Source organism: Quercus lobata, chromosome 1 (genome assembly GCF_001633185.2).
Source record: "Quercus lobata isolate SW786 chromosome 1, ValleyOak3.0 Primary Assembly, whole genome shotgun sequence".
Classification (NCBI taxonomy): Eukaryota; Viridiplantae; Streptophyta; class Magnoliopsida; order Fagales; family Fagaceae; genus Quercus; species Quercus lobata.
This window is the reverse complement of record NC_044904.1, coordinates 8,419,717-8,489,916: the sequence shown is the minus strand read 5'-3', so window position 1 is coordinate 8,489,916 and position 70,200 is coordinate 8,419,717. Positions and strand designations below refer to the sequence as shown.

At 34.4% G+C, this 70,200-nt stretch overlaps 6 protein-coding genes and 1 non-coding gene across 14 annotated transcripts in view; 6 read left to right on the top strand and 1 right to left on the bottom strand.

The window, feature by feature from the left end:
- Positions 1-15,908: 15,908 nt before the first annotated feature.
- On the bottom strand, positions 15,909-20,010 carry LOC115977280 (transcription initiation factor TFIID subunit 7). Its single transcript, XM_031099052.1, has 6 exons — positions 19,873-20,010; positions 19,043-19,165; positions 17,733-17,866; positions 17,521-17,640; positions 16,706-16,775; positions 15,909-16,220 (listed from the first exon to the last, which is right to left on the bottom strand). Exons 2-6 carry the CDS (start codon positions 19,161-19,163, stop codon positions 16,057-16,059), a joined length of 609 nt encoding a protein of 202 aa, XP_030954912.1. The 5' UTR covers positions 19,164-19,165; positions 19,873-20,010; the 3' UTR covers positions 15,909-16,056.
- A 599-nt stretch (positions 20,011-20,609) lies between these two features.
- On the top strand, positions 20,610-25,539 carry LOC115977263 (serine/arginine-rich SC35-like splicing factor SCL30A). 3 transcript variants are annotated; one of them, XR_004088505.1, is made up of 7 exons: positions 20,610-20,766; positions 21,710-21,872; positions 22,057-22,134; positions 22,682-22,841; positions 23,024-23,188; positions 24,608-24,760; positions 25,118-25,539. XR_004088505.1 is itself a non-coding variant. In XM_031099036.1 (6 exons), the coding sequence occupies exons 2-6, from the start codon at positions 21,730-21,732 to the stop codon at positions 25,329-25,331; spliced, it is 750 nt and encodes a 249-aa protein (XP_030954896.1). In that variant the 5' UTR covers positions 20,624-20,766; positions 21,710-21,729; the 3' UTR covers positions 25,332-25,539. The 3 variants fall into 3 exon arrangements, 2 of the variants coding, with proteins under 2 accessions (XP_030954896.1, XP_030954888.1); XM_031099036.1 differs by lacking the exon at positions 22,682-22,841 and having other exon boundaries at positions 20,624-20,766; positions 24,611-24,760; XM_031099028.1 differs by lacking the exon at positions 22,682-22,841 and having other exon boundaries at positions 20,625-20,766.
- A 2,197-nt stretch (positions 25,540-27,736) lies between these two features.
- LOC115977246 (glucan endo-1,3-beta-glucosidase 4) lies at positions 27,737-33,529 on the top strand. 3 transcript variants are annotated; one of them, XM_031098998.1, is made up of 6 exons: positions 27,865-28,257; positions 28,734-28,913; positions 29,816-29,949; positions 30,607-31,854; positions 32,950-32,977; positions 33,071-33,529. In XM_031098998.1, the coding sequence occupies exons 3-6, from the start codon at positions 29,883-29,885 to the stop codon at positions 33,249-33,251; spliced, it is 1,524 nt and encodes a 507-aa protein (XP_030954858.1). In that variant the 5' UTR covers positions 27,865-28,257; positions 28,734-28,913; positions 29,816-29,882; the 3' UTR covers positions 33,252-33,529. The 3 variants fall into 3 exon arrangements, with proteins under 3 accessions (XP_030954866.1, XP_030954875.1, XP_030954858.1); XM_031099006.1 differs by lacking the exons at positions 27,865-28,257; positions 28,734-28,913 and adding an exon at positions 27,737-27,858; XM_031099015.1 differs by lacking the exon at positions 28,734-28,913 and having other exon boundaries at positions 27,749-28,257.
- Positions 33,530-35,157: 1,628 nt separating this feature from the next.
- Positions 35,158-35,229, top strand: TRNAM-CAU. The gene has a single exon. It is a non-coding gene; the product is annotated as a tRNA-Met (tRNA).
- Positions 35,230-35,397: 168 nt separating this feature from the next.
- Positions 35,398-39,134, top strand: LOC115977234 (constitutive photomorphogenesis protein 10). 3 transcript variants are annotated; one of them, XR_004088501.1, is made up of 5 exons: positions 35,398-35,738; positions 37,200-37,273; positions 37,983-38,130; positions 38,462-38,642; positions 38,830-39,134. XR_004088501.1 is itself a non-coding variant. In XM_031098987.1 (4 exons), exons 1-4 carry the CDS (start codon positions 35,528-35,530, stop codon positions 38,560-38,562), a joined length of 531 nt encoding a protein of 176 aa, XP_030954847.1. In that variant the 5' UTR covers positions 35,398-35,527; the 3' UTR covers positions 38,563-39,134. The 3 variants fall into 3 exon arrangements, 2 of the variants coding, with proteins under 2 accessions (XP_030954847.1, XP_030954833.1); XM_031098987.1 differs by having other exon boundaries at positions 38,465-39,134; XM_031098973.1 differs by having other exon boundaries at positions 38,462-39,134.
- A 3,630-nt stretch (positions 39,135-42,764) lies between these two features.
- Positions 42,765-53,596, top strand: LOC115977226 (probable acyl-activating enzyme 18, peroxisomal). The gene is made up of 14 exons (XM_031098961.1): positions 42,765-43,076; positions 44,159-44,288; positions 44,387-44,646; positions 45,064-45,265; positions 46,578-46,618; positions 46,974-47,102; positions 47,232-47,305; positions 47,400-47,620; positions 48,204-48,298; positions 48,378-48,594; positions 48,796-48,918; positions 49,916-50,014; positions 52,065-52,271; positions 53,193-53,596. The coding sequence occupies exons 1-14, from the start codon at positions 42,808-42,810 to the stop codon at positions 53,304-53,306; spliced, it is 2,181 nt and encodes a 726-aa protein (XP_030954821.1). The 5' UTR covers positions 42,765-42,807; the 3' UTR covers positions 53,307-53,596.
- Positions 53,597-60,166: 6,570 nt separating this feature from the next.
- LOC115977214 (probable acyl-activating enzyme 18, peroxisomal) overlaps positions 60,167-70,200 on the top strand; it is a 12,227-nt gene continuing 2,193 nt past the window's right edge. The window contains exons 1-12 of one of the 2 annotated variants that reach the window (XM_031098939.1): positions 60,167-60,758; positions 62,270-62,399; positions 62,498-62,757; positions 63,146-63,347; positions 64,663-64,703; positions 65,080-65,208; positions 65,338-65,411; positions 65,505-65,725; positions 66,305-66,399; positions 66,479-66,695; positions 66,897-67,019; positions 67,891-67,989. In XM_031098939.1, coding sequence (XP_030954799.1) covers positions 60,229-60,758; positions 62,270-62,399; positions 62,498-62,757; positions 63,146-63,347; positions 64,663-64,703; positions 65,080-65,208; positions 65,338-65,411; positions 65,505-65,725; positions 66,305-66,399; positions 66,479-66,695; positions 66,897-67,019; positions 67,891-67,989 — 2,121 coding nt within the window. In that variant the 5' untranslated portion in view covers positions 60,167-60,228. Of the gene's footprint in view, positions 60,759-61,625; positions 61,825-62,269; positions 62,400-62,497; positions 62,758-63,145; positions 63,348-64,662; positions 64,704-65,079; positions 65,209-65,337; positions 65,412-65,504; positions 65,726-66,304; positions 66,400-66,478; positions 66,696-66,896; positions 67,020-67,890; positions 67,990-70,200 lie in introns of those variants that run through there. The other variant, XM_031098949.1, reaches the window with a different exon arrangement.

Below are 70,200 nucleotides of genomic sequence, written 5' to 3'. Positions count from 1 at the left end.
AGAAATAGACACATATTTTATTAAGACAAAGGAACAGTACAGTGTACAATGAAAAGCTGAAACAAGCTTACACTAAAGCTGATTACATAAGTAAAGGAAAATACAAGCGAGTGGAGATAAGGCCGTGGGGACAGCTCAGAGGAGAGGTTGGCTACTGCGCCAAGTTATTGTCTAAGGAAACTATTCCTCGACACTTCTGCATGCCCATAACTCAGGCAGCAAAAGAACCTGACCTCAGGCTAACACCGTCTACAGAAAAGGCGCAGGGAGCCGGAAGTTGGGAAGCCCCCGCAAGAATTTGCCGGTTACAAGGTAGACAGTGCTGATGGTGGAAATTCCTTCTTCGGACATACCAAAAATCTGGCATGACCAGAACCTGCTTCGGATTTTGACTGAAAGGAGGGGAGACACCCTCCCCCCTCCGTAGAAGTGTAAATTTCTCTTTAAATTTATGCTTTCTTGGCCCGTGCATCACTCCTTCGAGTCTCGGGAGGACACGGCGCCTCCGCGGTGGAGAAAATTCTTTTTCCCTAACCCTCGCCTCAAACATGATTTCCTAAAGGAGGAAGCTGAAGGATTTGTGCGTAGGAAAAGTAACTTTCTCTCCTATTTATATCAAAAGATAAGATAGTGGCATTTAATTCACGCAGCGTCCCAAGGAACGCTACAGACAAAATGTCTCTGGCTCGATTTCCAACGTCATCTGCAACCCTGAAGTTAGAGGAGTCTCGAGAAGGCGCACCTCGAATACTGGGACGCCCAGAAAATATCGCGTGGCCTGAGAATACGGAAATACCCCCTAATTTTGGGCCCAGTCAACTCACGGCCCAGGCCCGATTTAGCACAAGGGCCCGGGGACAGAACCTAGGTCTTGAATGGTCCTCGGACTCAAGCCTATGGGAAACCAAGTACGAAAGATGAAAATTACAAGTGTTGGACAGAACCTATGTCTTGCATGGTCCTCGGACTCAAGCCTATGGGGAAACCAAATACTTGGGTAAGTAAAGGTTTGAATTTCGTAAGATGGGCTACTTGATAAAAACATCAAGTCACTTCGTCTACGGCTTAAACACCATAGAAGGTTAAGGCCAATAAGGGGGTAAGGAAGGTGGTGGAACGCCCCAGCATTTAGTCGTATAAGAGGGCTGTTCATTTGGCAGGGGATATGTCCTCGGACGGTTATTTCTCACACGGCGTCAAGCCTTCGGTTCTCTCCTCGGCTAGTTCCGGGTAAGTACTATTTTTTACGGGTCGGCCTTATTGTGCCAAGCACTTCTATCAAAGCTATGGCGACATCATTTTATTATCAAATATTTTGGTCTTAGTCGTCATTGAGTTAGATGCTATATTATTGTGCCAAGCAGTGCTTACAAATTTATGAAAACATAAAGACATAATATGCGAAACAAGGTAGACAACAATCTTTATTGATATGAAAAATTGCTACAACATACAAAAAGGGGCTCAAACGAGCCTATACAAAATGTAAACTGCCTAAGTAACCATTACATCTGTAGTACAGAAAGGTAAACTGTCAAGCGTCTTTTAAACTCGTCTTCAAAGTTTCTCCAATCTCTGCCTCATTGCTGCTCATACTAAGAGAGGGACTCACTTTAAAAAAGAAAATGAATGAAGAAGAAGGAAATAGTAAGGAAGAAATCAATGACGAAGACGAAGGGGATGAATAAAGAAAATGGAGGACATGAGTAAAGAAGGAGGAGAAGAAGAGAGAGGGATGAAGAGACAAAGAGAGGAGCAAAAGATAGAAAAGAAACAGCATCAGGGCGGAACTGGTGCTGGGAAGACAATAAGAAGAGGGAGGGGGAGGGCACCAAGGAGCAAAAGAGGGAGAAGCAGAAACGCTTAGCCCCTGCCTCAGCCCTGACTCCTAACACGCCGGTGCCATATTAGGTACGCTCGTGAGGAGCCGGGTGGTAACGGTCTTGGGTGTTCTCGACTCCGTCACGTCGAAAGTTTGACGTGACGAGTCCCTGCTTCGGATTTTGACTGAAAGAAAGATGAGGTTGATTTTGAGTCTTCGCCATCCTTGTCCCGATCGAGCCATGATAAGCTTTATCGGAACGTGGCGTTTTTGGGAGGGGTGGGGCTTTTGCATCCCTTGTTGTTATGGTAAAGTATTTTACGATTAAGCGTATAAACCAGCGAGTAAACCGAATCCTAAGGGAGGCTAAGTATTCCAGAGTCGCAGGGGGATGAAAAGGGATTTTTGGTAAAAACAATAACCTCCTCCTGTCCTACTTATACAGAGGGCGGAGCGGGAGGCATTTAATAGGTTCAGATCTCCAAAGGAATCAGCAAACCCAAACACACCGGTTCCACTTCTCCACCCCATCAGAATAAACCGTCGAATTAAAGTAGTCTCGTAAATAGTGATTATTCAAAGCTCGTTTTGGATACCCCAAGCGATAAGAACGCCTCAAGCGCGAAATTAAAAACTATCTCGTAGACCGGTGAATCTCTTGGGCATATGAGGAACCGCCAGCGTGTTTAATAGGCCGAATGGATTGGGCCACAGGAAGAAGTTTGGCGTCACTAAAACCCCCTTGTCCAGCCCAGGGGTTGGACAGCCGAGTTTTGAGGGGCTAATGTAGGGTGTAAATGATTTATGGGCCAAGCCGAGGAGGATTATGGCCCAAGTTCAACGAAATAGACTTTGGGTACCGCCGAGGGTAGCTCAGTCCTCGGCAGACCCAAAGTTCCCCCTCGTAAAGAAGGGTAAAAATGGTATAAAACTGAAACTCGGAAAAAAGATCTAAAATATCCAGGGAAAGCTGCCCTTACTGCCATTCAGTGCTCTGAACCTGACAAAGCCGCATTCTTTGGCTTTTACAACCACCCCCAACGACTTTGAATATGGGCTGATGGGACAAATATCAATCTAGGAAAGGTTGATCCAATACGTGGACGAAGGACAATGAACGCAGGCAAATATAAAAGGAAAAATAAGCAACCTAAAGAGGGGAGGGGTTGGGAAAAATGGCCAGAAACCTGAGCCTCCCAGCCCACCTCCAGGAGAAAGACTCCAGGGGTGTAGGAAAACTTAAACTGGTACGAACACCGTGAAAAACCCACCGCCTATCAACCAAGGCCTAGCCTTCCAAACCCACACTCTACAAATGATATTGTTAGGGCCGTTTTACGTGCGAACCCGACACTGTTACGGTCCGCCACGAATCGTGTCCCTACAGATTATATAGTAAATAATATCTTATTAATACAAAATTTGACATGTTTATTAATACAATTCAACGGTTAGATTTTCATAATATGTAATAATGATAATATTTTTTTAAATGAAGTTTTAGCCTTAGGTTACAACCAATTTATTAACTAAACTTTGTCCAAAATAATTCAAACATTTTAATTATATTATTGAAGTGTGACCAAAGCTACGTTTGGATTGGGCTGATTGTGCCTGCGTCTGCGTTTTGTTTGAATTTTTTTTTTTTCACCCGTTTTTGAGATTGCAGCTACTGTTCATGCACTGTTCAATGAACAGTAGCTGCATAGTTTGACTTTTCAAATTTTTTTGGGCCAATCAATGCACATTGTGTACTATTCACAGACCCACAAATTTCACTTTTCAGCAACTTTTTTATTAAAAATGGGTCCCACGGTACTATTTACACATTTAAAAATTATTTTGCTACAGTATTTTTCAGTTTTCAGTTTCAGTTTTCAGTTTTCAGCTGTATCCAAACGGACACCAATTTTATTTATTATCATATTAATTTGTAAAAAAATTATAATAGCTTTAATATTTTACTAATTATAATTGCTAGGTACCTCGAATTAAAGAAAATGTCATGTGTAATATAAAACATATGCAATATTTCAGTGTCTGAATATAATGAGGGAAAAAATATATTTGTGAAGAAGTTTGTGAGTATTTTTTTTTTCTTTTTGTGGGTTAGAAATTCGTAAGTATTTAGTTTTGAACCTAATCAAACACCAAAAGCAGAGTAATTCACTGAACACAAAAATTAAAAATTCAATAGGACACGTGTGCAAAATTGAGAATCCAATTAAAATCTAATTAAATTTTCTCTAAGATTTGACTATTAATATATATATATACTTGTTATATTAATTACTTTATTACTTATTGTTTTATAATTGGTGACTAGCATAATTGGTTAATAATTCAACAAGTTGATTAATTTAGCTTAAAATCACCCTATGGACTAAATTTTTTTATCATAATTAATTAAGCATGTTAATTAAATGATAAAGAACAAACACAGAGGATAATGTTAGAAAATACCATGATTTATCAAATCTTTACACATGGCCAAAGAGTATTGTAATTTAACTAAAAATTTTATATATTTTTTCCACAAATACACTCAAATTTCAATATCCTCTATCCCTATTCAACAATTGAATTATAAAATAAACAAATATATATATATATATATAATTCCACATAATCAAAGAGGGTAACCGCCACCTAGCGAAGGCTGGAAGGCACTCTGGTCTCCCGGTCATTAATAAATAATAGGACAGCTGGTGTGGCTGTGTGTATGTGTTGCTTTTACTGTGAAGCCTCTGAGCAACCCAGATGGAAACGCGTTTATACGTGACTCACCAAGCGGCACCGACGTGTTTTAATTGTATTTGTGTACAAGGACTCTCTATCACAAACTTTAAAGCTTAAACCACTATGACTTTCTCAAAATTGTATTGCATGTGTTTGGGTGCATTAATATTTTCGTGTTGCACAAAAAACTAGGAAAGAGGACACTAGACAAACATATAATGCAGGAGTAGAAGGGAAAAAAATGTAAGTCGTAAAAGTCAAACTATTGAGAATGGTATTATTATTTTAATTTAATTTTTTTGTTGTACCAATTCTGTGCATGGTCAGCTTAATTAGATTATTCTGTTGACGTTTGTTGGATCTGTCTTTTCGAACCATGTCTCGCTCTTCCTATTCCTAATTCCACTGCTACGTTAAACGTCAACTCTACCTTTTTGTGTTTTTGTTGTTGTGTCGTGCCTTCTCGTGTTTTTCTGGGTCATTGAAGGTGTAAACACCTCCGGTTGTTAATTTACAAGATATTCAAGACTTATTTAATTTGGGTTTGTGTATTTAAAAAAATTTTGCAACTTATGAACAGAGAGCACTAACAATTGGAAAGGTAAAAAATACTTATTTTACCAATTCATTACACTCAACATCCCAATTTTTATTTTTACATACAATCTAATAAAATAATATAAACTACCATATCAACTCATTCCCTCTCTTTTCTCCCTTCTCTCTCTTTTATCTTTTTTGTACTTTCATTTTTTTTTATTTACTTTTATGTTTAGCAACTATGAATAGTAAGGTTGCATGTATCATATATGCAACCCACACCTAGGTGAAGCTCAATTTGAGTGGGTGGGTTGCTAAAATAGCAATTGGGGAGGGGTTTTACACCCCAATGCTAATGCTTACTGTTCATAAGTTGCTAAAAAAAAATATTTTAATATTGTGGGTTTGTGTGAAGAGAAAAAGAGAATGGGAGGAAAGAGAGAGAGAATGTTACTTTTTATTATTTTATTGGGTTGTAGATAAAAATAAAAACTGGAATGTAAGGTGAGTTGTAAAATGAGTTGGTAAAATAGATAATGTAGTGTTTGAGGATAAACTAATAAAATAGATAATGTACAATCTAATAAAATAATATAAACTACCATATCAACTCATTCCCTCTCTTTTCTCCCTTCTCTCTCTTTTATCTTTTTTGTACTTTCATTTTTTTTTTTTTTTTACTTTTATGTTTAGCAACTATGAATAGTAAGGTTGCATGTATCATATATGCAACCCACACCTAGGTGAAGCTCAATTTGAGTGGGTGGGTTGCTAAAATAGCAATTGGGGAGGGGTTTTACACCCCAATGCTAATGCTTACTGTTCATAAGTTGCTAAAAAAAAATATTTTAATATTGTGGGTTTGTGTGAAGAGAAAAAGAGAATGGGAGGAAAGAGAGAGAGAATGTTACTTTTTATTATTTTATTGGGTTGTAGATAAAAATAAAAACTGGAATGTAAGGTGAGTTGTAAAATGAGTTGGTAAAATAGATAATGTAGTGTTTGAGGATACAAAGTAGTTTTTTTTTTTTTTTTTTTTTTTTTTTTTTTTTTTTTTTTTTTTTTTTTTTTTACAAGATAAAATTTCTATTTTAACCTAATCTAAGTATATATGTATGTGAAACTCCCTCCTAGAGCATTGAACTCCGACTCTTACCCCCCACACCTCATAAGCATTTATACTTGTGGAGTGACTACTGCACCAAAGGTGCGCGGTGATGCATCCCTGAATACTAGTATAATAGAAAAAAGTGTAGAATTTATACAGTTTTGTTTAAAAGTGACCCACATCAATCTATGTATAATTATGTAAATTTAAAAGTTTTCTACTGTAACTGTATAAATTTATATTGACACTATTTATTTTGCATTTAGTTAATTATTATTTATTTACATATCTTGAGGATAAAGGAAGAGATTGGATAGTGGTTGTTTTATATGAATTTTTTTTTTTTTGATATTTTAATGAAATACAATGTAAAATAGATAATTTGATGTAGGATGTTTTAAAAAAATAAATATATAAAATAGAAAAAAGTAGGTTCTTATGCTAAAATATACAATAATTTTTACACGATTTGATTTGAATGCTCTAAAATGTCACTTTTGCTAAATGTATATTGGATCCAGTTAACTAAGTGTCAAAGTCACAAGTTAAGGGTAAGTTAAAAAAAAAAAAAAATCAATTAACTTTCGTATGTAATTGCAAGTATTTAGTTAAGAAGGTATTTGTTTTTCTTATTTTTTAATGTTGAGGAATTTGATTGGTTCCTTCTTAACGAGTTCAATCTAACATTTATTAAAATATTTTTCAGATATGTGTTAATTTTGATATATTAATTGTATCATTTATAATAGGCCAGGTTTGGTAGGGGCATTCATTAGGGTTTTTCTACTAATTTAATAAACATTTTCCCAATAAGTTGAATTGTCAACCTACCATAAGTTAAAATATAATGAAATAAATAAGGGAAATGCCAATTGTGGGGACACAATTTTTAACGACCTAAGGATGGGCTCGTATGTGAAGGGGTCCGAACAATACGATTTGTAGAGAGTGGGTTTGGAAAGGCTGGACCTTGATCATTGGGCGACGGTTTGGTCAGGATTTTCATGGAAGCCCATACGAAGGTAGGTTTGGCCTGTGTGGCTAAGCCTTACACGGATGTGGTGTGAAGATCTATCTCCTCGGAATTAGTCCGAGGAGCGTTTCGTCCTCACCATCCTTCTCTTTTATGAGTTCCTTCTCCACTCTTTCCCTGATTCCTGGGCCGCCCCTCTTTTCTCAGCTCTTTCTCCCTTTTATACTAGTATTTCCTTCACATTCTTCATCTACGTGTCTGTTTCTCCTTGTTTGGGGTGGTTACTTGTCTTATCAATCCTTACGTCAGAGTGGTTGGGAAAAGCTGGACAGCATAGTATGAGTATGGGTTTGTCAGGCGATGAGCTCCACATTAAGGCGTTGGCAGCCTTCTCCCTTGTGCTGATCTTGTACTGAATTTGTCATTTTCTTCAGGCCTTTCTGTAAGATGTTGGGCGTAAAGTCGTCCTCGGCCACATCCTTGGACCTTCGAGGAGCTTTCATTGCGCGTCCTTAGCAGTAAGGCTCCTCGGCCTGGGCTTGGGCTTTTAATACAAAGTGGGCTGGGACCTCAGATTTCGGGCCCCACACCAACGAATGCCCTTAGGATATTGATTAATAATCAATTAAAATAAAGTTTTTTATGGGGAAAAAATATTAATGTTTTGATAGTTTTTTTCATTTCCCATAAAAATTGTGTCAAATTTTCCCTAAAATAGATTGTTAACCAATATCTCAAGGACACTTATTAGCATGACTCATAAAATAATACTATAACAATCAGACCCACCACAAGTCATAATAAGGTTGTTTGTGACAATGTTATAAGATTTTCTCCATTTGTTAAGGATAAAGGCTCAATACAATTGAGTTAATTATTATTTTTTTAAAAAAATTATTGGCAAATAAACCACTTTTAATAAAAAAAAAAAATCTATATTTTAATTTACCTTTTTTGTTTTTGTTATTTCTCAATTTAGGCGAAACCCAATAGATGCTTCCTTGATGAATAGTAAATAACATCCGTTAACAAAAGCCTTTTAAACGTTTCTTTAAAATAAACATTTAAGTGTCATATATATATATATAAAACTTAAGTACAATATTTTAAGTGTTGTTCTTTAGATTCCCTACTTAAGATTGAGCCATGTGGCTACTTAACTAAAAAATATACTTCAATCCTATGAGAAAAAATCCACAAGACGGAATCTTAAGAGAGAAATCTAAGGAACAACATCTAAGTATTGTACCTAAGTCTTACTGTATATATGTATATATATATATATAGAGAGAGAGAGAGAGGGGTATGTATATATATATTATCTCTTCCATAATAGGTACTGTGAGGTATAGAAATTTAATAAGTTAATGGTGCCACGTGTCATACCCATAGTCGATGAGGCCATTATCGTGCCAAGGAGTCCATGCATTTGGACGGTAAAACTAGAGGGGGGCCACACCGGGTAGGAAAAGCTTCAGAGAGGGGATTAGCCCTGATGTGATTGGAGGGATGGAAGCTGCCACTACATTTATTGCACCTCATCAAACCCCCTGGCCACATTTATGTGGAGAACACCCTAAACAGTGCTGTCTTGGTTGCCACAACTCACAGAAGATTGGGGAAGACGTCTAATGAGACAAGCACTCAAGTAGTGATCTGCATAATTAACAAATGGAGGGCTAGGATCAATAGAAAGAGGATATATAATGTGAAGGATCCTCTAGGGATGGGGGATTGGGAAATCTGTAGAAAAAACATTATAGCAATAAGAACTGAAATTGTATCCAAGTTTAAAAGAAATATACTTAAGGACCACTCTTCTCGAATTTTGCCAAGGAAGGCTTTCTTTGCACATAATTTGTTTTTCTTTACTTTCTTACCATCTTTAATCTACTATGCATGTTGTTCGATCCATTGAAGCATAGTCTTTAAGCTCACTCTCTACAAATTTATTGTGTTGGGCTCTTTGGGCCTAAATCCTTCTACCTTTTGGGCTTAGGATCCAAACCCTTGAATTCTCACATGTTATAAGAATGGTAAGTCATGCATTGAGGGGTATGTATTTTAAGGATTCGAATCCAAAACCCATATAGGTGGAGGGTTGTGGTTGTTTTGAATTTCATCGTGCTAACACAATATAGAAAGTTAATTGAATATGGAGCCATCCCATCATCAATGGCTGGAAAATTCTTTGAAAAAATTCATTGAAACAGATCTATCACACCGCCAAATAATATAAGAGGCAAAGGTACTAACTCCATTGAGGACTCGAGGTGTAATAGTGCCTGTCACTCTGAATATATGCACTATCTACTCATCTTTCAAACATAATGATCATTTTCAAAACTTATAAAAGTGGCCCTAGTTTTGTGAGTTTTATGATTCACTTAAAAAAAAAAAAAAGTCTATTACTCACTCTAATATGTCTTATATTACAAATAAATAAATAAATAATATTAATATTTTTGAAGTCAAGAATTGAACATACAAAATTTTTGAATTTCACTTAAAAAAAAATACACAAATGGTCTATCTCTCACTTTGCATTGTCTTATATTATAAATGAGAAAAATATGTACATTTTTAGGTGTTGGAACTTGGAAGTTCATCAAAAGAATTGGACCATTTACACAAAATACAACAAAACAATACACCGCAGGCCAAATAAATTTTTTATGATATTTTTATAACTTCTTGAGGTAATAAATTGTGATTAATGTATCATTATTTTTATTGAGACTATTACGTACATCACTTTTATTATACAGAAATCAAATACTATCACCTTAACCATTTGAAAGATATTATAAAATTTGTTGGACTGATGTTAAGGATATCATAAATTTTACTAAGTAATCGTTACAAATTAATATGTTATTAATCACAAAAAAAATAACTTAAATATTTATTTATCGGATTTTTAAAATCTATTAATCACATCCAATAATTGTAAATGTTACACAATAAAAATTTATATATCTTTTAACCTTTTTTTTTCAATTTATTGTGCCTCAGGACTTTAATTTGTATATTCAAAATATTCTCCCTAGTCCTTACCTTTTTGGTCAAACATGAATTGATTCATTGGCCTTGTGTTTGAACCAAGGTAGGTAGGCTGATAAAGAGAGTAAACATGGCCCACAAAAAGGTCTTTTTCACTATTCAGGATGGAGGCCCCCACAGAAGTAGAAACATCAGCATCACCGTCCATTTTGAATCACCCAGATGTGATGGACGGTAGCTGAGGTAATAGCTAGCTACTGTGGGCTCCACAGATTAAATGATACCATATTGGGTTTAGAGACAAAAAAGGTTATGTCTTATCTACAAGAGCTATAGTCGGTTTGGTGTAGCGTCGGCTTCCTGACCTTGATTTACAATTCACATCAACAATTCTTTTGCTTTGAGATTTCCAAGTGAATTTCATGAAAGTCACTCACTAGGTTATGACTAATTTTGAATGTTGAATTTTTAAATTTTTTGAGTAAAAATTTTGAATGTTGAATGAAAGCATGAATTTTGATGTGGTCAATCAATTGAAAAAAAAAAAAAATCCAAAAAATCAATTCAAAACCTTCTAGGGAATTAAATTATTATTTTTGTTTGCAAAGGTAGGTGAAGAGTTAAGACATCATATATGGAACTAGAAGTGAAATTATTTTAATTTGAATACTTGATTTTGTCACAAACTCTCGTAGTATTAGAAGAAAAGTTATCATTCAAATACCTTAAATGGCCAATTTTAAGGTATTTCTTATACCACATTTACTTAGGAAAATAGGATGTAGTCAAAGTCAATTTCTATTTATTGATACACCAGTGGTTATCAGTCAATAATTTATAGCAATGATAGTTACAAAATTTTACTGTTTGTCAAGGTCATAATATAAGCTATTATTAGAATATTGTTAAAATCGCTTAGCGCAAATAGTACTGTATAACTCTTTGGTTCAATATAGTATTCAATATAGCGGATATATATAACATTTATGAAATCCACCTGATGTGAAAAGTATTTTATATATACCCGTTATACAAAATAACAATTCTTTTGATTCAACAGTAAGGTTAATTTTTATTTATTTATTTTTATAATTTTAATAATTTATAAATCTTACTTTAGGGGGAAAAAAGAAGAAGAGAAAAAGGTGAGGGTATGATTGGAATACTACTTTTACATAAGCCTTCCACATATATTACTTTCACATATACCTACTCAAATAGGACATGCCAAAAATATTATTTATTTATTAAAAAAAATAAGTGAAATTTATTGTTCTGCTCCATTTATTACTTAATTAAAAGGGCTGTAATTTTTGGGATATAATTGGACCCTATCTCCCCTCCCTTTAAGTACTTGTCAAGCAAGTTTGTGATTCGTGTAGCTTACAACTTGTCAAACAAGCACTTGAGTCAAATAACAAGACCAAAAAATAAATAAGTAATGGGAAATGGTCAGCCCAATTTTTTTTCCTTTGAAAAATTTCTAAACCATTTTAGACGCAAAATGTTTCACATTACTATGACAAATCAACCATTCTAGTAAAGGGATGAGGATGACACGTTCAACTTGTCCCTCTCGATTCAGATAAAGGCAAGGAAAGTAACGAACCCATTCAATCCTTGAAGAAAAAGTCAAGCATTTTTCTCATTCTTCTATTCCTTTTGCCCAACAACTCTCAAAAAACTTAACCACCACTTCCAATTTTAAGTCCTATATTTTGTACCACTCTTATTCAACAAGCTAATTACATTTTGAGTCTTACATTTCTAAGAGTGATGCTAATGCCACAACGAAAATTATTATCATGACATTTTGATTAGCTTTTTGTTTAAAACCTTTTTACTTATTTGCTTATGTACGACTTTTTTTAAGGTACAATTATATTTTTTTAAACTAATCCAAACATATTATTAATATCACGAAAAAAGTGAGTCTCAATATCCCCCTTTTGGAAAACCATTTTGATTATCATATTGACTGTAGTTTGGGGCTGGCATCAACTCTAGTTGTGTTGTGGTTAGGGCTTGAGCATATTCACTCTAAACCCATTTTATTCCTATTATCCCCACAAAATCAATTTCCTTCAAGTTACTTTGCAATTTCCTCTTACACATCTTTCCAACAAGTTGTGTTTGTGTGTGTGCTTTTTTTAAACAATTGAAGTACCAATCAATCTATAAATCTCCTCCTTTGCAAGGAAGAGATGAAGCACCAATAAGTTATTAGGCCAATGGTCTTGCAATAGGTTGTTGTTGACTTTCTCTATATTTGAAGGCTAATAAAATACTCCTTTTATAATAATAAACGAGTAATGCTAAAAATGTATATGTTTGATTTGTTCCCCAACTGTTGACATAACTTATTATGATTGGAACAACATTACTTCCATCTGAATCTATTATTGACACCACTTTTAATATGTATCGCTTACAACATACCATATCAACAACTATGAATAAAATTTGTATCCCTAACCTTGCTTAATAAAATAGAGGATGAGAACATAGATTTGAACTAGTAAAATAGAGGATGAAAACATAGATTTAAAATTCATTGGATGTGTGTGCAACTTACCAATAAAAAATATCTACACACACATATTTATATTTAAAAATGATAAAATTTTGGTATAGTTTATTTGGTGTTGTACCTTACTATTTTCAATTAAATTCAACAGATGGTTGCATTCAATTTAATTATCCTTAATTAAATTATTTTTCACATAGAAAGAAAAAAAAAACCAATTAGAAAGATAACACTATTCTGCATTGGTCAATACATAAATCTGTTCAAATTTAATATGAAAATTTAAGTTATAACAACTAAGAAATTACCCATTAAAAACAGACATATTACTAGTAATGAACACACCAAGTTGATTATAACTAAAAATTGACTTTGTAGAAGTAGAAAATACATAGTAATTATGCTCATCAACTACTCAAGCTTTGTATTTTCCCCTCTCTTTTCTTTACCTAGGTTGGATACTGGGGCTTTCTCATGCATTGTTGGTTTCAGAGACAATGTTATAATATACAATGGCAAGTGAGCACATTAGATGTACGAAACCCAAAAAAAAAAAAGAAAAGAGATGTTCTCAGTGGTTGTCCATGTAATAATTATAGACATATTTTCTGATTTTGTTGGATTTTTTAAAATATAATTTATAATAAAAATTTAAGAAAACATCAAGCAATTATGCAGCATGCATGCATGATAGATACAATGGCAAAGAAGCATGCATGATGTGATCAGAACACCTACAGCTAAACAAAGCAGAAACATGTTTGGTGGTTGAACTAATTTTAAATACAGATTATTATTATAATTATAATTATTATTTTTTAATAATAATTTTCAATTTATGCTATATAAACCATTCATTATAAGCTCTTAATAAAACCACACAATATGATGAAGTACATTATTCAGCCCCCAAAATAAGAAGCAAAAAATGCAACAACAAACTTTTGAGTCCATTTTTTTTCATAATGTCTCAAGTAGAGCTGCACACAGTCTAGCACATGATAGTTTATGGGCTTCAGATTCATACTCAAAACTGTAACAAATGCCTGGACCACGCACACCCTAGTTGACCATTTATATTTTAAAAACCCCAGAAATATTCAATAAGAAATTTGGTAGGAAATCAAATTGGTAGTTAAGGGTTGTGCAGATAAGTTGTGATTCAAGCTCACAGGATAGGGTCAACACTCAGAGCTCCATCACCATACCTAATGAACAAGCTGGCATTTATAATTCACAATGCCAAGTTGCCACTTGCCAACAACCGTCCCTAGAGGATAGCATTAGAGGTTTCAAATAATTATTATATGTGCATGGAGTCTCACTAGTACTTCAAAGGATGCAATCAAGAGTTAGCTGCTTAAAATAAACAATTCTTCACAGTTCACACACTCTAGGCTCAAACCCATGCGAACATTTTCACCAAAGAAAGAAAAATGAAATCATCCTTAGGCCTTAGGGATCAGGGCTACTCTTATATGACAGAAGGTTTTATGGAAGAAAATAATATATGTTCTTCCAGTAAGTGTACAGAGTGTGTTGCCCAAATCTCACAATTAATGACCATTACTACAAAATGCAGAGGAATCCAAGGTTTAGAACATAGACTGTTACAGCATATGAGCATATACTGGGTACAAAGGCAGGATATGGTACTACGGCAAATCAGATCTGGCAATTAATTTTTGAAGTTGAACCATCCTGGGTTTTGGAGCACATGGGAATGTATAACGGAGTTAAAGACATGTTCCAGAATTTCCAGCATGATAGTCAGAATACTAGCTGGCTTTGCCATGCATGGAATTTGTCTCATCTTACCCAATCTACATAGGCTGCATACTGCAGTCACTGACTTTGTGAAATTTTGATCAGACCCAAGTTAAAATATTGAGATAAAACAGCTGCTGAAGGTCAGCCTCAGTTTGGCCCAAATTCGTAATCATACACTCAACACTTTTTAATACAGTGGAATCAAAATATTCACCAAAAATCCACCATCCTGATTTCTATGCAAGCATGCCTATCTCCTACTTAGGGGGTCATGAAAGTTATTGCAGACATTTTTGTCAAGCTAGAAAGCCTCCTTATGTTTGTTGTGGTCCTAAGGCTCACTTTCACATTGTTGAGCAATCTTTTTGTAAATTTAATATCAGAAGTAAGAAGACGAAGATGTCAAGGGCCTCTGTCATGAGAAAGTTTCAAACACCACTGGTTCTTCTAAAAGGAACCCATTGCATTGGCTAAAAGCTCAACTCACCCAGCTGACTATATCAGGGCCAAATTATGATAGCCAGCTTATCAACCAATCTAGGATTGAGTCTTTTTGTCAAGCTAGAAAGCCTCCTTATGTTTGTTGTGGTCCTAAGGCTCACTTTCACATTGTTGAGCAATCTTTTTGTACATTTAATATCAGAAGTAAGAAGACGAAGATGTCAAGGGCCTCTTTCATGAGAAAGTTTCAAACACCACTGGTTCTTCTAAAAGGAACCCATTGCATTGGCTAAAAGCTCAACTCACCCAGCTGACTATATCAGAGCCAAATTATGATAGCCAGCTTATCAACCAATCTAGGATTGAGTCTTTTTCCCCCTGAATAATCTAGGATTAAGCTTGGCTCTATGTAATTAGTTCTAATTTAAGATCACAGCCAAAACAAACTGCACGAGACACTCCAAACCAAAATGAATGAAAAGGTGATCAAGTGTCTTCTTCACTGCAGAATACATGGACACTTATGATTTCAGATGTCCATCACTTGTTACTCTCTGATAGGTAGACCATGGGAAATCTTATACAGTAAAATCTACAAAGCAATTTAACTCTACAAGTATTTTTGTAGACCCTCCCGTAAGCAATCCTATCAGACTCCATTCAAATCACTTTATTTTTGGTTTAGTTTTACAATCCAAGAGTGAAGTGTTAGGGAAATACTTGGCTTTGAGAATTGGGAGTTCTAGACATCAAAATAGAGAGTTTTCCCCAAAACTGTTTTGCTCATAACTTAATTGATTCTTCAGAGATTGATGACACTTTATAGGGAGAGCTAACTTCAACTTCTACAAAAGTAGGCAGTCCATTTGTCTGACTTCAGATGTAGGATTGCAAATTTGTTGGACAAGCCGGATCAGCATTCTAAAATCCTGATTTCTTACTCAAGGAATTGCTGATTGCAATAATTAAGCAAACAAAAAAAAAGTGCAAGCAGACTTGGGCAGTGCTCTTAATTTACCACCATATTACTTCAGATATTTTCAACAAAATATTCAAACCAAACAGGCAAATTGCAAGATACAAACTCTTGTTTCTCCTATAAACATATTTTAAATTCTAAAACCGGCTTAGAGTCAAATTGAGTCATCTGATTCGTCGGAGTCACTTCTGTCAGGCTCCCCAACATTTGTTCCAGTCTCTGGAGCATCAGCCTTTGTCACAGGTGCAGGCACAGGTTTTTTGCTTGCATTACGAACACTTCCATCTCCATCTTCCTCTTGCTCAGCAATTTCAGCATGTGCACAACTCAGTCAAGGAATCATCAACATATAAAAACATGGAATGCAAATCTTCACATCTCAACAGCTGCCAATCCAAGTGTGTTACGTCATGGCACATGACTGATTCCATCATTCACAAGAAGGAAAACTGTAACTATTACCATTATGCTTTTCTGTGAAACAATGTACATGTACCAAGTGCCTTGACCTAACACACTCAGCTTAGTGACATATTGAATTAGACGTTTGAAAACAAAGATACCAAGGCATCATAACATACTTCCAATTGTAGTATAGTACTCAATTCCACTCTCCATATATCTTAGGATTCAAATCAAACTGGCAGCCATTACTGCAAATACTACCCCAATCAGCTGCTGGATTTTAAACCAACATTCATAGCTTGGACTACTTCCCTACTAGTAAAATTGTATGTGTTACTTAAAAATACTTGTGAATCTAGAAACTCAATTATGTAAAAGTACATAATATAAAAGGATATCAACATTCTCAGCTGTTGCACCAGCATTGATCTTCAGCATATCTTTCACAACACGCTGCACAAGCTCAGGCTGCAGAATGTGACAAAGTTTCTGTCAGTACAGACATCAGATTGAAAAAGGAAAATGAAGAGAAAGCCACATAATAACATCTTAAGAAACCCCAGACTTCACATAGTTATAAATGTTGATAAAACAGTCACTTCTTATTAGAAGACATATTGCACACAAATTAGATGCATAATGCGACTTTTCTTACTACTAACAGTTTCCTTTTTGATAAAAGTTTCTCTACAATTACAGAAACATTATTATAGAAATGAAAATTCTTATGCCAGGGTAATAATAGATTTTTTGTTCCCCCTACTTTCTCCTTCAATATAATTTGAAGTTACTAGAGAAAGCTTCACAATGACTTTTTGATATGGTTGAACTGTAAAATTACGGTTAGGAAAGAGGAAAGGATAAGAGAAGAGAGAGAGAGATTTGAGAAAAGGTTTAGGGCTTCATTAATCACTCCCTCACTTTAGCATACATTTATATGGACAAAACTTAAGTATAGTATTTTAGGTGCTATTCCTTAGGTTTCCTTCTTAACATTTAGCCATGTGACTACTTAATTAAAAAATACACTTTCATCTCATGTAAAAAAATTCACATGACAGAATTTTAAAAGAACCTAAGGAACAACATCTAAGTACAGTATCTTAGTCTTGCCCTATTTATATTAGAGAAATATGTCATGATAAAAAATACCCTTATGCTAATGCAAAATGACAAGCTACTATAAAAAATAACAAGTAACTCTAATAGTTACATTTAGATCTGGTTCCCTGCGAAATCTCCGCTTTCGAGCATCCCTCATAGGAGGGGTGAGACCATGTCTGTACTCCAACACATCTGGAGCAGCATCATCTGCTTCTCTAACCATAATCATCTGTTACAACCCAGGAGTTCATACAGTTGCATTAGAAGAAAAAATATTGTCTTTAATTAAGTCAATCACAATAGCGCTAAATTGCACTCTACCTGACCAACATCTGCAGTCTTGATCAACACACTGTCATCGTATGTTTTATATGATTCCACAACACAAGGAAGCTCCAAGAGAGATGCTGGAAAACGATCATTGCCAATAACAAATGTGCCACTCCTCCCATCCTCTGCAACATAAGATTTTTTAAGTTCACAATTAGACTAAGAAGGTAGATCAACCAACACTGATTGGATATGAAATCATTTTTTTTTTTTTTTTTGCCACACTGTTTGCTCTTACACCAGGCAGAGCAACTACGTTAACAAAAGTATATTTCCAAAGCCTACTTTAACAAAAAAAAGATATTACTTTCCAATCTAAGAACAAATTCTAAAGGGTGAATGGAAGTTGGAACAATATAGAGAAAGAAGTGGAGAAGGGGATCTTGATGCAGAGGGGAACAAAGGACTATTACAAAGATAAATGTTCCAATTTGAGTAAAATACAATTTTTTGTAGAAAGTAGCAGCTTAACTTGAAAATGTTCAATTAGGCAACTTCTTTAAAGGAAACCATTTCTTTGTGTTAAAAAAAGAAGAGAGAGGGGGGAATCTGTAGCTGCAACCTAACTTATAATAAGTGCACATTTTTGCACCAAATCAAAGGCTAGAAGTAACTTCCTCAATTTATGAAACAAAGTAACAGAAAGAAGGCTGTTTTTTCCCCTAAGAGATGGGGGGAGTTAAAGAGGCAACTAACCAATAGTTTCCACAGAAACACATTTGAACAAACTAACAACTTTCTTTAGCAACACACACACACATATGCCAATGAGCTCTAGCTATATTGGCAACTCCTTATGAGTCTTAGGTGAAGGTTGAGGTTGTGGGTTCAAGACCCATCAGGAGTGTGTGTAACTTACCAATCAAAAAGTACAGATAGAAACGTCAACATTCGATCATTAACAAATCACAAGAAGTTAAAGTGTAACGTTACTCATTATGTGCTGCTATTAAATATCATCAGTTGCACTTAGCATGCCTGGCAAACCAAATGTCAAAATCTTGTATTCCTAGGAATATGATTCCAATGATCCAAGATTTTGGAATGTGAGCTTTGACGGGAATGCAAGATTTAATGAACAAAACAGCCCATTAGGCACATAAATGATCAATGAATGCATAGCAGTCCTAAAGCATCATCTTTTTCTTTAGATATTGTCAATTGTCATCAAATCTATGCAAATTTTTGCTTCCTTTTTTTTAAACAAAAATTCCAGATTCAGATTAGTCAAATTTTGCTTTCAAGAACATCACGTAAATTTTTATAAAAAGCAAGTTTGGCCAAGGAGAGCACATTCTCACCAGAAAATGACAAATCCAATGACTTGTCTTCAGAAGATGAAGCATTTTCATTCTCACTCAAAAGGCGGTCTAATCGCTCTGCAATAGAAGGCGGAACTCTGAGTATAAACTGCTCTTCCATTACTACAAAAACAACACCAAATCCGATCAATTAAAAAAAAAAAATAGATCGCCCAAATCAACTAAATCAAAATTTTCTTCATTTAATATAAAACCCATCCATTTTAGATTAAAATTGCATTCGTATCATTATAGGATTATCAAAACAAGATAACATATACCAATTAAAAAAAAAAACACTAATGAATTGTAGAAAGAGAGAAAACATGCCAAAAAACAATTACCAATCAATAATAATAATAAAAGCATTATAATCACTGCTTGTTCCAAAGGCAATGAACCAAAAATTTCAATTCCATACGCCTAATAAAAGAAACTAAAAAAAATAACAATAAAAAATAAAACTTTAATAATCAAAACGCAGATAAGTGAAACCCAACCCGGAAAATCCAAAAACTTTTACTGATAATGAAAGAACTACCCCCCCCCCCCCGAGATCAAATTGATGATTTTCCACATCCAAAAATCAAGTTTTCAACTTCAGCTATAACTATAAGATTTCATTGATCAAACATAGAGAACTTTAACAAAACACACACCCATCTAACAAAAACGACAAATAAAGATAAAAGAAAACCCAATCCCATAATCCCAATTGACACATCAAGTATACAGTTTTCTCTGTAGCTTATTAGACCCAGACCCAAAACAACAACAAAATAACGCAGAGATTAATAGAAGCTCAAAAACATTATCCACAAATTTTTTACCTCAAAAACCTTAAACTCCACGAATTCCAAACGAAATGAGAGATTGAGAGAGCCCAGACCAGTTCTTTTTGTACCTTCAGAGCTTCAACAAATAAAAAGAGGTTATAGATTGGAACAAAATTTGGATAAATAAAAGGTGTTCGTTGGTTGGGTTATTGTTATTTTTATAGGTAAGTGGCAATACAGTAATTATGCATGAAAGACAAGGGCACGGGAAAGTCTCTCTTGAATAAAAGATCTGGATAATTTCACTTACATCAATAATAATTAACTATTTATAATTTATAGTAAAAATGTTGTGAAAATATTATAGACGTAATATTTTTCAAAACCAATTGGTATTTTAGTATGAGTTTGGCTCAATTTAAAAAGTTAGCTTATTTTATTATTTAGCTTATTTTTACTACTATTTATAAGTTTTAATACACTTTTTGATACTATTCATAACTCTCATTATACTATTTCAAATTTTTACTTTTATTTACAATACTTTTAACAAAAAATTTTCAAATTTAACGAAATAAGTAGATTTTAAACATATCATAATATGAAAATAAAGAGTATTATCACAACGTATGCGATAAGTTAAAATTTTCTTAAAAAGAAAAAGAAAAAAGAGGGGCAGTATTGTAATTGTGTGGGTAAGAGCAGGGGCACGCTGGGAAGATGGAAGAAAAAAGGAAAAGACCGCGAGAGTTTTACAGTCGAATGAAATACATATTGTATTGCAGTATTACTACATTAATATTAGTCTTCTACTCTCTAGGGTTTCTGTAAGAGATTAGATTAACATTGTCTTCTCTCTCAGCTGCAGACACACACGCACACTCAAACGCCGCCGTTTCCCTCTCTCTCTCTCTCTCAACCACTCTCGCCGTTTATCTCTCTCTTCAGGTCTCTCTCTCTCTAGCTCTCTAGTTAGGGTTTAGGGGTTTATGTTGTGCCCCTATTTTTCATGATTCTTCAATTTCATTCGAGTTGAAATTTCTTTGACTAATTTGCATCCACCACTGTTTTTGTTTTGTTTTTTTTTTTTTTTTTTTTTTTTTATGCATTATGTTTCTCTCTATTTCAATTTTTATACAGTATGAATGTGTTTTTCTTTTTGAATTGTTATGGTTGGAGCTTATTGCGTTTATGTTTTCTAGGGTTTAGCTTCAATGTAATTGGAATTTCGTTTAATCTGAATTCTGAAACGCGTGCTTGTATTGTGTTTGATAATGTTGGAGATTTGGAAAAATAATTTTTTTTTATTAATCTTTTGTGTTAAAATTGGATTGTGTTGTTATGTGTTCATCAGTATATGCATATATGTGTATGTAATATGTGGGTTATTTGTTATACGCAAATGGGTCAACTTTTAAACACAATACACAAAGGTAATTAAGAATTTTTATTTATTTATTATGTTGTTTATTTGGCACTAATTAGAATCATTGCTAAGCTTTTTGTAGTAAAATTGGTAATAGAATTAGCTTTTTTCTTGGAATATATGATGGGTTTGTAAAGAAAACAACCATTAGTTACTCAGGGGTGCACTAAAGTTATACTATTTTTCTCTAGGAAAACATTTTTAGGAAGTACAATGGGTTATATTTTGTAACTAATTTGAAATTATATTTTGTGGTAAATGTTTGTTAATTATTTAATGATTTGTTTTAGAATTAAATGCTTTATTTTTTTGCTAGCTTTTGGACTAATGTAGACATCTGAGATTGTAGCTTGAGTTTGTCATGTGTGCCTTACTGTAAATGTGTGATGTTTTTGTTACTTTACCATGTTGCCTTTTTATTCTTGTTGTTTCATCGTTTAACAGGTCTCTTGAAATTGATTGTAGGGATAACCTTTTCTCTATAAATGAGGGGACGAAGTTATAGCCCATCACCACCAAGGGGTTATGGCAGGAGAGGACGAAGCCCTAGCCCTAGGGGTCGCCATGGTGGTCGTAGTAGGGATGGCCCTACTAGCCTTCTTGTTCGTAACCTTCGCCATGACTGTAGGTTTGTTCCGATTAGCTATTCTGCCTACTTTTATTAATTAATGCTCTTGGTGTAATCCTGAAATCTGTTGCTATTGGACTCCTTGGAATCTTTGTAAGTGTATATGATCAAAAGGATTTTGTTTAATATCCGTTAATTCTCTATTATGGCATTTCACTTATTTCTATCATTCGCTTTTATGCAGGCCAGAGGACCTTCGTAGACCATTTGGGCAGTTTGGTAGTCTCAAGGACATTTACTTGCCAAAGGATTATTATACTGGGTGAGCATATGTGAACTAGCAATAAGAGTTGAACTAGCTTGGCTAACAAGAATATCTGTATATTAGATTTTCATAAGTTTAAATGGAATTTTAAGGCCAAGTATTTTTTTTTCCTTGTTTGTGGAGTCAATGGCATGTTTACTAACATTTTGCACTTATAAAAAAAAAGTTTACTAACATTTTGCATAAAGGTACAAGTTTTGGAAAAAAATATCAATTAAAACTTTGACCTACTTTTCAGCATCTGCTTTTGGGAATGTCTTTGAACTGTGGTAATATTTTTGTGTGTGTGGGGTTTCATTCCCAATCTTGGATGAAGAGGAAACATAGGTATAAATAATATAAATTTCTCAAAATCGTCACCCTTTTAAAAGTTTTGGACGTTCTAACATTATTTGAAAAATTGTTTTGTGAAATGTGGCCCACCTGCCCACCCTGCTAAGTTCCTTCTTCCTAGTTTCTGTTTTGTTGTGGGCCTTTTTCTTCATTATCTACTCTTTCTTATCTCTAGTTGAGTGTTTTTATTGAAGTTGTTGAGATTTAACAGTGAAACTAAAGTTTTGAAGACAACAATCAAGTAGTTAGAGTTCTTTTGAAGATGATGTTAATGGGTAATGAAGATTGGAAGGAAGTTGGGTTTGAATACATTGTGAAGATGTTCCAAGTCTTGAAGAATTTCAAGTCATCTTAAAACTGACACTTGCAAGGTCAGCAGCCTAGTGCTTGCTTTTTTATCATGACCTTCCATATTACTGGGGATTATTTTGGACAATTTCATTAGTAAGGTTTATGGCGTGCAAAGAACCTCTCCTTGTTATGCCCTTCAGCATGGCCCATATTTTGACAGTATTCTCTTTCCCCTGTTTCTTGTACCCATCTATTTTTGCAGGGAACCCCGTGGTTTTGGTTTTGTGCAATATTTAGAGCCTGCTGATGCTGCAGAAGCTAAGTATCATATGGATGGTCAGGTTCTTCTTGGCCGTGAGTTGACTGTTGTATTTGCAGAGGAGAACAGGAAGAAGCCATCTGATATGAGGGCAAGGGAGAGAGTGAGGTAAGGTGCCTCTTGTTTGTTGGGTATCATGTTGTGTACTTAATTTTCATTGGAATATGTTCTTTTTTGTAAATATTTATATAATTATGTATTTTTTAAGATTTTCTTTATGTGAAAACACTGTAGAGAGGCCTCTTCACCTTGTGAAAGCATTTGGGGAGGCGACCATTTGAATGTTAAAAAATTGGCTCAATATTTGTTCAGAAAGTTGAATTATGATTTTACACTAAACATGAAAGATTGTCTTACCATAAAAGGTCATATATGTGTGTGTGTGTGTCTATATATATATATATATAAGTGGCTGGATAGGGGACTATGATTAGAGAATATTCAATCATAAAAGCGGCTTGTGCATTTTAATTACCAAAAAGATTGTGGGGGGTGGGGGGAATGGATATCCTCAAAAATAAAGTAATTTGGTGCAATTTCAACACTTTTGGAAATGAGCTTTCATAAAGCAATTCTGAGTTTTTTAGATCAATCTCATTGTTACATATGGTATTAGAGTAAAATGATTTCATGCTTTCTGTGATTCAAGCTTAGAATATGTTCAGATGAATGCATTGAAATGGATTCATCTGAACATATATAGTATTTGTGTGTTGAGAGCACATATGCTGCTGTCATAATTTTCAACTTGTGTGAAGCGCCGTAAGCAGAATGAAAAATGATGTTGATTTTGGATAAGTTTTCGAAAAGTTGGAAAAATTGTAATATAGCCTGTTTAAGATATGTATTATTATTACTTATAAAAAAAAAGATATGTATTATTATAATTCTAGGTAGGGTTTCTCTAATTTGGTGTTCACATTATCAAAATATCTTAATTTGGCTTTCGCCTTTTTATCTATCATTCAGGGACATATGTTGTAGAGCTGAAATCTTTGAACACCTTTTTGTAGTTGAGTGTGGTTTTAGAAGGTACCTGTTATAGGTGGTGGTTGCTTCTTTGCCTCAAAATTTCCTAATTGATATAGCCAATCAACAAGACACCTATAAAAGAGTATGAATGTGCAGGAGCCTGGCACTTGTATCGTGTCCCTCTAGTTATGTGTGATCAATTTCTTTTCCTTATTCTTATTTGATAAGTAATAAATTTTATTGATCTGAAAAAGATCCATCAAGTAAAGGGGTATATGAGATGAATAATACATTAAGTTCTAATATTACTCTTCCTTAATTTTATTTATCAACAATACCACAATGGAAAATGCTTGGAGTTCTACAAATTTTATTCTGAAAGTGTTGCAAACTGATATGGATTTGATGTTTTAAAGGGACACATATTTGCATTCATCATGTTACATTTGGCACCATCACAAATAACTATTTCAGTTGTAAATCGAAGTATCTGTTAGAATAATCCCATTATCATTTTCTTTTTCTAAGTTGCATTTGTGCTTTGACCATTTATAGCAGCAGTAGGAGTCGATATCATGATCGAAGACGGTCACCTCCACGTTATTCTCGCTCGCCAAGATACTCCCATTCTCCACCTCCACGCCATGCAAGATCTCGTTCCCAAAGCCGTGATTATTCCCCTGCCCCCAAACGAAGGAATTACTCAAGGTATGGAATGAAGCCAATCCCCGTTGACTCTTTATCTCTTTTAATAATGTGACATACACAGTTTCAAAATTGGGGGTACTTAACTTGAGTAGGAAAATGGTTATAATTGTAATTGATCTTAAAGGTGAGGTGAGTTTTTGTATAGGGAGAATCAACCTTTGCTCTGCTAGTCTATTTGTTGGTGTTTCAGTCCTCACTGATCTCTCTCTCTACTTACATAGATACGTTTGTGGCTCTTTTTCTATATTTGTGATTTGTTCATATTTTCTAATATCACTTGATAGCTGCCCAAACTGGCATCCCCTCTACGTTCTGCAATCTGTTCCATTAAAAAGTTGGTTTCTTATTCTGATGCAGATCTGCTTCACCCCGCGACAGAAGGCACAGTCAAGAAAGATCATACTCTCGGCAGAGTCGTGAGAGATCATATTCACGTTCTCCACCCTATAATGGCTCAAGGAGCCGCAGCCAAAGTCCAGCCAGGGCCGCCCCGAGTCGGAGTCGGAGCCAAAGTCCTAACAATGAAGAGTACTCAAGGCAACCAAACGGAGATAGGTCTCCTAGTCAGTGAGCCATTTGAAAGAAGACTACTGTTATGTTAGCTCTTTGTCGGATTTTGTTTGCACTTTCCATCAATTTTATGTTGGGTGTCGTACTGTTCCATGAATTTGATTTAGATTCTGGTTCTGTTGTGATAATTTAGGAGAATTTGCTTCTTTTACGTACGGTTTTGGAAAATCTTAGAGTCTATATTGTATGTTGAAATTGTGGTGTTCAAATTCTGTTTACCATTAGACTAGAGTTGCTAACATGTGCCATCAGCTATGTCATTAAAAAATAAAAACTGCAAAAGTAAAAAGAGGGTATAGAATCTACAGGACCAGACTAAAAGCCATGACTATATGCAGTGATGTTTAATCTTGCGATGATGTTAATCAGGTGAAATTGTCTAGGCTCACTTCATCCTAAAAGTTTTAAATAAGAGAAGACTATCAAAAAATACAATGAATTTATGATTTTCAATTTATGCATAAGAGCCCCCAACCCAAATAAGCCATTAAATAGAAAGAAATTAATAAAGAAAGAGAGAGGAGGAGGAGGAAAGAGATGGGACAAAGAAAAATGGCCAATGACTGAAGAAACTTGATAATTCCTTCCTTGACAATCTCTTTATCTGTGTTATTCTGTTATGATGTGTTCAAATTTTGTTCATCATAGCCATTTTATCGTATAGGCCCCGATAAGAACTTTCTTGGAGCCGGGGATCTTTGTTGCCAAAGTCAGTTGCAAAAAGGGAATATAAAGTATTAGGAAAAGAACTTTTTTGACGTTTGGTTTGGACAGTATTTCACTTTACAACCAAGCAAGCATCAATTCTTCTTGTGTTCATATGCTTCTCTATTCAGATTGTGGTTAATCTCAATCTCCTAGGTACCCAATTTCCGTGTCCCTGTTCTGTCATTTGGGACCCATGTATTTACATTGAGATGTTTTCTGAGACTCTGAGAGGGTTGCTTTTCTGGCTTTAGTGCAAACTTTGTTTTTTCTTTTGGCATCAAAGAATTTTTTATTTAGACCCACCTTCGCAGAGCCCTCCAACCAATTCACCAACAATTCAAAGAAGATAAATTATGAAAAATCTGATGGTACTTGGAAGTTGGAAGTGGTTTAAAGAGTAATACACCAACCCTTCAAAGAAGCTAAATTATGAAAAATCTGTTGGTACTTTGAAGTTGGAAGTAGTTTAAAGAGTAATGTGAGATTCCATACTTTACCCTCGGTTTTTTTAAATCAAGTTGCCTTCATATAAGAACTATAAAGGCCTATATTTATATGAGAAGGATTTATATTACACCAATTGCATTGAATTAGAGTCAAACCTTATGTTCTAATTCAAATTGGGGGATTTTGTCATTCGCCAAAAAAAAAAAGAAAAGAAAGAGAAAAAGGCAATAATTTGCTTAACAAAAATGGAATGTCTATACTCTATAGGTAAAGTGAAAATTTTCTTATACTAATGTCATACATGCTAATAAATCATACAAGTTCATATAGATGGTGTAACTTTTTATTTTTAGAATCTCATAAAAATTATGTAACTAGAAGCTCCATCTGAAATGCATAACGGATGAAGCCATATTCAAAGGTATGGCACTATTCACACTGTTCATACTTCACATGTGACATGGCCTTTGAAACAAGAGAAAAACTTTGTGGACCTCGCATTTTTTTTTTCAAAATATATCATCTCAAAACTTTATTTTTTATGTAAAATTTATATATAAAAAAAAAAAACCTTATTCTTGGTTTTAAACTTGTATCTAGCAATCGTACATAATTCATAACCTACTCGATCCTAAATTGAGATCCGGTATAATGCAATAGCAAATTAAAAGTTAAGATTAAAAGTTTTAAAAATCACTTTTAATTTCAATCCAGGAATAAAACTTTTTTTTAATCTCTTTTTATATATATATTTTTAACTTTTCTCTCACTGGTTAATTGCATGGTGCAATCCAATCTGAATCCCTCCAACCAAATCATTCACGAGTCTGACCATAGAATTCAAAAAATAATAAAAAGTAAACCTTCTTCATCAATAGAGTCAATCAATTCCACTGAATTGAAATAATTAATAATTTAATAATTGCATACTACCTTTTAGATATCCTTTTCATTACTCACCTAGTTATTTTAGTTCTAAAAACCGTTCCCACAAAGCCAATGACTTTTCAACTCCTGCTTTCCTTTTTTTTTTTTTTCAATCTGAGCAATATGACTTTTGGAGGGAAAATCACTAAAAAGTGTCACACTATTGCATGGCTCATATATTATATTTAAATAAAGAATTAAAAATAAAAGTACAATGTATAAATGTGGTAATCTCGATGTGCTCCACTAAGTGTCAAGAATCTATAATTTTTTTTAAATAATTATATAACTTTGCAAGAAATAAGAAAAACAAAAACAAAAACAAAAACAAACCCAAAAAAAATAAAAAGCAGTCAACAAGAAAATAGTAGGCCCTTGTGTCTGTATGTGTGTTGGCTAATGCCACTCTCAGTTACTCAGATTCAGAAAGAAACTGTCATTTTGAGGTTTCTTCATCTCTACAACCTTTTTTTAATTACTAGTTTTGGTTGAGTCTGTTTAACATTTGTATTTAGTGTTGTTAAAATATGTACTATATTCTTGTAACATGTAAATTGATTTGGTGGGGTATAGCTTGTGATAAGAATTGCTAGTGTTGTTTGTTTGCAAAGAGAAGTTTGCATTAGCTCTAGAAGGAACAGGGTTTATTTATTTACTTTCTTTTGACACTGTTGGGGGGGTTTTGACAATCTCTCTAGATTCCTTGTTCTGGGGTGGACAGTTTTGTGTCCCAAGCACTAACCTTTGTGAAGCCTTTGTCTTAGGGTTTAGTTTTTGTTTAGTACTTTGGAAGTGGCTTTAGAGTGTAGGTATCTCAGTCTCTTCAGCTGGGCAAGTTGGATCAGGTACTGTTTCACTGTTTACTCTTGATTTCTGCGTATGGGTTCAAAATTTCCCATCTTTTCCTTTGGGTTTCTGGGTTCTTTGATTATTGTTGCTTTTTGGGTTTTGGCTAGCATCTGGGTGCTTTTGAATTTGATTTTGGGTGTGCACCTGGGTATTCTGAGTTTAGGCCTTTTATTAAAAAAAAAAAATCTAGCTTAGGGATACTGGTTTTCTACTTTTATGTTCTTAGACCCTGAGTGGCTGATATGCATATAAAAGACAACATTTTTTTTTTTTTTTTTTTATATAAAATTTTGTTATTCTTTAGATTATTCATGTGTAGCTTTGCATTTATAAAACTATCTTTTTGTTTGTTAAATATGAAAGGTTGTAAGAAACCTATTAGAGTATATATTCAACTTTTATGCTTGTTTTTGCAGTTTTATTTAGTAGCAACTGAGTTTTGGAATCACTGTCCATGTATTGGCTTTTGCAGTTGTAGTTTAGATTTTAAAGAAATGACGTGGACCCATATATATTGAAGTAAGTACGATCTGAGTCTGTCACTTGGGATATGAGTTTTGCTGAAGCTCATTTCCACTAGTCCTCTGATTCATTATGGAATCACAGCCCAACTAAATAACCAACCACTTAAAAGGGATGCATTCTTAAATAAGTAAGTTGTGAGTTGAGCAAGATAAAACTTTAGTTAGTCTTCTTAATGCTTGTATTCTTTATTGGAAATGGAGACTTTGGTTATCTGGGAAGATTATTGTTTGTTCATGTTTGAAGATAAATAGTACAATGAGTTACCAAAGACGTAACTCTAGTAATTTCTCAACAAAAAAAGAAAGAAAGACATAACTCTAGTACTTTTTGCAGTGAAATTGGATGCATGTAATGTTAACAGATGTTTTAGCATATCTTAACATTAAGCTAGCATCAGTTCTGTTGTGTAATTACAGAGTATTAGTTAAGGTCTCGGATTGGAGCATTGAATTAATATATGTATCTTGTTCGGATGGTGTTAGACTACAAATGATACAGTCCATTTCAAGCACCTTAAGATGCTAATTAATTGTGTTGCTCCATTTCTTTTCTCGTTGCTGTCTTTGGATTGATTTATTTTTCAACCTATTTGTGCCCTTGGCAACTGTCATATCGCACTTGATAGATCCTAGAAGTGTTAGAGCAAAAATGACATAAGCATGTGCCTATATATAGTTGTTGGCGATAAGTGTTATGCATCCATTTGTTGGGTTCATTGTCATTGGTTAAATCATTTTTGAGTTACGTCTATGTTAATTGTACTTTCACAACAGGTATGTTGGTAATTATTTTTTATAGCATTTTGGAGGTTCTGATTTTTGCTCGAATGTTATACACTATTTTTCATTATTTATATTCTCTGAAGGCCATTAGCATAAATGGTTATTTGTCAATATTAAAAATTTCTATAAGCTTCTCCCCCCCTCCCCCAACCCCCACCAATGTTATCCATACGTTGTTAGCTCTTTTTGAAGTTTGCTGGAAATGAGGATCTGATTGCATTTGGTTTGTTTTTGCTGAACTTGGCAGTTTAAGGTTCATCTAATAGTGAAAAGGCTCAGAAGTGGAAGTCTAGGTTGACATTTTTTTGGATTGGATGATGCGTGAAAAATGGCTTGGAAGTCTACTTTTGCTCGTCTTTGGCATTTTTACTCGTGCATTAGGTAATTTAATAAAATTCTGGTCTCATTTTCCACGCTCATCATCATTGTTAATGTTCCGGGTACAGTCAAATGCGTCAATTGAATTATGAGCACAATCTGGATTTTGAATTTCTTTCTGGTCAGAATTGGAGATGTCAGCATTAAAGTACTAAAATGATGTATCATTTCCCAGTTTGTGTGTATATATACTTGCTTGTTGATTTTGTAAAATCATTATTATTCTTATGGCTCTTCGTCAGTTTCTAGTCCTGTCTATGATTATAAAAACACAGCACAGCAATATTCATCTTGACATTTCATGAAGAAAAGACAAACATACCATATTAAAATGTATTTGGCATATGCCTAAGGTGATGCCTCAGAAAGTATGGTATTGGGTTGTTATGCAAGGTGGCCATGAAGTGTTTCATATTCTAACATTTAATTAGATAGTTACGAGCTAGAGCTGCAGAAATAAAGACATCTATAAAGGCTAAGGAAGTTGCCAGATGTACAAACAATATCTTACACAAGTTATTCAAAATGATGGAAAGGCTGGGACCTGCCAGATGTGGAAGCTGTTAGAGGCCATTTGGATCTAGGAGATAGTTTAACTGTGTTATATTATCTTTCTTACAGATTGTTGGTTGTCACTGAATCATAACTGTGAACCTGCAGGTGCATTTGTAGGGATAAACATTGGCACTGATGTTACCAATTTGCCACCAGCTTCAGATATTGTTGCAATTCTCAAAGCCAATCAAATTACTCATGTTCGCCTTTATGATGCTGATTCTCACATGCTGAAAGCCCTTTCTAACAGTGGGATTGAGGTAATTGTTGGTGTCACAAATGAGGAAATCCTAGGGATTGGAGAATCTCCTTCTGCAGCAGCAGCCTGGATTAATAAAAATGTTGCAGCTTACTTGCCTTCAACCAATATTACAGCCATTGCAGTTGGCAGTGAGGTTCTTACCGCAGTCCCTAATGCTGCCCCAGTTTTAGTTTCTGCTATGAATTACCTTCATAAAGCCCTAGTTGCTTCAGACCTAAATTTTCAGGTCAAAGTTTCAACTCCCCATCATATGGATATAATCCCTAGACCTTTCCCCCCCTCCACTGCTACCTTTGATTCTTCCTGGAACTCTACTATTTACCAAATCCTTCAGTTTTTGAAAAACACAAATTCCTATTACATGTTAAATGCATATCCCTATTACGGATACACGAAAGGGAATGGCATTTTCCCAATTGATTATGCTCTTTTCCGACCACTTCCCTCAGTCAAGCAGATTGTAGACCCAAACACTCTTTTCCACTATAACAGCATGTTTGACGCTATGGTGGATGCTGCCTATTATTCTATTGATGCTTTAAATTTTTCTGGAATCCCTATTGTTGTGACAGAGAGTGGCTGGCCATGGTTTGGTGGAGCAAAAGAACCTGATGCTACTGTGGAGAATGCAGAGACCTTTGTTGATAATCTGATCAAGCGAGTTCTAAATAATTCAGGTCCACCAAGTCAGCTAAACATTCCCATTAATACCTACATATATGAGTTGTTCAATGAAGATAAGAGGCCTGGGCCAGTGTCAGAAAAAAATTGGGGTGTTTTTTATGCCAACGGGAGTGCCGTATATTCTTTGAGTTTGGGTCCTTCTGATCAAATTACAGGAAATTCTTCTGTGGTTTTCTGTGTGGCAAAACCTGGTGCAGATTCTGATAAGTTACAAAATGGCCTAAACTGGGCTTGTGGGCAAGGCCAGGCTAACTGCACTGCCATTCAATCAGGGAAACCATGTTATAACCCTGATACTCTTGAAAATCATGCTTCTTATGCTTATAATGATTATTATCAAAAGAAGCATGCTGTTGGTGGAACATGTGACTTTGATGGTACAGCTACAACCACCACTATTGATCCCAGTAAGTACTTGTCATTTTCCTGCTTTTTATCTCTGGAGATCATTAATTGGATGCTCTGTTTTTTTTTTTTAGTTGAGTTTCCATAAGAAAATGTATGACAGAATTCTTTTTCATCTATACTGTAGTAAGAGTTAATTAGGAATATTCATGAATTTGTCAACAGTTGAGCACCCCTGGGTAAAGGAACTCTTTTTGCTTACATCATTTTTCCGTTTAAACATAATGGTAGTTTGTGGGCTCTAAGAAACATTTAGGAAATTAAGTGCTCTAGAGAAAGGTATCTTTAAGTAGTATATCTTAAAATATGACACATAGTATGGCACATAGAAGTAGAATCCTGCTATCTACTCGTTCCAACAGAGAACAGTTTCTTTGAATGATTTTAAGATATCTAGTATGACTTGATGTGCTATAACCATTAATACAGGAATATTTCTCATATGATATGATGCTGGTGTTCTATTATGATCTGGACAATACGGTTGTGAAAGTATTTATGCACGTGCCTAGGAAATCTTTCCAATGCTTCTGTTACCCTGAAGTAAACATGGTTTACCATTAAGGAAAATAATTATTATAATGACTCCCATTATCCTGCAAGTTAGGTCTATGGATGGCTGTACCTGAAAACTTGGATACTAGTCTCCTTTTAGGCAGTACCTATGAGTGATGCCCCTTGCTCTTAATTTATTTCTTTTAAAGAGAAGTGCTACATCCACAATATATTCACAACACTTTCACAACAAATCATAGGTGGTAAGTTGTTATTGGTTTTAATTTAAACCCATCACTGAAATTACTTTTTTGCCCACTAAAAACAGCCAATAATAACCTGCCACTTAAGATTTGTTGTGAAAGTGTTGTGGCATAGCATTTCTCTCTTTTTAATCTGTAGGCCTGAAATTTTATGTCCATTGATATACTGTTGCCAATGATTTCTTGGTGTTTCCCATTGAGAAGTCCATGTTTTGAATCCCCATGCCATACTTAAGAAAAAAAGAATTGAAGAAGAAGGAAAGATATGCTGTACTCATGTCTTCTGTTTCTAATATTTGGTTTTTCCCTGACTATTTGTTGGTGGGTGGCTCTTTGCAGGTAATGGGTCCTGTAAATTTACTGGAAGGTGAGAATCTGATTCCACTTCACTCATTTTTACTAAGAATGTTGTTTGTTATTTTTAAGGTCTTGACTCTAAACATGTAATATTCCTAAACAGTTCTAGTTCGAGCACGAGTGGTGGATTTTCACCTGCAACAGCACTTGGACCTGCAAATCCCTTGGATGGGAGTTCAAGTTCAATCCTACAGGCCCCCAAGTTTCTATATCTGATGTCTGCAACATTTTTAGTTCTTGTGTTGATTTGCCCTGGAGGTCCTTCTAGTTTTCTACCATCTTGAGCAATCAAAAGCAGCACTGTTTGTAATCTAATGAAGTCAAAAGGAAATGCACAGGCCCAATGACATGGTTGAAATATTCTTGTATTGTTCATCAATTTTGTTTGTCTCTAGTTTTCCTTAAATTTTATCCTCCACCTTTGTTTCTTATCTCGTGGGGCCTCTTCTGGGGTTCACTGTAATTTATACTTTTAGGTAGTGGAACTAGAATTTTTTGGACTATGTAACTGGACCTTGAGTTTGTTCCTTGCCAATGAAAAATTGAGCTTACAAATGTACCATCTCTTCTCTTTACCAGGGTTTATGGATTCATGTAAACATTTAGAATGGGAGTGACCTGGATTTTAGAATGGTCCATATGGGAGTGGACGTGTCTTACAACTATGTCATTATTGCCAGAATGTTTATTTATTTATCCATTACCACTCTGTATCTCTTTTTAGGTGGAGTTTTTAGCTTCTGGGTTTTGTATTGGCCAAGTCTTGTTTGAGAGGCCACAACCTGCTTATGGTCACACCAAACATGAACAAAATTCAGGTTCAGCTAAAGGTATTGTGGTTGAGAAGATGTCCTGTTTGGTTTTGGGGATCACTAATGTCATAATTCCCTAACTTGGGAGCCTCGTTTTCGGTTCTCTTATAGCTAGTGATGAGTGTTTTACGGAATCGAGTTGATTGTTTTCCTCATTCCTGCAAATAAATTGAGTTGAAGGCATGGCCCTAAATTCATCTTAAAAAAATAGTACGGTCCACTTGAGACACAAAATTTCACTAATTTTTTTCATAATTGCTTAAGTGGTATGTCAATGATTGATAAATAAAAATAAAAATAAAAATAAAAATAATATAAATGATGGTTTAATGTAAAAGTTGATGAGTATTTGTTCATATAAGGACAAAGGAGCAACATGTGCACCTTTTTCTTTTGGGGAGGGGATGGGGGAGAACATACACTTGAAATATCATCTATAATGAAGACAGGAATATACCTATATGTTGGAAATTCAAATCATTAACAAAAATGAGAAAATATTGGGGAAAATAAGAATCTTGAAGTTTCTCTTCTTAAGTATAATTGGAGCGGTCTAAAGACCTTGAAGCATTTGGATCTCTCTTATTGCATTTTTACAGGGCCAATTCCAACATCGCTTAGAAACCTCACTCAAATCACTTATTTGATTCTATCAAGGAACAATTTTATTGGGTTAATTCCATCAAAATCACTTGAGAACCTAACACAAATTACTTATTTGGATCTATCAGGGAACAATTTTATTGGGTTAATTCAAGTATCACTTGGGAATTTTACAAAACTTATTTATTTGGATTTGTCATCTACTAATTTTAGCGGTGAGATTCAATTGTCACTTATAAATTTTATGTGTTTTTGGTTGACACATCAAACTAACAATTTTTAATTATTTTGGAATATTTTAGCAAGTTTGCTGTCGTTGTTAATATTAGACTTGTCCAATCTTAAAAGTTTATCTCTTGATAACAATCAACTTATCGGTTCCTTTCCTGATCACATAAGTGGTTTGAATCTTATTCATCTCTCTTTTAAGTTCAAATTTCCTAAATAAGACACTACCATCTTGGTTATTCAGTTTGACCTCTTTGGTGAGGTTAGGACTTGGTGGTATCTTTGCTCCTTTCTTTGGTTCTCTGTGGGTGTTTGGGTTTAGATAAAAATGTATTAAACCGTCCCTGTCCCTCAACCTTTTACACCTTTTGTTTCTTCTTTTTTTGATTTATTTATTTCCCATTTCAATCAAATTCACTTAATATATTTTTTTAAAATAAAAAAAATATCGATAGTTTTGATCTTTAGGTAAAAAGCCTAGGCAGTAGCCACTGGCCTACGACTAATAGTTAGATAAATATAAACTTAATGCATCCAGTATCAACAAATCAGAGTGGCGCAGCGGAAGCGTGGTGGGCCCATAACCCACAGGTCCCAGGATCGAAACCTGGCTCTGATACAAAAGAGTAGCTTCCCAAACCCAGTATTTTTTTTTTCATATTTTTTCCGTCGAAACGGTGCGTTTCACACCACCGCATCTTCTTCGTCCACGTGGCTAAAAACGATGCGTTTTGAGCTGCTTACAAACATAAAAACGGTGCGTTTCACACCAACCACTCCTTCTTCATCCACCTCTTTTAGATTTGTGTCTGTGACACTGTACTGTAACCACCCAAAAAAAGAAAATAGAGTTAAAACGGTGCGTTTGTTTGAAGAGTACACAGAGAGAGAGAGAGAGAGAGAGAGAGAGAGAGAGCATGATGATATCAGGAGGAGTAGGGGGGAATTCAGCATCATCATCATTATCATCTAAAGCATTGACAGCATCGACGACCTCTTTGTCTGCTTCGGGGAAGAGGATTCAGAGGGAGATGTCCGAGCTCAACATGGACCCACCTCCCGATTGCTCTGCTGGACCCAAGGGTGACAATCTCTACCACTGGGTCGCCACCATTATTGGTCCCCAAGGTCTCCTCTCATCCACTTCTACTACTACTACTACTATTAGTATTGGTTTTGTCTTCTGGGGTTTGCTTTGTTTGAGTGTTGGCTTATGTTTTTAGTTCAAGCTCGAGTCTTTTTGTGGTTTTGAATGATGGGTTTATCATATACTTGTCTTTTAAGGACACTACTACTTTCTATGGTTCCATTATTTTTCTCTTCTGGGTTTTGCTTGCTGTTTGTTTTGAGTGCTGGCTTGTGTTTTTTGCTGACTTTTTAGTTCAAGCTCCAGTCTTTTGGTGGTTTTGAGTGATGGGTTTGTCATAAAATTAGCTTTTAAGGCCACTATTGCTTTCTTTGAGTGTTGGCTTATATTTTTACTCACTTTTTAGTTCAAGTTTGAGTTTTTTTGGTGGTTTTTGGGTGAAGTTTTGCTTTTTAAGGCTTAGTGATGTGACTGTGGAGGTAGTTTGTTTGAGTTTTTGCTTCAATTTTTATCCACGTTGCTTGATTTGAAGAACCTGTATTTTTGATGATTTGGAGTAATGGCTTGGTGATGAGTTCTATTAGTTGAAACCTAATTTGTGTTTTGCCTTTTGTTGGAAGGTTTAGCTTGAGTTACTTAAGTTTACAATTCTAAGTTTGTGTTTTGATGATTTTAACTAGCGCAGCTGGTGATGAATTTCTGGTTTCAATATCAACCATATGATTTGGGTGTACTTTGTCTTCAGTATTAGCTTAAATTTTTCCACTCTCTCAATTTAAGCTTCAGTTTAAATAGTTTCCAGAAATGGGGCCAGTAACAAAGTTCTGGTCTTCAAGCCTAATTGAGTTTCCTTTTTCCTCGAGTATTGGCTTAAACTTACTCCCTCAATTTTAAGCTTCAAAAACAAAGGATCATCCTCTCTATTGAATCTCCTATCAAATATAATCCTGTACATGTTATTGTACATCATCATTTGCAACCTTTTCCTTATAACAATCCCAGTTGTTGAAGCTTCAGGAACTTTCTTCACATCCTCAACCACGCTAGCTTGAGTTTTATTTGATTTTGAGTAGTGTGGCTGGTGATGAAGTTCCAGTCGTCAAGCTTAATCTTGTGATTCGAGTTTACTTTTAGATGGAGTTCCTCTTTCTTGTTCTCTGTGTTGTCTAGCTCCCGTTTAGAGAACTAGAGAATGCCTCTATGAGGTTTATTAAATTCAACATGTGAGGCCTGGGCCCATTGTAGGTTCTTTGCCCCCACTAGCACACACACCAATGCATTTGCTATTTTGGGTTGGATTTCATTCCATTACTGGGTTCTTGGCATATCACTTAACTGTTCAAATGAATATGAGTGAATTTTCCAATTCCAAAGCAGTAATTTGGCTTTTTATTATAATGTAGGGCTGATGCAAAGATGGTTGTAAGGAAATATATTTGTGCATCATTATTATAACTGACATAGCAATATTGACTGAACTTTTTGTGTGTCCATGTATTTAGGAACACCATATGAAGGTGGTATATATTTCCTAGACATAACATTTCCAAGCGATTATCCATTCAAACCTCCAAAGGTATGTTGAACAATTTGAAATATTATGTCATCTTAAACATCAGAATGCACATTTTATTAGAACATCAACATATATCTTATGACACCCTCTCTAAGTTTCTTTGGTTTATGTTAGGAATTTGGTGAAGAAGTAAAAGGGACAGTACTGCTGGGTGTGCAACCACTGGAAAAAAAGGGTGGGTTGGAGAGGGGGGGGGGGGGGGGGGGTTGGGGAGGTGGATCTATTAACATTTTAGTCAGCATAAAACAAAAAGCTTTGTCTGAAAATGAGAGTCGTCTATGGAAAAAGTCCACTTTAAAATGGGAGCATTTTGTGCTTTGACTTTTCATGTCTTTAGGGGTTTTTTCCATAATCTTTATGTGTTTAGTGGGTACTTACGCATGTGTGAGCATATATGAAACTATTTAATATACATAAGACTGTTATATTCGCAAAGATTTTCCTATTTATTATACCATTATTATAGCATAAAAATAGGCAGTTTAGGGTACTGTTTGAAGCGACAATCTTATGATTCAGAGATCTAAGGTTTTCACTCCAACAATCGTAAATTTTTTTTCTATCAATAATGCATTTCAGCTGAGAAAAATAATGTGTAATTTAAACACAAATGTGTTGTACTCTTGTATGGAAGAATTATCAACTGCTTATCATGCTTAGTGTCCATTGTTTATTTGTAGTTCTTCCCATTATAACGTTAGGTTTGCAGGTAGTGTTCAAAACTCGTATTTACCACTGCAATGTTGATACTGCTGGCAATTTGATTATAGACATTTTAAACGATAGTTGGAGTCCAGCTCTAACAATCACTAAGGTGCTACTTGCAATCAGATCAATTTTCACAAATCCTAATCCCTGTAAGTTCTTTCGATCTCTTGGACATTCATTTTTACAATAAATATCTGAATTTTTTTTTAATTTCAAAATCTGTGTTTGTATGTTGGGAAGGGGGTAAAAGGGCGTGCTGGGATGCCGGATGCATCCCTTACACGTGTCACCAACAGCAGTAGCCAATGCCAATTTGTGCATACAATATTAAAGGAAGTAAAATTGGGGTTTTCACTTCTCAAATTGTGCCAATATGGACCTTTATAGCTTTGAGTTGGAACTAAGATATCAGCAAAAATAACACTTGAACTGGATGTGTCTCTCTCTCTAGTACTGAATTTATGAATATTCTCGTCACAGCAGATAAGCCGCTTATCCCTGGCATTGCCCGATTGTACTTGGCAGATAGAGAAAAATATGATGAACTAGCTGCAGAGTGGACAAGGCGATTTGCCAAGTGACTTGGGTGAATCTGACAAAAGTGCCATTCGAATTGCAGATGTTCCATCATTTTGATTCATGGATAGGTCATAAAATCGAGGTGAACACAAGGAAAAGCTGTTTGTAAATTTTTCACAGTATCTTGCTAACCTTATGACCATCCCAGTGTGTGTTTGATAATGGCTGAAAGAGACATTCAGGACGCAATATGAAATAATGTACAATGGGAAATCTCAGAATGTTTGGTTAATTGGTGGTTATTGTCATTGTTTACTGTGGAAAAGCAGCTGTAACTATAGAAGACAGTGTCCGGAGGCGTGTCCAAAAGTCGTTGGAGTTGTGGACTAGCAAGCTGAATGATATTAATGCGTCAAAAGTAGCATATGATGTGTACTACATGATTCATTAGAGTGCAAAAGAAAACATTTTTGTGAAGTTACATATCCAAGAATTATATTTTTGCTTCTGTTTTTGCTCCAATAAGCCATAAGATTATCTTGCAAATGAAGACATACAAAAATAGTGTTTTTCTGGAGTGCCTCTACTATTATCAAAATTGTGGGCAAAGCTCTACTTTGTGAGTTGTTCAAAACTGTCTTGGACTTACCTTGACAACAAAATATGCAATCCTTATTCTCATGTTGTTAATAAGTTACATATTTCTTTAGTTTCTTTCATTGAAGGTGTCGGCCCATTATCAAGACCTGCATGTTGCACTTGCCTGAAATTATATAGTGCATTCAGTGTACTTTACTTTTCCTCCCATTTAAGAATAGCCTAATAGGTCTCATATATAGGTGTCGCACATAGGATTTATCTTTATGTGTAAGGAATGGCGATGGGGCGGGTTTCCGATTTTCCGCTCTACTTTTGCTTCATGGCGGGTTTGTTTTCCCCGCCCCATTCTAGCAGGTACCAGTGGGTACCTATCTTGTTACACCCGAATTGTTTTTATTTTTATATATAATTTATTAAATGTTTATTTTGAATGCATTAAATTAAAAATCATAAAACAATAAAATTAAAAAGTTTTAACATTACAAATCCTTCTCAAAGCATAAACCACAATTCAAATAATAAGAATTACAAAAACAATTCAAACATAGCAATTCAACAATTAAAAAATATAAACAACGTAAATATTAAAACATAAAATTATAAATTCAATAATACAATATAAAAAAAATCATAAATATAAAGTTCTTTTTTTAGAAAGATAAATTTAAAGTTAGTAGGTTAAAAACACATATGTCTTATAAAAAACTTATAAAAATATTTTTTAATTATTTAAATATAAATAGAGCAGATGTAGGTGGGTACGGAGGAAAATATTAACTTCCATCCTCATTCCATTTGTTTTGCAGGGTGGGTAAAACCTGTCCATGAAGGACGGGTGAGATAGGTACCCATGGGTGCAGGTTTAAATTGTCATCTCTAAAAGGGACTTGGACAGTTGTGTAAAGAATTCAAAAATTTTAAGACCACATAAAATATCACAATTTGTGTTGCAATTGTCCACGTGATAGATTGTAAAGTGATAGAAAAAAATAGTGAATTCGATGTAAAAGTGAGGCAGACGGGGGATAATTGTGGCATTTGATTATGTTGCCACTCGAGCATGGAAGTTTGAGTTTGAATGGATCGGTCCTACAAGACAAAAATAGTGTTGTTACCAATACCCTGACATGGTACTAGACAAATATAGTGTTACCAATACTTTGACATGGTACTAGACAATTAAGTTCTGATCCTTCGATTTTCACTGTCATAACTCCCTGTGGTTCAATGAGAGGAGTCACAAACTACAATAACAACAGTGGCACATAACGGGGTAGAAGTAGGTCAAGAAAAAAAAAAGTCGTGAAAAAGATGTCTTCCAATCATTAAAAACTTTTTCTACAATGTTAAAGAGACATAGATGATAGACCCACTTCTCGTTTGGCTTGGATATGGACACAGTGATTCTGTTCCAGTCATGGGAGCTTTCTTCTATAAAATCTTACTTTTAACATGGTGTTTAAAAAACTCCCCCCCCCCCCCCCCCCCCCCCCCCCCCCAAAAAAAAGGCACTTTTGTACTTGAAATGATACCAGAAACTTTGTGAGTACTCCACCAACACGATTGAGTTTGAGAGAGTAGTTGGTGTATAAGGAAATTTGGAAGGTTCGCTGCCATATATAACACGTGAACCAACCTTACCTATAGGGCCGGCCCTTCCATTAGGCCAATTAGGCAATTGCCTAAGGCCCTCAAATGGAAGGGGGGCCTCAAATTTTAGAAAAGAAGGCGTAGTAGGGGCAAAAAAAAAAAAAAAAAAAAGTTTCAGAAGAATTACAAAAATTTGACACATCCTTTTAACTAAAAAACAAAAATTTTAGTAGATAAACATTGGTTCTAAACAAAGTCATTGCCCAAAAATAACTATTTTCCTCTAGACAAACCAAAAATCAATAAGATAAACTACAAGTTCGGTCTAAGAGATTAACTACAAAACAATCGCAAATCAAAACAAATAAAACAACTCAAATCTCTAAAAATTTTACCTTTCTCTCTGTTCTCCGTCTCTCTCTGTCTCTCATTCTTTCTCTGATTCTCTCCACTGTTCTCAATTGCTCAAGCAAGCTTCCTTTGCCTGGACCGCCTCTCTCAACTGCTCAAGCAAGCTTTCTCCGCCTCTCTCATTCTTTCTCTGAATTTGGTTCTTTGCTCTCCACCTCTCTCAACTGCTCACCGTATCAGGTATAAATATTTGGGCGCTTGGCTTTCTCTTCATTTTATTTGTTAAGATAATAAGATTGGACCTGTTATGTTTATGGCTGCCTGGACGTTTCACGTTTGTTTTGGCCTTCAAGTTATTTATTTATTTTTTATTTTTATAAAGCCTGCGTTTTTTATTTTTTGGGTTATAGATAGGATTTATTTTTTGTGTGTGTGTGTGTGGGTTTTTTTTTTTTGTGTGTGTGTGTGTGTGTGTGTGTGTGTGTGGGTGGGTCTTATTAATAAGTTTTGTGTTATGGTTATGCTTAAATTTTTGTTCTGCTTGTGCTTAATTTTTTTTTTTTTTAAATTTTAATCTTGTGTTTATATATATATATATATATATATATATTAGTTAGTGGTAATATATTGAGTAAGTCTTTATTTATGCAGGTTGAGATTGCTAAAAACTTGTTATTGTTTGGTGAAACTATAACAATACTTTTTATATAAATCAGGTTCTATTTCTCATTTGCTCTACACTTGAAAGTTATTTTTTATTTTAGTCTTTATAAATATATTATTTGATTAGAAATGTCTATTAGAAAATATGCATTTGGATATGAAAAAATTAAACAAAGAAAAAAAGAAGAAAAATTAATTGAGTTTCAAAAAGGATCAATGAATAAATTTGTTATTAGTAATAAACAAAATATAATACAAAATTTAGATGAAAATATCACAAATGAGCAAGAAATTCACCAAAAAAGAGTTAGAAGCTAATGAAATGATACAATTGCAAGATAACAATAATGTTCAATTTTGCAATGCAACAAATCTTGATAATGAACTTCAAAATAATTTAGAAGAAAATGAAAATAATGATGAAAATGTCACAAATGAACAAGTTCACCATAATGATGTTCAACTAGAAGAAAATGAAAATAATAATGACATGTTGAATTATACTCTTTCAAATATTTATGATCCAGGTAATTGAAAAAATATTGACACAAAATTAAGAAACTTATTAGTAAGAAAGAGGTCCAATTAGAGACAATGATATAATTTTTCCTAGAGGTGATGACACTAGCCATTTTTCTACTATTCATTACACTCAAATATTATCAAATGGGGAGAAGCATGATAGAAAATGGCTAGTGTATTTAAAAGATACAGACCAAGCATTTTGTTTTTGTTGCAAATTGTTTGAGTCTAAATATATTGGCCAATTATGTAATGAAGGAACTTGAGATTAGAAAAATATTAGTTTTAAAATTAGATGTTAGAAGAATTTGAATATAAAAATTTAATTAGTCAATTTGCATCTCAAAAGGTAAAAAAAAATATTTTAAATGAAATATATTATAATATAAAAATATTAAATAAATATTAATTTAATTAATATATAAATATAAAAAAGATTCCATTTTTTGTTCATGCCTTAGACGCTGCTCACCTAAACAATACTTCTTACGTTACAACTATTTTACTACTAGTCTGCAACAACGTTGTCACTTACCAGTTACCACAGATCAAGAGAAAGAGAGAGATATAGAGAGACAAAGATGAGAAAGAGCATAAGCGAAGTTGGAGTGGAGGACTTTGTGAAGGCAGGGCTAACCATAGAGGAGGCCAAAGAATTCCAAAGGGTTCTCAAAGAAGCAGTTTTTGGAGCCAAAGGGTCTGACCCAAGAGAGGTTTGGCGATCACTGGTGGCTCAAAGGGTGCTAAAGCCATGGCACCCACATGCGCTGCATCAGCTAGTCTACTACTCGGTCTATGCCAACTGGGACTCCCTCACCAATGGTCCTCCTCTCTACTGGTTCCCTTCTCTGTATGGTTTTGCTCTTCGTCTTTGACTTCTTTCCCTCAGTTCTATTTTTCTTTGATTAAGGTTTGTTTGGATAGAACTTATTTGATTAAAATTAAAAACTGAAAACACTATAGCAAAATAATTTTTAAACGTATAAATAGTGTTGTGAGTGTTTGTGAGATTCATGGACAGTGCATGGATGTGCTGTTTACTACTGAAAAGTCAAAAGACACGGCTGAGAAAAAAAAAAAGAAAAAAAAGGAAAGAAACGAAACGTAGATCCGCAAATGCAGATCCAAACGGATACTTAGTAATTAGCAATTACCTACTGCTTTCACTGATTCATTGCAATGTTTTCTCCGTTGTTATTTAGTCCCTATAGTTATGCATATTCATACAGTTGGTCCTACAGTTTTTGTCTTTTCTATTTAGCTGCCTAGTTATAAAGAGATTATCCTTTTTGGTAGCTGTTTGCCACGTCTTTGTGAAAAACTGATTGAGACCCTTAATAATGTATTAGATTTGGCCGGCAAGTATCAACAAATAAACTATCACTTGTCCCAAAAATAATTGTTAAGAAACTGTAAATTTAATTATTTAATTATTATTGGAACGCTCTTCTAATGGGTGGTCCCAGACTTCCCCTTAATATGTGGGGTCCAATCAACATGGTTCTATTAGATCACAGGGTTTAAAAAGAAATCAGTGAACTTAACTAATCCGATCTCTCTTTCAATGATTCTGTTAGGAGTTAAGCTGATTTGAACATGTTTCTTTCCATGTTTTCTGGATCAATGTTATAGGCATTAGTAATGTTTATTCTAAGGTTAGCTGCGATTGTTAACAAATGTAACCGGCATTAACATTGCACTGCTGCTGTACTCTTAACTAAACTTAATACAACTGTCTATGATTGATGGTTGTACCATTAGTTACAGAAACTTATATACACTTTGTTGCAGAAAGTTACTAGTGTGTGCATTCCAATTGATAACTCAATTTTATTGTGTTGTAATGACTTTGAGGTTGCATTTTTGATATATTCAAAGAGTAAATGTTCAGATTTTTACTCCTAACTGATCTCTTCTCGCTCTGTTTGTTAGAGATCAGTCTAAACATACAAACTTGGGACGTTTGATGGAAAAGTATGGTTCAAAGCTGTTAGGAACATCATACAAGGATCCTATTACAAGTTTCAGCCACTTTCAGAACTTCACTGTTCAGCATCCTGAGGTATATTATGCTTTTTGTGCCTTCATTTGCTAGGTAAATGCTAGTTTTGATGCAAAGCAGTATTTCAACTTAGTTATGTAAATGTCAATGAATTTCAGGATTACTGGTCTATTGTTCTAAAAGAGCTTTCAGTTTCATTTCATGAGGCCCCAAAGTACATTTTAGATACTACCGACAAATCGAAACATGGGGGAACATGGTTTCCAGGTTCAGTTTTGAATATTGCTGAGTGTTGTTTGCTACCTAGAACTCATCCAAGAAAAGAAGATAACAGTGTGGCTGTTGTGTGGAGGGATGAAGGCTGTGATGATTCCAATATTAATCACGTGACACTGAAAGAACTTCGAGAACGAGTAATGTATGCTCTCACTTGATTATGCTTATCCCCAATTGAGTGTGTTATCTGTTAAAGTGTGGTGCACATTATAACTACTGTGTCTGAGTGAACATTATAACTACTTTCTCTCTCTCTCTCTCTCTCTCTCTCTAACTGGGTCAATGCAAATGGGATATATTAGAGATACTGCCTTGATCTCATAGAATGTGATTCTTTGCAACTATGCACTTTTTGGGAATCTAATGGTGTTGTGGTTGTGTTTGTGTGTTTTTTTAATTTATTTTTTGTTTTTTGTTTTTGTTTTTGGGTCTTTAAAGAATGGTAGTCCTCCACGTTGAAATGAAAGGTTGAGTTATAAAGTGTACTTGGCTCTTTATTTTTCAATTCTTCAACCTAAGACAGATGCATATATTAAGAGGATTTTGAAATGATTTACAGGTTGGTGGCAAATGCACTGGATGCAGTATTTTCAAAGGGTGATGCAATTGCAATTGATATGCCAATGACAACCAATGCAGTTATCATATATTTGGCAATTATACTAGCAGGATTTATTGTTGTATCAATAGCTGACAGTTTTTCAGCAAAGGAAATTGCAACTCGTTTGCGTGTGTCAAAAGCAAAGGGTATCTTCACTCAGGTGATTATTCACCTTCATAAAATATCTGTTAGATTAAAAATGTGGGATTACCTTAGTAGTCAAACCAAGTTGGTCCAATCTGTTATGCTGAAGATATGTGAAGTGATAGCAATTGTACTTGGTCATCAGATGTTAGAATCAGTAATTGGCAAGGTATTAGTTTGTTAAATTGTGTTCCTTGTCTAGTAAACCCATAAATGAATAAGTGCTCAAAGCTGCAAACATGATGGCCTGACCATTCAGTCTTTTGCAAAAATGGTCTGACCATTAGTTTGGCTCATCATACACGTTGATTGTACTGCATACAATCATCCATATAATTCTGCATTGTGTCAATGGTATATTTGGTTTTTAGATTTCTGCATACTGCCTGTGTCATATCATATTAGCATGAGTGGATTACCAAAGTTTACTTTTATAAGTATTTATCATTTATTTCTGCACCTTCCCCTTGCCTTTCTCTCTTTGTGCCTAGTTGTTGTAGTAGTTTCATCTTATGCTGTGATCTCTGTCCACTTCTGAGTATGAACAAATCCAGCTGTTAAGTTGTATTGTTAATATGTCTTCCTTATGGTGTTAGCAGTTTATTAATCAATAGTTTCTAGAAGCACATCTCTAAGCCATCCAGCAATAATTCCCAACTGGCAATCTTACCGAAAAATTAATTTCCACTTTTTGTAATAATTAGATAGAATCTTTTAATGGTTCTTCCCATGTTTCCACTTGTTTCAAACTATTTTGTGGTAATTTTTAAATGTCAAGTTTCATACATTTATGATGTTCAACTGTCTAGTTCTGCTTCCATCTCAGTTTGGTATTTCCCTCCCCAAGCTGGTAGCTATAAGCAAGGTAGTTAAGTTTGAAAAGCACGAAAAATGTGTCTTTCACAAGTTGTTAATTCTTGGAGAGGCTTTTATCAGGTAACTACTATTTGAGCATATTGGATGAGGCTTTGGACTAAAGGTCGAAGAAAGTTGTGGAGCTCCCTTAGTTTCTATCATGGAACAACTTACCGTTGCTTTTCAGAATTGTTAATGCAACTTGTATTTGAGTTCTCTCCCATTTCTATGTTCATATACATGTGGATGTACCCTTAATATTCATTGAGGTGGTTCACATTTACATTTTTGAGTTCATTTCTATGTTCATATGCATGTGAATGTACCACAAGTTCTGTCCCTCAGGGGTATAGGCTTGTACAAGCCCACAAATAAGCTATAGTAATATATCAATTTTGAACTAATTTTCATATGTTTCAGTTTACATAGTTCCTTGTTTTGAAAGTTGATTCCTGTTCTCAATTTGTATTCAGGATTTCATATTAAGAGGAGGCCGAAAGTTACCTTTGTACAGGTAAAAACTGCCATTGTGTAGTTAAGATAGATGAGAAACTTCTTTCTCTCTGTCAGGTGGTAGAACTAAAGCAACAAGCCATGTGTGTGAATGATGGATTCACCCTACCTGAGCCTTATAAAATGCTAGTTTTTGTGCAAAAGCCAAATGCCAAACACCAATTTCCTTTTAAGTAGTTCTCGTAGGCACTTCATGAAAGTTAGCTACCATGAAGCACTTACCGAAGATGGAAATGAATCTGTGCATGTTAATTCCTTTTTCTTATCTGAAATACTTTTACCATGCTGATTGGAGACTGGACAGGTTAATAGTACACTTTTTGTATCATCATGGCTATTCTGCTTTCTCCTTGCAGTCGAGTTGTAGAAGCTGCTCCTTATAAAGCTATAGTGCTCCCTGTGATTGGTAATGATGTGGGCTTTCAGTTAAGAGAACAGGATTTATCGTGGAAAGAATTTCTTTCTAGTGCCAATCACCATCCAAGGTATGCATACAGCAATGGTGTCAAATTAGTCCAACAAAATACTTAATGAAAATAAAGGTCAACCTTTGTATTATCATTCAAAGAATGTCCAAAGAATTAATTACAGTAATGACATTCTCTTCTTGGCAGATCAAATAATTATATTCCAGTCTATCAACCAGTGGAATCCGTGATTAATATACTTTTTTCTTCTGGAACCACAGGTAGATAAGTTGTTCCAGCACATATATATTTCTTAGCTTGAGTATGAGATGCTTGTATCATAATTTTTCTAGTTCCTTACTTGGCCTTCATCAGGAGAACCAAAAGCTATTCCATTGACACAACTTTCGCCAATTCGATCTGCTGCTGATGCATGGGTTCACAATGATGTTCAAGTTGGAGATGTTTTCTGCTGGCCGACAAATTTGGGATGGGTGATGGGACCATGTGTACTCTTCTTTTGCTTTCTATGTGGTGCAACTCTTGCACTCTATCATGGATCACCTCTTGGCCATGGCTTTGGAAAATTTGTTCAGGTAACACCTCCAACACTTTTTCTCGGCCTGAAGGCTAATAGATTAATGTAATTTCTAGGTAGTTGATTTTACTTAAATCAATCGGAAAGAATTATTATGAGGCAAACAATGGAAGCCAGCATGAAAATGGAAATCCAACCCAGGGTAATTGGCTTTGGAAGAGACAGACTTATGTAGCCCTCTAAAGATCTTATAAAATACCATCAAAGTTGTGGTTGTTTAGATTTATTTTTTATTTTGTCTGAATTGTTTGGTTAGTAGTGGAACAAAGGCAAATATTCCCCCAGACATTTTTGAAAAGAAAAACGTTATTTAGATGAGTTGTAGTATGATCAATAAGGAACTCCTGGAATACTGAACTTCTATATACAAGTATAGTAGTACACCAAAGAGATCTAAGCTCAGATGACACGTCCTTCCTACCGTAAGAATGAGTTGAAGGGTGAGGTCATTAGTTCAAAAGAAACCGAGTGTGTGCGTGTGACTTACCAAATAAGAAACTTGGGTAAAATATTTTTTGAACTATAAGGGTTAGCACCCTCTGTCCAAATACCAACTTAATTTTGATTTTACTTTTGTTCAGGATGCAGGAGTGACTATTTTGGGTACAGTTCCCAGCATAGTAAAAGCTTGGAAGAGTACAGAATGTATGAAAGGCTTAGATTGGACAAGGATAAAGTAATATCTCTCTGCACTTTAAAAAACTATGTTTGCATATAAATACAAGGAAAAAGAACTTAGAAATGGATATGTGCAGATCATTTGGATCCACAGGGGAAGCATCCAATGTTGATGATGACCTTTGGCTATCTTCAAAATCTTATTACAATCCCATTATAGAATTATGTGGTGGCACAGAACTTGCGTCATCTTATATCCAAGGATGTCCTCTGCAGCCGCAAGCTTTTGGAACCTTTAGCACAGCATCAATGACAACAGGCTTTGTCATCCTTGATGAAAACGGGATACCATATGTAAGAATATTTATTAGATGGTTTCTAGTTGAAAGTTAATTTTCTTTTTCTACTGTGTATTCTGTTATTTCAGTAACTGGTGATGGATAATTGCTGAACAATTGCAACAATGTCCATGATTATGAAAGAAAATGGATGTGGAGAAGCCAAGCCAAATGACTGATAAATGGATATATTTTATGTCTTTGACCTATATGACAGCATGATCAAGCTTGTGTTGGTGAAGTTGGTTTATTCCCCCTATACATGGGAGCATCTGAGAGATTGCTTAATGCTGATCATGATGAAGTTTATTTCAAGGGAATGCCAATGTACAAAGGAATGGTATGCTGAAACCTCCCCCCACACCACCCCCCCCCCCCCCCCCCCCCAACTCCCTTCTCTCCCTTTTTCTTCATAAAACTTGCATGCTAGTTCAAGTGATAGCATGTTAGCTGTGGCATCCTTTGTAGTGTCGTATGTTTGTGGTTCAAACCCCACCTCTCCCCCCACAATCTACCTATCTCAAAAGAATACTTGTGTACTCGGCTCTTTGTATGCCTAGTTGTTATATCATTTAGGTTGTACATACTTATACAGACATTTAGAATGGGATATCTATTTGACAATTTCAGTTGTCTCCTACCCAAAAAGCAGCCTGATTGGTGGTCTTACCTTAATAGGGACTATGCACCCAGACTGACTATGACTGGGTGCTTATGTTTTGGGTCAAGGGACTTTACATTGATTGTCATCCCAATTCTTTAGATTGTGATTATGACCATGATTTTTTAGATAGTATCATGTGTGTTTATCTCACCCATAGGATAGACAATTGTTGAACCACATAGGCATTGTTACCTTCTAGTTCTTTTGATGCATCGAGGACCATAAATTAATTGCAAAAGCACCAATCTGTATCAATTCCAACATTTATCTACAATTTTTTAAAGGACAAAGTTAGACTCCAAACATGCTTGGATGCGAGCCATCTTTTCCAACCCATTACGTGACAGTTTATAAGATTATTCATGTGTATTATTTAAACAAGTCACATGACTCGTTAACAAATTCATGTAATTAAAATCACAAATGGATGCTCTCTTCAATCTCCACATGGTGGTTTGGAAAAAAATAACTCCAAACATGTTTGGAGCCAAAAAAAATTTCTTTTTCTAATTTGTTCCACAAAGTTATTATTACTATATTGATTATTGTTTTATAATTGTTACCTAGAGAAGATAGTAAATTTATATAAAATATTTCTCTTGGTGAGTATAACAAACATGTGATGGTTGTTGGCATTGTATCCTTTTATAACATGATATATATGCATTGGCAGCACCTCAGGAGACATGGAGATATCATTAAGAGAACTGTTGGAGGATATTTCATTGTTCAGGGTAGGGCTGATGACACTATGAACATTGGAGGCATTAAGGTACCACATATTGCTCTTCCTGTGATTCAATCATTTGAGAATTACCCTAATATTTGTTGTGGATTAACCTGTGGAAGAAAACAAAGGGATAACCATTACATCAAACTAGACGTGGCCTTGCACGATGTGAGAAAATATGTAATTATTTTGTAATGTGACATAATTATAATTTATTTTCTGAAATTTGTTGAAGATACTAAATTAGGATTTTAAAACTAGGATTAGTTTTCTTATTCTTACACTTTAAACAATTTTCTCTTTTGAAATTTTCCCTTTTTTCTCTTTCTTGATTTCATATGAGTGTTGCCCATCTATATTCATTGACCCTCTCATTCTCTCTCCAAATGCAACAATTTCTGCAAGTATTTTCTGTGTCTCCCTATCTCTACAAATGTATCTGATGTAGGACAAACAAAGACCATTAATCAGGATAATTAAAGAACATGAAAAATGAAGATAGAGAATGTAGGAGTCAGCAGCACCAACCTGCAAAGATGCTCTAGAAGTCAGCACCTAGGGTTTGCTGCAGTCAGTACCAGACCATCAGGACAATTTGAAGAGAAATTTTATATATCATAAAGATAATTCCCCTTCATAGGATTACATTATTCTACTTATATTAGTTATATAGATTACTGAATCCTAATCCTAATTCTCATAGGAAACCTTGGTTCTAATTAATGTAGGAAACCTCATTCTAAATGACTTAGGAAATCCCAATTATTGAATTTTTAAAAATAACCTTGACTCTAATAAAATAAAATACTAATAACCCAGTTAACTATTAAGACCTAAAATAAAATACAATTGCCTACAAATATTACAATGTACTCCAAAATCAAATAAGACTAAATTAAAATAAATATTTCCTACACTTCCAGTATTAGCCTTTTCTATTTACTCTTTCTATTTCAGTTAGTCTTTTATTTGCATGTTTTGGATGTGTTTGGTTAATTTTGTTCTTTTTTAAGATGATCCATATTCTTCTAACCTGTCTCATAATGGGTAATATTTTCTTAGAGTTTCTTCTGTACAACTGAACTTTACTTTGGTGCAATCAAAGGCAAAAAAGATAAGACTTTATAATTAATATTTACTCAAATAGTTGGTAGGCACATTCAAATGCATAGTCAAGTAGATTTGTTTTGATAAACTCAAATTCCCACTTTCAAAAAAACTAAATACAACTAAAACTAAAATCAAATTAAAGCCATTAGAGGGAGAGAGAACACCTATGATGGGTAATTAAGAAACACAACACAAAAGCATCAAAATGCATCAATCTATGGTAGAGCTATAAAAAACACAAAAACTCCTAAACCCAAAGTAGAACTACAAGACAGAATAAAATATTCATCAAAAGAAAGAAAAATAGAGAGAGAGAGAGAGAGAGAGAGAGAGAGAGAGAGAGAGTAATCTCCTTTTTTTGTGTGGATGAATGTGAATTGAATGGGAAAGAGAGGGATACAAAAGTAGTAATAGCAAATGGGAAATCGCGACTTCAAGTCACAATTTCAGTTGTTTTTTGGAGTGTGTATAAAATAGTGTAAAACAATTTATATGTAATAAACATTACTCATAGCAAATTTATAGAAAAGAGAATGGAGAAAAGAAGAATTAGAAAAGATTGGAGAAAAAATAACGGTAAGACAAGAAATAATAGGGACAAAGAGAGCCCAAAAGGACAGAGAAATGTTGGACAAAGAGTGACAATAAAGTGGTATATAATGGGAAGAAGAAGAAGAGCCACACCCAAAAAAAAAAAAAAAATGAGAAGAAGAAAAACTAAAAAAAAAAATAAATAAAGGAAACATTTGGCTAAACTGGCTCAATAGCATATTAACAAATATATATATGTATGTATGTATGTATAGATAAAAATGAGTTTTATGAAGTACAACTGGAAAGAAAGCCTTTGATTTTTGAAACTTGCAATAAGCTTGACCTGATTGAGTGCTTTTTTTTTTGAGAGGAAAATTGAGTGCTTTAATAGGCATGCTTGGACTAACATCTGAAATATTGAAAACTTTGAATATTTGGTGATACACAGACAAGTTCTGTTGAAATTGAGCGTGTATGTGACCGTGCTGATGAATGCATCTTGGAGACTGCTGCAATCAGTGTTGCACCCGTGGATGGTGGTCCAGAACAATTGGCCATATTTGTAGTCTTAAAGAAAGGATCTTCTATTGAACCAGACAAGCTGAAAATGCTTTTCTCAAGGACAATTCAAAGCAACCTCAACCCGTTGTTTAAGGTTTGACTCTAAGACATTTTTTTTTCTTCCTTTGGCTTATGATTAGTTTTACTTTTACTTTTACCATCATCTGACCATTCTTAAGAGATCAGATTCTTGCTCAAAATTGAACAGTCATCTTTGAAATTTTTTCCATCCAAATAATGGTGACTGGAAAATCAAATATAGTGATGTTACAATTGTTACAAATTTATGCTCTGCTTGTTTCGTTGAAAAATATTTTTAGCATTTAATTTTGCTATGTTTGTTTCATTAAAATTTGGTCAAACTTGAAAAATGTTTTCTGTTGTTGACTATAAAATCTTTTGTAAAAGGCTGTAAACCGTTTTACCTTAAAAACTTGGTAAAACATTTTACAAAAACAAACAGTGCCTATCCCTCCATCTTGTGGTTGGGTCATTGTTCTAGTGGGCTGAGCTGTCGGACCACTGGCTCCAGCCATTGGACTGGTGGGCTCCTGCAATTGGACCATCGGTTTTGGTGGTTTATGCATTGTAAATGTTTTCAATGACAACATTTTACAGCATAACAAATGGTGCGTTAACTACATAAATGCTTACATCTTATGTGCTAACTCTCAAAGACAATATAAATAAAATGTAATTCAAAAATTCACGTTATTATGTTTTTTCATGTGACATTAACTACATTCATTGTCACATCAATTTAACCTTTTTGTAGTAGAATGGATAGTAGTTTTAGCATATTGCAAATCAAATTGGTGTCTTTCTGAGTTCTAATGAATCCATATATATTATTATACACTCATACCAATTGCTTTGAAAAGTGTCTTCAATTCATTCCAAATGATGGGTAGAAAAGATGGAATAGATTTCAATTCCATGGTGGTTTTCACAAATTGGTCTAAATTATTTTATAAGTTATTGATACAATCCCTCCAACTCTCTTTATGATTAACAGGTGAATTATGTTAAGATTGTTCCAGAGTTTCCTAGAACAGCTTCTAACAAGTTACTGAGAAGGGTTCTGAGGGACCAAATGAAGCATGAGCTCTCAACTTGGAGTAAAATTTAATGTGAACATCATCAATTTGGTCATGCATAAAAATATCAATAAGTTCATTCACGTGAGGTGAATTTTGAAAATTGAGATGGTTGAATAAGTGAAATATGTAAATAGAATATGAATGGTTGGGAAAGTGTTACATGCTGATGGAAATCTGCGGTAAAATCTGACTCTAGGCATATTGCCTTGTAAAGTCTGACTAGAATATAGTTAGAGCTGCAGATGTATCAGGTGTAGGCTGATTGTAGAATAGTCTATATTGGGATTTGGGAAATGCATTTGTGTTCATTTAGAAACAATTTATTTAATTTTTTATTGGAATTTTTTTTTTGTCGAAAATGTACTAAAATATATTTGTATTTTGAAAAAAGTTTTGAAAAATTGAGATTTTAGAAAGTTATAACTAAAACAAAAAATTAACTTATAAGTTAGTTTCATTATTAAAAGAGTCATTTGTTACATTTTTCTATTGTTTGCAGAATAGTCTATAATCTATATTGAGATTTGGGAAATGAAATCACTTGTTGACAATGGTGCAACTAGATACCTGTTCCTAGCGTTGTGTTAAAGGGACCTTTGAGTAGTAATGTGTCATGTGGATAGTATTTTGACTATTTTCACACAAGTTTGAATATATATAAACAGTACCATGTATTTGGCAAAAGATGCCAAACAAGGCCAAAATGGCCACATACCACTATTTGGGAAACTATGTATGGATCTACCATTGTTTGCGAAATATTTAGTAATCTATCACATTTTTGAAACTCGAGTTTGTTGTGTAACTCAAGTTCTAGAAACTTGAGTTCTTTGAAAAATAGCCTTTTAATTTGCCGTGCTATTTTTTATGGAACTCGAGTACATGGAAAACTTGAGTTTCCAATTAGTGGTAGATCCCTACATATTTCAGAAATAGTGGTAGATTGCAAAATATTTTCAAAAACAGTGGTATTTGACCATTTTAGCCTGCCAAACAAACAAGAGATAGGAACAAAGTAACCTAGAAATGAAAAAGGGACACAATTACACATGCATGATTAGATTACACTGTCCTTGTCTCCTTGATATAAAAATGGTCAGGTGTAAATTGTTTGCAGTATAGCCTATTGAAACTCTCTCTAAAAAAAAAGCCTATTGAATATTTGTAAAAAAATAAATAATAAATATATAAAAATCACTTGTTAAGAATATGGATATAGTGTGGTATTAAACCTTAAACAACGGTTAAAAACACTACAAGAGTTAGGTCCTTTTGTAGTGATAATCTAGTTATGTACTGTCTTATAAATTGGTTTAAATCACTGGTATATATACTTTCGTGTGTTCTATTAAGTATTACTGTTTCTCAAAAAAAGAAAAAGAAAAAAAATTTGTATTTAGTATTTTTTTTTAAAAAAAAAAACAAAGGGAAGAAGAAAGGACCTCTATATAGAATGAATTGTGAGGATGGTATTTTCAAAAGATTGATTGTAAATGTGAATAGGGAATTGTAAAAGGATCTCACAAAAAAACAAACAATAAGACAAAAAATCTAAATAGAAAAATGAGACACAATTACACATATAATAAATAACAAGAATTTATGTGGTTTGATCTTTGGCCTACGTCACAATAAAGAGGAGAGAATTTCACTTAAAAAAACAGAAAATCACTCTCACACATGGGCGGTTGTACATGCTGTTCACACCCCCCCCCCCCAAGAAAAACGGATTATATATATATATATAATATTTTATTACCGGTTTAATTTACCCTTAAAAATATTTGTGCACACCCTAGTCTGATCATATATCAATCTAACCCAAAACCAAACAATAAAACAAATCACAATCTCTCTCTCATATGATGATCTAATTCTCATGATTCTCATCTCACCTCTCTTCTTAGTTCTCTATTTAACTATATTGGTATCTCCGACTCTAAGAGTAAAAAATGAGTGTTTGTGAGTTGTGAGTATCTTTCTCTTTATTATAAATTTATATTATAAGTTTATGAGTGTATGTATGATATTGAATGTGTGCATTAATTTTCATATTTTTGTTGTAATGTTATTTGTGTGAATTGTGGTATGTGTGAATCTGTGGGTGTATTGTATAAATATAATATAATTTAATAATTAGGAAATACAAAGGGTTTGTTACATTTACAAGTGTGTGTATTATTATCAAGTTATAATAACTTTTTGTTATAAAGTTAGTGACCAAAAAAAAAATAATAATAATAAAGTTAGTGTTTATTTTTTTGAAAAGTTAATAATTGTTCAAGCATTTGATTGTTTAAAAAGACACTAAGTGAACTATCATAGATAATGATAAGTGCATAAAAACAAATATGTTATACAAACTTAACAAAATAAAATAGTCACATCTACCCACTTTGATAATAGATAATGACAAGTGATAACGAATTATCATGTAACGATTTCAAAATATAAAAACTTGTAAAACTATAGAAGCATATTGTAAAACTTCATGTGTTTTTTTTTCGATAACTGAATATATTCAAGCTCTCTTTTTATTAAATTTTGTTTAATTTAAGTTTTTTATGACCCCCCCTTGTGAAAAAAAATATTGGAGCCGCATTGCTCTCACAAAATCAAACCTGAAACAATATACTATAAAATAAAATTGGGTCAAGTTATGGTTATATCAAGTTGCTATATTCTTTTTGTAATAAGTGGTCTCCTTAATTAAAGATTTGGTTAAATTACATAATTTTCCTATAATTTGGGTTGCTTTCAAATTCAATCTTAAATTAAAAATTTTTATTATTAAAACAACAAAATCTTTTAAATTATTTTAAGTCACACTCATAATAAGAATACATTGCCTAAAACTAATAAACATTCACATAAATTGTACTTTTCTAGTAATAATAGTTACTATGTGGCTCACTATTAGTTTTTTTTTTTTTATAGAGTTTCAACCTATGGGGTCTACTTTTAATGATAACTTTTTATCATCAGACCAAAACACCAATTGATTTTTGGTGTAGGCAGGAATTGAATCCTACATCTCTTATTCAACCATCCAGAATTTACCAATTGAGCTATTATTTTAAGCCCTTTGCTTAACACTAAAATATACAATATAAAATAAAATTATCTTACACAAATAACAAAATTATGAAGTCTTGGCAAATGAGAGTCGTCTATGGAAAAAGTCCACTTTAAAATGGGGAGCATTTTGTGCTTTGACGTTTCAGGTTTTCAGGGGTTTTTTCCATAATGATTCTGCATTTGGTGGGTACTACTCTGTGTTAATATGTGTGTGTAAGCATAACTATATAATAAACATAAGACTGATATATTCGCAAAGATTTTCTAATTTATTATACCATTATAGCATACAAATAGGCAGTTTAGGGTACTGTTTGAACTTTGAAGCCACAATCTTATGATTCAGAGATCTAAGGTTTTCACTCCAACAATCCACAGAACGTAAAAGTTTTTTCTATCAATATTGTATTTCAGCTGAGAAAAATAATTTATGTAATTTAAACGCAAATGTGTTGTAGTCTTGTATGTAGGAATTATCATCGCTTATCATGCTTAGTGTCTATTGTTTATTCCACCCATTATAACGTCAGGCTTGCAGGTAGTGTTCAAAACTCGTATTTACCACTGCAATGTTGATACTGCTGGCAATTTGATTATAGACATCTTAAACGATAGTTGGAGTCCAGCTCTAATAATCACTAAGGTGCTACTTGGAATCAGATCAAAATTTGTGTTTGTGTGTGGGGAAGGGGGTTTCAGGGTGTTGGATCATGCTGGGATGCATCCCTTACACATGTCACCGCCAACAGCAGTAGCCAATGCCAATTTGTGCTTACAATATCAAACGAATTAAAATTGGGATTTTCACTTCTCAAATTGTGGCAATGCATGTGGACCTTTATAGCTTGAGTTGGAACTAAGATATCAGCAAAAATAACACTTGAACTGGATGTGCCTTTCTCTCTAGTACTGAATGTATGAATATTCTTGTTGCAGCAGATAACCAGCTTATCCCTGGCATTGCCCGATTGTACTTGGCAGATAGAGAAAAACATGATGAACTAGCTGCAGAGTTGACAAGGCGATTTACAAGTGACTTGGGTGAATCTGACACGAGTGCCATTCGAATTGCAGATGTTCCATCATTTTGATTCATGGATAGGTCATAAAATCCAGGTGAACACAAAGGAAAAGCTGTTTGTAAAATTTTCACAGTATCTTGCTAACCTTATGACCAATGAGAAATCTCAGAATGTTTGGTTAATTGGTGGTTATTGTTGTTGTTTACTGGGGAAAAGCAGCTGTAACTATAGAAGACAGTGTCTGGTGGCATGTCCCAATTAATTAGTCGTCGGAGTTGTGGACTAGCAAGCTGCATGATATTGATGCGTCAAAAGTATCATATGATGTGGACGTACTACATGATACATTATAGTGCAAAAGAAAACATTTTTGTGAAGTTACATATTCAAGAATTATATTTGTGCTTCTCTTTTTGCTCCAATAAGCCATAAGACTATCCTGCAAATGAAGACATAAAACTAGTGTTTTTCTTAAGTGCCTATACTATTATCAAAATTGTGGGCAAAGCTCTACTTTTTGAGTTGTTTGAACTGTCTTGGACTTACCTTGACAACAAAATATGCAAACCATTTTGTCATGTTATTATTAAGTTACCTAATTCTTTCAGTTTCTTTCGTTGAAGGTGTCGGCCCATTATCAAGACCTGCATGTTACACTTTCCTGAAATAATATATTGCATTCAGTGTGCTACTTTTCCTCTCATTTAAGAATAACCTAATAGGTCTCATATACAGGTGTCGTAGATGGGATAAAGATATCTTTATGTAAGGAATGGCAACGGGGCAGGTGTCCTATTCCCTGCCCCACTTCCACTTCATGGTGGGTTTTTATTTTTATTTTTTTATTATCCTGTTCCAGCGGGTGCTGTGGGTACCCATCTCGTCACGCCCATACATATATATATATATATTATATATGATTTATTAAAAGTTTATTTTGAACGCAATAAAGTAAAACTCATAAAACAATTTTATTTATTTATTATTGTTTTTGGTAAGAGGGCTTTAATATTAAAACCAGAAAGGAGGAACTGAGTTAGCAGGAAAGCGCGCCTATTCAAATACAAGCTAGAATAATCGAAATCTAAACAGCTAGCAATGTCCACAGGGGACTATCAAATAAACAAAAGTCTTCAGTTTGTTGAGTTCCCCCTTCTTGCAAGTAGGTTAGCATATTTATTAGCTTCTCTATAACAATGGCTAAATTTGACTCGAGAATCTTGGAAGCTAGTTGCCTGCAATCATTTAAAATAGAAAAAATATCCAAAATAGAAAGAATATTATTATTAGCTTTATTTGGATTAGAAAGAACATATAACAGCTTTTGCATCCAGCTTAACTTCAATAGCTGGAAAATTTCTATTGATGCACAGCATGAGCCCATCATGCAACGCCCAAACTCGTAAAACATTAATAAAAAAACAAGTCTTAGCATTATAAAACCTTCTCAAAGTATAACAATACAACAATTAAAAAATATAAACAACGTAAATATTAAAACATAAAAGTATAAATTCAATAATATAATATAAAAAAACATCATAAATTTAAAGTTAGTAGGTTAAAAACACATATGTATATCTTATAAAAAGCCTATAAAAACATTTTTTAATTATTTAAATATAAACAGAGTGGGTGTAGGGGAAAATATTAACCTCCATCCCTGCTCCATTTGTCATGCAGGGTGGGTAAAACCCGTCCATCAAGGGCGGGTGAGGCGGGTACCCATAGTTGTGGCTTTAAATTGCTATCCCCATACTCACTGAGAGGAACTTGGACATTGGATAATTGTGTATTAAAAAATTCTAAGACCACATAATATGCCACAACTGTTCATGTGGCAAACTGTACATAATGGAGGAAAAAATGGGTCTATGTGAAAGTGATAGACAGCCAGTCAGAGTTTGACATGTAAGATAGTTGTGATAAAAGTTATGACATTTTATGTGATCCTACGTACTCATAAAGAATTATTTTGTCACATGGGCATGGAAGTTTGAATGGAACTGGCCTCAGTCCAATACTCTGGCATGGTACTAGACAAAAATAGCGTTGCTACACCGGGTTCTGATCCTTCGATTTTCACTTTCATAGAATATTGACATCACAAGTATTGTATGATCTCTTTCTCTCTCTGTACAATCCCCCTCCCCCTTCTTATTCCAGTAATGTCTACAGTATTTGAGAATGCGTAATTTCCTATCTGATATCTTGGCCTCTGGCTGAATTTAGAAAATTAGTATATACTGTTCTTTACATTGAAAACAAAATCTAATTCAAAGACTCATCTTTCCACCTGTGTCGAATTGCCTGGAGTGCGTTGTGTATGCCACAATCAATTGCAACGTAGGATAGACTGTTCTTGATATGTTATAAGTAATTACTTGTTTAAATTGTTATCCGTGTAATCAGTAAATCATTGGAGAAATTTTTTTCCTCTTTATTATTATTTAAATTGGTAAGATTTTGATACTCCAAATTGTGCGGATCCTTTTAGTTGTTGAGTGTGTTTTGCGAGCATGCGTTGAGTCCATGTTTATTATTTAGGTATGTAAGAACTCCAAATATAATTTGATAGGTTATTTTGGATATACAAAGTCACAAACTACTACAACAACAACAGTGGCACTTAACGGGGTAGAATATACCTAGTGGAGAAGTAGGCCAAGAAAAAAATAGTGAAAAAGATGTCTCCCAATCATTAAAAAAATGTTAGGTGGGCATTGCCATGTGAATTATAGAGACATAGATGATAGACCCACTTCTCGTTTGGCTTGGAGATGGACACACTGATTCTCTGTCCCAGTCATGGGAGCTTTCTTTCTATAAAAAATCTTACTTTTTATTTAACATGGTGTTTACACTGACACAACTCTCCCCCCAACCAAACAAAAATAAAAAGGCCCAACTTCGTGAGTACTCCACCAACACGATTGAGTTTTGGAGAGTAGTTGGTGTATCAGGAAATTTGGAAGGTTCGCTGCCATTTATAACACGTGGACCAACCTCACCTACACAATTCTTCTTACGTTACGACTATTTTACTACTAGTCTACAACAACGTTGTCACTTACCAGTTACCACAGATCAAGAGAGAGATAGAGAGACAAAGATGAGGAAGAGCATAAGCGAAGTCGGAGTGGAGGACTTTGTGAAGGCAGGGCTAACCATAGAGGAGGCCAAAGAATTCCAAAGGGTACTCAAAGAAGCAGTTTTTGGAGCCAAAGGGTCTGACCCAAGAGAGGTTTGGCGATCACTGGTGGCTCAAAGGGTGCTAAAGCCATGGCACCCACATGCGCTGCATCAGCTAGTCTACTACTCGGTCTATGCCAATTGGGACTCCCTCACCAATGGTCCTCCTCTCTACTGGTTCCCTTCTCTGTATGGTTTTGATTTCTTTCCCTCAATTCTTTCTATCCTTCTCTAATTAGCAATTACCTACTACTTTCACTGATTCATTGCATTGTTTTCTCCCTTGTTATTTAGTCCTTATAGTTCTGCATATTCTTACAGTTGGACCTGCAGTTTTTGTCTTTTCTATTTATCTGCCTAGTTATAAAGAGATTATCCTTTTTGGTAGTTGTTTGCCACGTCTGTGTGAAAAAACTGATTGAGACCCTTCATCTAACAGATCCCAATAATGTATTTGATTTGGTAGTAAAGACAAATATCACTTTTTTTTTTTTTTTTTTTTGAGAAATAAACTATCACTTATCCAAAAAGTAACTGTCAAGAAACAGTAAATTAAATCATTCAATTATTATTGAAACACTCTCAGAGTCCCCCTTAATATGTGGGATCCTATCAACATTTGAGATTTATTAATTTTTTAAATAGAGGTAGAGGGGAAACATTGTTCTAATTCAAAACCGCATTCTCTCATATCATAATAAACTACCATTTTACCCAAAAGTTTAACCATTATTCTAATACCAACAAATGGTTAAAATCATGCAGTAAAATGCACCATTTTTCTTTTTTGACATATTTGGAATTCATATCTTCGATTTGGACTCTAGAAACTTGTGTAGGTGATGTATATATAACATGTAAAACAGTGAAAGTGTAGTTGAAAATGATTTTTTTGTTCATATATGTGAATGTGAAGTTTAGGTGGCCTGGCCCTACAGATTTTGGTGGTTTTTGTGTGCAATGATCAAGGACACGTATACTTTGCCAAAAGAAAAAAAAAAAAAAGAATTCTACAGCTCCAAGATGTTATTGAAGTTGGGTTGTCAATTTACTACCACTTATATGCTGCTAGTAATTAGTAACTTGGCGGGTGTGTGTAATTTGGAGAAGTAGTTTTTATTGGATGGTTCTTTTCAAACTCTGCTTGCATGAAAACATGCTTGGCCAATGTTCTAAGATGTAATCACTTCAAGTCTCTAGATGAGTGGAATTGTGGAGATATGGAATATGATATCAGTTAAACTGGGAGTACAAAGTAAAGTACCTTGCTACTATTTGATCACGGGGTTTAAAAAGAAATCAATGAACTTGACTAATCCAATCTCTCTTTCAATGATTCTGTTAGGAGTTTAGCTTATTCGACCATGTTTCTTTCCATGTTTTCTGGATCAATGTTATAGGCATTAGTAATGTCTATTCTATGGTTAGCTGCAATTGTTAACAAATGTAACCAGAATTAACATTGCACTGCTGCTGTACTCTTAACTAAACTTAATAAAATTATCTATGATTGATGGTTGTATCATTAGTTGCAGAAACTTATATACACTTTGTTGCAGAAAATTACTAGTGTGTGCATTCCAATTATTAGCTCAATTTTATTGTGTTGTAATGACTTTGAGGTTGCATTTTTGATATATTCAAAGAGTAAATGTTCAGATTTTTACTCCTAGCTGATCTCTTCTCGCTCTGTTTGTTAGAGATCAGTCTAAACATACAAACTTGGGACGTTTGATGGAAAAGTATGGTTCAAAGCTATTAGAAACATCATACAAGGATCCTATTACAAGTTTCAGCCACTTTCAGAACTTCTCTGCTCAGCATCCTGAGGTATATTATGCTTTTTGTGCCTTCATTTGCTAGGTAAATGCTAGTTTTGATGCAAAGTAGTATTTCAACTTAGTTATGTAAATGTCAATGAATTTCAGGATTACTGGTCTATTGTTCTAAAAGAGCTTTCAGTTTCATTTCATGAGGCCCCAAAGTACATTTTAGATACTTCCAACAAATCGAAACAAGGGGGAACATGGTTTCCAGGTTCAGTTTTGAATATTGCTGAGTGTTGTTTGCTACCTAGAACTCATCCAAGAAAAGAAGATGACAGTGTGGCTATTGTGTGGAGGGATGAAGGCTGTGATGATTCCAATATTAATCACATGACACTGAAAGAACTTCGAGAACGAGTAATGTATGCTCTCAGTTGATTATGCTTATCCCCAATTGACTCTGTTATCTGTTAAAGTGTGGTGCACATTATAACTACTGTGTCTGAATGATGTCTGAGTGAACATTATAACTACTCTCTCTCTCTCTCTCTAACTGGGTCAATGCAAATGGGATATATTAGGGATACTGCATTGATCTCATAGATTGTGATTCTTTGCAACTATGCACTTTTTGGGAATCTAATGGTGTTGTGGTTGTGTTTGTGAGTTTTTTTTTTTGGTCTTTAAAGAATGGTAGCCCTCCACATTGAAATTCAAGGTTGAGTTACAAAGTGTACTTGTCTCTTTATTTTTCAATTCTTCAACCGAAGACAGATGCATATATTAAGAGGATTTTGAAATGATTTACAGGTTGGTGGCAAATGCACTGGATGCAGTATTTTCAAAGGGTGATGCAATTGCAATTGATATGCCAATGACAATCAATGCAGTTATCATATATTTGGCAATTATACTAGCAGGATTTATTGTTGTATCAATAGCTGACAGTTTTGCAGCAAAGGAAATTGCAACTCGTTTGCGTGTGTCAAAAGCAAAGGGTATCTTCACTAAGGTGATCATTCAATTTCATAAAATATCTGTCAGATTAAAAATGTGGGATTACTTTAGTACTCAAACCAATTTGGCCCAATCTGTTATGATATGTGAAGTGATAGCAATTGTACTTGTGTCATCAGATGTTAGAATCAGTAATTAGCAAGGTATTTGTTTGTTTGATTGTGTTCCTTGTCTAGTTAACCCCATAAATAAATAAGTGCTCAAAGCTGCAAAAATAATGGCCTGACCATTCAGTCTTTTGCAAAAATGGTCTGACCATTAGATTGGCTCATCATACATGTTGATTGTACTTCATACAATCATCCATATAATGCTGCATTGTATCAATGGTATTTTTGGTTGTTTAGATTTCTGCATTCTGCCTGGCTCAAATCATATCAGCATGAGTGGATTACCAAATTTTACTTTTATAAGTATTTATCATTTATTTCTGCTCCTTCCACCTTTCCTATTTCTCTCTTTGCCTAGTTGTCGTAATAGTTTCATCTTTTGCTGTGATCTCTGTCCACTTCTGAGAATGAACAAATCCAGCTGTTACCAGTTGTATAGTTAATATGTATCTTCCTTATGGTGTTAGCAGTACATTAATCAATAGTTTCCAGAAGCACATCTCTAAGCCATCCAGCCATAATTCCCTGCTGGCGATCTTACTGAAAAATTAATTTCCACTTTTTGTATTAATTAGATAGAATCTTTTAATGGTTCTTCCTATGTTCCCGCATGTTTCAAACTATTTTGTGGTAATTTTTAAATGTCAAGTTCATACATTTATGATGTTAAACTGTCTAGTTCTGATTACATCTCAGTTTGGTTTTTCCCTCCCCAAGCTGGTAGGTATAAGCAAGGTAGTTTAGTTTGAAAAGCAAGGAAAATTGTGTCTTTCACAAGTAGTTAATTCTTGGAGAGGCTGTTATAAGCTTACTACTATTTTAGTATATTGGATGAGGCTTTGGACTTAAAGGTCAAAGAAAGTTGTGGAGCTCTATTAGTTTCTATCATGGAACAACTTACCGTTGCTTTTCAGAATTGTTAATGCAACCTGTATTTGAGTTCTCTCCCTTTTCTACGTTCATATACATGCGGATGTACCATGAATATTCATTGAGGTGGTTCATATTTACATTTTTGAGTTCATTTCTATGTTCATATGCATGTGAGTGTACCACAAATTCTGTCCCTCAGGGGTTTAGGCTTGTACAAGCCCACAAATAAGCTAAAGTAATATATCAATTTTGAACTAATTTTTATATGTTTCAATTTACATAGTTCCTTGTTTAGAAAATTGATTCCTGTTCTCAATTTGAATTCAGGATTTTATATTAAGAGGAGGCAGGAAGTTTCCTTTGTACAGGTAAAGACTGCCATTGTATAGTTAAGATAGATGAGCAACTTACTTCTCTGTGTCAGGTGGTAGAACTAAAGTAACAAGCCATGTGTGTGAATGATGGATTCACCCTACCTGAGCCTTATAAAATGCTAGTTTTTGTGCAAAAGCCAAAAGCCAAATGCCAAATGCCAAATGCCAAGCACCAATTTCCTTTTATGTAGTTCTCGTAGGCACTTCATAAAAGTTAGCTACCATGAGGCACTTACCCAAGATGGAAATGAATTTGTGCATGTTAATTCCTTTTTTTTATCTGAAATTTTTTTACCATGTTGATTGGAGACTGGACAGGTTAATAGTACACTTTTTGTATCATCATGGCTATTCTTCTTTCTCCTTGCAGTCGAGTTGTAGAAGCTGCTCCTTATAAAGCTATAGCGCTCCCTGTTATTGGTAATGATGTGGGCATTCAGTTAAGAGAACAGGATATGTCGTGGAAAGAATTTCTTTCTAGTGCCAATCACCATCCGAGGTATGCATACAGCAATGGTGTCAAATTAGTTCAACAAAATACTTAATGAAATTAAAGTTCCACCTTTGTATCATCATGCAAAAAATGTCCAAAGAATTAATTACTGTAATGACATTCTCTTCTTGGCAGATCAAATAATTATATTCCAGTCTATCAACCAGTGGAATCTGTGATTAATATACTTTTTTCATCTGGAACCACAGGTATATAAGTTGTTGCCGCACATATCTATTTCTTAGCTTGGATATGAAACGCTTTTATCATAATTGTCTAGTTCCTTTCTTGGCCTTCATCAGGAGAACCAAAAGCTATTCCATGGACACAGCTTTCACCAATTCGATGTGCTGCTGATTCATGGGCTCACATTGATGTTCAAGTTGGAGATATTTTCTGCTGGCCCACAAATTTGGGATGGGTGATGGGACCGATCTTACTCTACTCTTGCTTTCTATCTGGTGCAACTCTTGCACTCTATCATGGATCACCTCTTGGCCATGGCTTTGGAAAATTTGTTCAGGTAACACCTCCAACACTTTTTCTCGGCCTGAAGGATAATAGATTAATATACTTTCTGAGTATTTGATTTTACTTAAATCAATCAGAAAGAATTATTATGAGGCAAACAATGGAAGCCAGCTGGAGAATGGAAATCCAACCCAGGGTAAATGGCTTTGGAAGAAACAGACTTATGTAGTCCTCTAAAGATCTTATAAAATACCATCAAAGTTGTGGTTGCTTAGATTTATTTATTTTTTGTGAATTGTTGGTTAGTGGTGGAACAAAGGCAAATATTCCCCCGGACTTTTTTGAAAAGAAAAACATTATTTAGATGAGTTGTAGTATAAACAATAAGGAACTCCAGGAATACTGAACTTCTTTATACAAGCATAGCAGTAAACCAAAGAGATCTAAGCTCAAATGACACGTCCTTCCTACTGTAAGAATGAGTTGCACGGTGAGGTCATTAGTTCAAAAGCCACTGAGTGTGTGCTTGTGTGACTTACCAATTAAAAAATTCTCGTAATATTTTTTGCATTATAAGGGTTAGCACCCTCTGTCCAAATACCAACTTAATTTTGATTTTAATTTTGTTCAGGATGCAGGAGTGACTATTTTGGGTACAGTTCCCAGCATAGTAAAAGCTTGGAAGAATACAGAATGTATGAAAGGCTTAGATTGGACAAGGATAAAGTAATATCTCTTTGCACTTTAAAAAACTATGTTTGCATATAAATTGAAGGAAAAAGAACTTAGAAATGGATATGTGCAGATCATTTGGATCCACAGGGGAAGCATCCAATGTTGATGATGACCTTTGGCTTTCTTCACAATCTTATTACAACCCCATTATAGAATGTTGTGGTGGCACAGAACTTGCGTCATCTTATATCCAAGGATGTCCGCTGCAGCCGCAAGCTTTTGGAACCTTTAGCACAGCATCAATGACAACAGGCTTTGTCATCCTTGATGAACATGGGATACCATATGTAAGAATATTTATTAGGTGGTTTCTAGTTGAAAGTTAATTTTCCTTTTCTACTGTGTATTCTGTTATTTCAGTAACTGGTGATGGGTAATTGCTGAACAATTGCAACAATGTCCATGATTATGAAAGAAAATGGATGTGGAGAAGCCAAGTCAAATGACTGATAAATGGATATATTTTATGTCTTTTACCTATATGACAGCATGATCAAGCTTGTGTTGGTGAAGTTGGTTTATTCCCCCTATACATGGGAGCAACTGAGAGATTGCTTAATGCCGATCATGATGAAGTTTATTTCAAGGGAATGCCAATGTACAAAGGAATGGTATGCATAAACCTGCCCCCCCTCCTTTTTCTTCAGAATACTTGCATGCTAGTTCAAGTGATAGTTTGTGAGCAATGACATCATTTGTGGTGTCCTACATCTGTGGTTCAAACCCCACCTCCTCCTCCCCCACAATCTACCTATCTCAAAAGAATACTTGCATACTCAGCTCTTTGTATGCCTAGTTTTTATATCATTTAGGTTGTACATACTTATACGGACATTTAGAATGGGATATCTACTTGAGAATTTCGGTTGTCTCCTACTTAAAAAGCAGCCTGATTGGTGTTCTTTAGATTGTGATTGTGACCCTGATTTTTTAGATAGTATCATGTGTGTTTATCTCACCCATAGGATAGGCAATTGCTGAACCGCATGGGCATTGTTATCTTCTAGTTCTTCTGATGCATTGAGGACTGTAAATTAATTGCAAAAGCACCAATTTGTATCAATTCCAACATTTATCTACAATTTTTTAAAGGACAAAGTTAGGCTCCAAACATGCTTGGATTGGAGCTATCTTTTCCAACCCATTGCATGGTGGTTTATAAGATTATCCATTTGTATTATTTAAACAAGTCATATGACTCATTAACAAATTTAGGTAATTAAAATCACACATGGATGCTCTCTTCAATCGCCACATAGTGGTTTGGAAAACATGTTTGGAGCGAAAAAAATTTCTTTTTCAAGTTTGTTCCACAGAATTATTATTACTATATTGATTATTGTTTTATATTTGTTACCTAGAGAAGTAGTAAATTTATATAAAATATTTCTCTTGGTGAGTATAACAAACATGTGATGGTTGTTGGCCTTGTATCCTATTATAACATGATATATATATATATATATATATATGCATTGGCAGCACCTCAGGAGACATGGAGATATCATTAAGAGAACTGTTGGAGGATATTTCACTGTTCAGGGTAGGGCTGATGACACTATGAACATTGGAGGCATTAAGGTACCACATATTGCTCTTCCTGTGATTTGATCATTTGAGAATTACCCTTATATTTGTTGTGGACTAACCTGTGGAAGAAAACAAAGGTATAAACATTACATCAAACTAGATGTGGACTTGCACGATGTGGGAAAATATGTAATTATTTTGTAATGTGACATAATTATAATTTATTTTATGAAATTTGCTGAAGATACTAAATTAGAATTTTAAAACTAGGATTAGTTGTCTTTAGAGGTAGACTCATGTAATCAAAGAGGTATTCTTACACTTAAACAATTTTCTCTTCTGAATTTCTCCCTTTTTTCTCTTTCTTGATTGCATGTAAGTGTCACCCATCTATATTCATTGACCTCCCTTTCTCTCTCCAAATGCAACAATTTCTGCTAGTATTTTCTTTGTCTCCCTATCTCTACAAATGTATCTGACGCAGGACAATCAAAAATCACTAAAATTAAAGAACATGAAAAATAAAGATAGAGAACCTAGGAGTCGTTAGTAGCACCAAGTAGCAAAAATGCTCTAGAAGTCAGCACCCAGGGTTGGCTGCAGTCAGTACCAGACCATCAGGACAATTTCAAGAGAAATTTATATATCATAAAAATAATTCCTCTTCATAGGATTACATTATTGTGCTTATATTAGTTATATGATCTACTGAACCCTAATCCTAATTCTCATAGGAAACCTTGGTTCTAATTAACGTAGGAAACCTCATTCTAAATGACTTAGGAAATCCCAATTATTGAATTTTAAAAATAACCTAGTTAACTACTAAGACCTAAAAAAATACATTTGGCTAAGGAATATTACAATGGACTCCAAAATGAAACAAGACTAAATTAAAATAAATATTTTGTGCGCTTCTAGGATTAGCCTTTTCTATTTACTCCTCCTATTTCAATTACTCTTTTATTTGCATGTGTTGGATGTGTTTGGTTAATTTTGTTCTTTTTAAAGATGGTCCATGTTCTTCTAACTTGTGTCATAATGGGTAATATTTTCGTAGAGTTTCTTTTGTACAACTGAACTTTACTTAGGTGCTATCAAAGGCAAAAAAGATAGATTTGTAATAATCATTTACTCAAATAGTTGGGACGCACATTCAAATGCGTAGTCAAGTAGATTTGTTTTAATAAACTCAAATTCACACTTTCAAAACAACTAATTATAACTAAAACTAAAATAAAATTAAAGCCATTAGAGGGAGAGAGAAGACCTATGATGAGGAATTATGAAACACAACACAAAAGCATCAAAACACATCAATCTAAATGTAGAGCTATAAAAAACACAAAAACTCCTAAACCCAAACAAGAATGATTAAAATATTCACCAAAAGAAAGAAAAACAAAGAGAGAGAGAGAGAGAGTAATCTCCTTTTTTTGTGGATGAATGTGAACTGAATGGGAAAGAGAGAGATACAAAAGAAGTAATAGCAAATGGGAAAATGTTGCGCACAAACTGTTTTACACAAACCCCAAAAAACAATTGAAATTGACTTGAAGTCAAGATAAGCGGAAATCATGACTTCAAGTCACGGTTTCAGTTGTTTTTGGAGTGTGTAGAACAATGTAAAACAATTTATATGTAATAAACACTATTCATAGCAAATTTATCGAAAAGAAAATGGAGAAGAAGAGTAAGAAAAGGTAAAAAAAAGGTTGGAGGAAAAATAACAGTAAAATAGGAAATAATAGGGAGAAAGAGGTCCAAAAAGGACCGAGAAATGTTTGACAAAGAGTGACAGTAAAGTGGTAAATAATGGGAAGAAGAAGAATAGTCCTCTTTTTTTTTGTTTTTTGTTTTTTGTTTGAGAAGAACTAAAAAAAATGAAGGAAACATATAGAGCATATTAACTGTAGGGATGCAGGCCCAAATATATATTGGGCCTAGCTTGAGCCTTGTCCGAGGAGGCTCAATGGTCTGAGGATAGATCAATAGTAAGGAAGACGTAAGACTTTGAACTTCACGAACAAGCTATGATTGTAAAGGCTGGGGGAGATGGGCCGAGGAGGAATATCCCCTCGGCTAAATGAAGCGAAGATCAAAATATGTGTTCTATAATCCAGGGTGATGTTCCAGGAAGTTTTATTGATAAGGGCATGCATTATGAACGTACAGGGGGGATGAGAGCTAGGAAATATCTAAGGGAAAGTTTCTACCACCGCATTGAATGCTCTGCAGCTAACTCTCTGGCCGCATTAATGA

Excerpts from the sequence above, each read along its gene's own strand:
- LOC115977280 (XM_031099052.1), bottom strand. The coding sequence starts at position 19,163 with ATGGAAGAGCAGTTTATACTCAGAGTTCCGCCTTCTATTGCAGAGCGA. Across the intron at positions 17,641-17,732 it reads AGACTGCAGATGTTGGTCAG|ATGATTATGGTTAGAGAAGC; the intron begins GTAGAGTGCAAT and ends GGGTTGTAACAG. Across the intron at positions 16,221-16,705 it reads TGCAACAGCTGAGAATGTTG|ATGCTGAAATTGCTGAGCAA; the intron begins ATATCCTTTTAT and ends TGAGTTGTGCAC.
- LOC115977263 (XM_031099028.1), top strand. The coding sequence starts at position 21,730 with ATGAGGGGACGAAGTTATAGCCCATCACCACCAAGGGGTTATGGCAGG. Across the intron at positions 22,135-23,023 it reads CCAAAGGATTATTATACTGG|GGAACCCCGTGGTTTTGGTT; the intron begins GTGAGCATATGT and ends CTATTTTTGCAG. Across the intron at positions 24,761-25,117 it reads AAACGAAGGAATTACTCAAG|ATCTGCTTCACCCCGCGACA; the intron begins GTATGGAATGAA and ends ATTCTGATGCAG.
- LOC115977246 (XM_031099006.1), top strand. The coding sequence starts at position 29,883 with ATGATGCGTGAAAAATGGCTTGGAAGTCTACTTTTGCTCGTCTTTGGC. Across the intron at positions 29,950-30,606 it reads CATTTTTACTCGTGCATTAG|GTGCATTTGTAGGGATAAAC; the intron begins GTAATTTAATAA and ends GTGAACCTGCAG. Across the intron at positions 31,855-32,949 it reads AACCACCACTATTGATCCCA|GTAATGGGTCCTGTAAATTT; the intron begins GTAAGTACTTGT and ends GGCTCTTTGCAG.
- LOC115977234 (XM_031098973.1), top strand. The coding sequence starts at position 35,528 with ATGATGATATCAGGAGGAGTAGGGGGGAATTCAGCATCATCATCATTA. Across the intron at positions 37,274-37,982 it reads ATCCATTCAAACCTCCAAAG|GTAGTGTTCAAAACTCGTAT; the intron begins GTATGTTGAACA and ends TTAGGTTTGCAG. Across the intron at positions 38,131-38,461 it reads TTTCACAAATCCTAATCCCT|CAGATAAGCCGCTTATCCCT; the intron begins GTAAGTTCTTTC and ends TTCTCGTCACAG.
- LOC115977226 (XM_031098961.1), top strand. The coding sequence starts at position 42,808 with ATGAGAAAGAGCATAAGCGAAGTTGGAGTGGAGGACTTTGTGAAGGCA. Across the intron at positions 46,619-46,973 it reads CGAAAGTTACCTTTGTACAG|TCGAGTTGTAGAAGCTGCTC; the intron begins GTAAAAACTGCC and ends TTCTCCTTGCAG. Across the intron at positions 50,015-52,064 it reads TGAACATTGGAGGCATTAAG|ACAAGTTCTGTTGAAATTGA; the intron begins GTACCACATATT and ends GGTGATACACAG.